This window comes from Zea mays, chromosome 10, assembly GCF_902167145.1.
Source record: "Zea mays cultivar B73 chromosome 10, Zm-B73-REFERENCE-NAM-5.0, whole genome shotgun sequence".
Classification (NCBI taxonomy): Eukaryota; Viridiplantae; Streptophyta; class Magnoliopsida; order Poales; family Poaceae; genus Zea; species Zea mays.
This window is the reverse complement of record NC_050105.1, coordinates 85,659,835-85,731,891: the sequence shown is the minus strand read 5'-3', so window position 1 is coordinate 85,731,891 and position 72,057 is coordinate 85,659,835. Positions and strand designations below refer to the sequence as shown.

Below are 72,057 nucleotides of genomic sequence, written 5' to 3'. Positions count from 1 at the left end.
GCAAATATCTGACCAAACATACCTACAGTTTAGTTTTCTAATGGTACGAGAGAAAAAATAGGTTTTCTGAAACTTGCTTTCTTTTCTCCTTCAATTCATGCTTGCTTGACAAAATAAATCGACATGCTCTTATGTGAAAAATCTGTTTCAATTCAAGCAAAAATAAAACCACTAACATCAATAAAAATCTGTTTCAATTCAAGCAAAACTAAAACTGTTTCAAAAGGAAGCAAAACTCACAAATTTTCCTTTGTGAAAACTACAACGACAATTAATATTATTTATAATTAGCCATCTGCATTCCTTTTTTCCGCTGCTTTTATGTAGTACGTTGATCCCAAATAATTCAGTTTCTAATTAGGGCTTCTGAGACATGATCTAATAATGTGGCAGCACAATATAGAAAACAAAACAATTTTATTACTAGTTCTGGTGCGTCTTTTCAGGAGCAATTGGTACAACATATATCTATATACATGGAGAGAAACACTTACATTCACATCAATTACTAACATGGTCCTCCCTCTATTTTTTTATTTGTCACGTTTTAATTCAAAAATAAACTAGCTCAGGATAAATATTCGTGCGACAGCTACACACGTGCTAGCTTTTATTGATGTGTAATCCGGATCTCTTCCTGCGTGGGTCAATAAACATCAAGTCATATATCTCGGCCATACAGCTCTACATCAACTACTAAAACAACGATTCCAATACTATTTAAGTAAAACTTGTTATTTCTCATACACTAGCATATATAACAGTAAATAGTATTGGAATGAATATGATAGACCATAACACACAACAAGGGCTAGAAAATGATGACCGATCGAGGAGCAAACTTATTTTAGTGCAGCGATCGATATTTCATAAAATAACGACCGATCTGAATATATCTACCTGGGTGTTGCTATGGCTAGTGGAGGTGGGGAAGCGATGTTGATATTCCATCGAAGGCACTACAGGAAACTGGGTGCCGTTTGGTTCACAAAATGTAACGTAAATGATAATGGTAACGATTCACACTCGAATAGAATACCGGCCGTAACAAATTTGAATAAGGCAATATCCATTTGTAGTGTGGTATCGATTACGGTTGGACTTAAACAAACATGATTTAACGTTATCGGTTACCCATTACGTTACCAATATAGGCCCAAACAGAAATAGACTAGCCAGAGACGTCTTCTTGAGGGCGACGTTGGCTACTATACCAGTTTTGGTTTGAAGTCTGCAAACAGACAGCTAGCTATACGTGCACCAAGGATTCCGAATTGAAAGAGGGTAATGATTGAAGAAGCACACAGTTAACAATATTTGATCTTCGATTCACAATAGTTCGATAATTCGGTTCACAATTTTCATCATGTCCTTCAAATATAATGAATTCACTCGCTCCTCTCTTATTAACTGCGTACATACTCTCCTTCATATAATATAGGCTTACATGCATATCAAACTAGCTAGCAGTCTAGCACACTCCTGAACACCTGTTTAAATTAAAGAGAAAAATATAAAAGTTCCCTTACATTTCACGATGACGGTAGAGATTTTACAAATAATCTATCCCCCTATAATAGCACTCCAAAAGAGATGTTAACATATAAGTACAAGTGCTTAATTATGCGATGGCTAAGGAAAGAGGCTTAGCTATATATATATATATATATATATATATATATATATATATATATATATATATATATATATATATCCAAGCTACACACATATATTGCAGAACTTTGATGGTTGCATTTGGAAATAAACTATCACCTTCCAATGGTGATCAACCACACAAAGCTCTTGCAGAACCATCGGCCGACCCGATTCCATTTCACCAGAATAGCAGCTGCAAATCCAACACCAAAGCCAAGCCCAGTGAAGAGAAACAAGACAACATCGACACAATGAGGCGACGATCTAGGCACACGTTGAGCGCTTGGAGTGTATGGTGAAGCACCACATGGCAATTCTGATAGCGGTGGTCCGCACAGCCCAGGATTCCCTCCAAACGAACTGCTGCCAAATGTAGAGAACTGATGTGACTGTGGTATCCTCCCTACCAAGTGGTTGTTTGACAGGTTCAGGATCTCAAGAAAGGTGAGATCGGTCAGCTCTTGCGGAATCTCTCCAAAGAGTTGGTTGCAGGAGAGGTCTAGTGCTTCTAGATCAGTCATGCTACCAAGTTGAGTTGGAATCTTTCCGGTGAAGGCATTGCGCGACAAATTCAGTATCCGTAGTGATACAAGGTTTCCAAGTGCTTCTGAAATGGTGCCCTCCAATCTATTGTTGGAGAAGTCAATTACTGTTACAGTAGTCAACACGATTTCAAATGTCCTAGAAATCCCCTTGTACGTTAACTCAATAGAATATCGATAGAGTGGTTCAAGTAATATATTTTTCTCAAAATCAATAGTTTCTCCAGAACTATTGTACTCTGTTGTCATTGACTTCAACCGCTTCAGCCATTGTGTCGTCAAAAATCCAGAGAAGTTGTTTGATGAAAGATCAATAATTTGTAGGCTAGGAAAAAACTCCTTGGCTGATTTGGTATCCCCAACAATATTATCATCACCAATGGTGCCAGAGAGTTTGTTTGATCTTAGGAGCAGTACTGAAAGATTGGGAAGCCACCCCAACCAAGAAGGAAAAGTATCAACTAATATGTTGCTACCGATGTCTAGGACCTCCAAGTCAAAGCAGTTAGAAAGTCCTCTAGGAAGCTTCCCTTCAATCCTGTTGCCATATAAATCTATCGCTTTTAGAGCACATTTGTTAGTTATGTTGGTAGGCAACGTCCCATTAAAATTGTTGCCTCTCAAGTTCAGAATTGTTGACACATTTTCTATGAGACAAGATGGAATTGGGCCATAAAAGTTGTTGTATGACATATCAAGAATGTCTAGATGGCCATCACATATAGAGGGAGGTACATGGTCGTTTATATTATTTTTTGATATGCTGAAATAATTTGTGTGCCTGAGATACAAAGTCCAATTTGGTAGAAGGGAAGAGAACATATTGTTGGAGTATTCCAACATGTTTCCTGATGAGCTTGGCATAGGGACCAACCCAGAAAAATTATTGAAACTAAGATCAAACACTTCCACTATTCTATTAAAAGGGAGAACACCTGAATTGATAAGTTGCAGGCTGGTGAACATGTTATATGAAAGATTCACATAATAAGAAGATGGTCCAACGCTCCACATGTTGTCCCACAACCAATTTGGTACATTGCCACCGATTTTATTGCATGAAAGATCCAAATATGATATAGATTTAACTTGCCTCAAAAAACTTGGAAATTGAGTTATCTTGCAAGATGCGAGTCCTATATATTGAAGTCCTGATAGATAGCTACTATCCACTGGATTATCATCATCTGCATCAATGACATGCAACTGATTGTTTGAAAGATCCAACATGGTGAGCTCATGTAGTCTCCACAACTGTGTAAGGTCTAAGGAACCCACAAGGTTGTTTGAGCTAATGTCTAAAGCTACCAGTTTTGTTAGTTGAAAGAAGGACTTGGGAATAAAACCTGACAATGCATTGTTGCTCAAGTACACTCTCTCCAACTGTGAAGTTGTCATGTTAGAATCTTGTACACAGCCAGAAAGTTGGTTGTTAGAAAGATCTAGGTAACGTAATACAGGAAGACTGAAAATAGATGATGGAATCTGCCCTGCGAGGTCAAGGAAAAATATGAGTTAGAAAGTCTTTCTTCTTCTAAACATGAATTCAGAAAATATATGATGCCTCCTTTGTTTACAATATGCTTACACAGGACTACAACACACCATTTTTAAAATGGAGGGTTCAAACACATGTTTGATATGAGCCCACAGTGGTCAAGTGTGATGAATGACTTAGTCTTGACTAACCGTAGTGTATGTTATTATGTGTGTGACAAATCTCCTACCTTGTAGTATGTAGTTGTGGAGCACAGAGACATTGATTGATGACAAAGGTGAAGGTCATGTAGCTTCGTGTCGACAGACTGAGAGTAGTGGAAGGATGAACGTTAGCCCTAGATTTAGGTACTAGAGAAGCTAGAGGACCCACCATGGGTAATTGATACCTAAGGATATTTACAAGTTTTCAAGAGTATATGGAGGAGTATATCATGTTGACCAAGTCAAGATAATAGTTGACTTGGAGGCATTGGAAGACTTGGTGACCAAACAATTGAGGACTAGTGATGACACATGTCAAGATTTTGGAGGGAGCACATTATATACACTAATCATGAGAGTTTTGGTGGTTTGGGCCTCAAAACCAATGGCCAGATGGTTTTTAGGTTTATGACTGAAAACTTGGGTGGATTCCAACGAGAAGTGGAGGCAACATATGGCAACCTCAAGGAATTCACATTGAGGAAAAGATATCCGATGAAGAGCCTATGGCTATCAGATCTACAAACCTTGAATCGGATCACAACACCCTCAAAGTTAGGTGGTTCGACTCTCATTATTTATGGGCAATTTGTAAATATGTAATAGCCATATAAATAAGGGGAGGCTAATCCAACCAATTTATCTATTAAGTTATCATTAGTTTGTCTCTCTGGTAGGTTCCCCCCTCTAGTCTGATCCATAGATGATTTAGACAATATAGTATTCATTCATCTCTATAACTGATCTTGTAAGCTATGAAATTTGTGGCAATGGAGGCCCTAACCTACTAGGTTCATGGTGGCTCAATATGTTGTGTTGTTTGTTGACCTTTTCTTTCTCTTTTCCTTCCGGTGTCTGATTTTCACTTATTTTCCATGTTTTGGTGCTCCGTTTGGTGTGGGTATTATAAATTCGTTTCTTGGCATTCACTAGGTTATATGACCCATTTAGATCACATATGCAAGTTGGTTTGAGCATATCTGCCTCTTTGCAATTGTATAGAAAACCCAGATCGAGAGAACAATTTTGCCTTTTTTGATGATTTGATGGATGTGTTAGTTTAAAACTCTATAAGTACCTTATTTACCAAATTGAGAATCATGTGCTATGTTTTATCGAAATCCAATTTTAAATGGAGGTTTGAAGAATTTTCGGAGAGTCCTCAGGGTGTAGGCTGCCACACCCTATTAGATTGGCGTCAACACCTGCCCAGGCTGCCATCCCGGTCCTCACACCCCACTAACCCGGGTATGTTGGCTTGAGACTATGCACAAGTGTAAACCTAGCCAAATTGGCTTTATCCACTATTAGTGGCAACCCAGCTAGCCACCTTTCATCGTTGATAGGTCGGCTTCTAAAGCTGGCTATACCGCCATCTTGGAGTTTCACCTTTCTATTCATTGATCCATTTATTCCTATAGGTTATCCACCTAGGAACTTTTCAATCCATCAAATCAATATTTGGTTTGAGTTATTTGTGTGTGTGCTCTTACTTCATCTCAGTTGGAGTTGAGAGCATAATTTTTTGATTTTAGAGGCTTTTAGTGTTGTGCTTGATTTCTTTCTATTTTGAGTGATCCTCTGTATTTGTTAGCCATCATTGAGATTATCCAGCCACTATTTTCCTCATGAGCTACTCATATGCCATTTTTGCCATTTTTGCTATCATAAGGGTTTGGATGAAGTTTTTGGAAGAATGCCTAGATAACTTAGAGCAGAAATTTTGATTGATTTCCATTCACCCCCTCAGTAGTCAACTAATTTGGTCTTTTTGATTGGTATTATAGTAGGCTAAGGATCAATCCAACATAACTCGTCTTGATCTGTGAAGGTGACATGGAGCATAGTGTTGCCAAACCATGATGGGATACATTACCCATATTGGAATATATGCATGTTCGTGTACCTCCATAGTATTGGCACATATAGTCTTAGAGATTTGTGAGAATTGACTTACATGCTACTTGTTGTTGATGTCAGTTAGGTGCAGATTGATTATCATTATTCCAACAACAAGCCTATAAATGTTATTTTTCCCTACATCTCATTTTTGAGTTAAAGCAGGTTCCTCACCTAGATACGCCTCACAAGATTTGTCAACACTTCAAAAATATCATGATAGTTCTCCTCATGTCAAAACTAGAGTCTTTGAGACACATAGATGTGGCTATGAGAACTTCATTCTTTTGGCTTGAGCCTATCAATTATATGTTTTCTCGCCTCTAGTCCATTGTGACAAGATATAGTCAAATAAGTTGTAACTTCCCTATGATGATCATGAGAGGGCTCTTAAGTTGCTACATGACCAAGATTTGAGGGTTTGGGAGGTGAAGGTCTCAGCTATCATTGAGTCCTCCAACTATAAGACTCTCACTGTGGATGAGCTATTTAGCAAGCTCAAGTCCATATAGATTGACCACAATAGTCAAGCTAAGATTGAGAACTCCGCTCCAACAAACATGGCTCTTGTCTTATGTACCAGTAGTTCTTTGGCTAATCCGTCACCTACTATGTTTCCTTGTATTATTTGGTTTCTATTTTAGAGCAACACATTGAAGCGTCTAATACGGTGAGCTGGCATTGCTCACTAGCTAGTTCATGCGGTTTCACAACAACTACATGAATCGTCGATGTGGTGGTTAGTGGGAATGTTGGTACAACTATGGTGGCAACTGTGAGTACACCTCTAGCAAGCTCAAGGCAAGCAAGAGTACACCTATAACAAGCACAAGTTTAGGGGAGATTCGATGAGGAGGCACTCAAGAATGACAAGGCCCAGAGTTTGGCTTCTTTGATTCCATAAGCAACCTCAACATCAAATCAAGATAAAACAAATCTTCTTCCTCTTCAAATGATGGTGAGTGCAAAAGGAAGGTAATGGGCAAGCTCACTAGAATGCTTCCACAACAACACTGCCAAGGAGTGTTTTTGCACCATGGTGCTTGACGCCGAGACCATGGGCAATGACAATAATGTGATAGTAATGACTCCACCTCTGATGAGCTCACCACTAAGGTAGAACAACTCAACACCACTTTGCTTATCTAAGAAAAGTTTCTCTAGTGTGTTGTTAGAGGGAGAAACAACTTCAAGGCCAAACTAGAGTATGCACTTAATGACCATGTGTTTGCTAGGTGATAGTCGCCTAGAGGGGGGGTGAATAGGGCGAAACTGAAATTTACAAATATAAACACAACTACAAGCCGGGTTAGCGTTAGAAATATAAATGAGTCCGAGAGAGAGGGCGCAAAACAAATCCCAAGCGAATAAGCAAGAGAGACACGGAGATTTGTTTTACCGAGGTTCGGTTCTTGCAAACCTACTCCCCGTTGAGGAGGCCACAAAGGCCGGGTCTCTTTCAACCCTTCCCTCTCTCAAACGGTCCCTCGGACCGAGTGAGCTTCTCTTCTCTAATCAAAGCCGGGAACAAAACTTCCCCGCAAGGGCCACCACACAATTGGTGCCTCTTGCCTTGATTACAATGGAGTGTGATCTCAAGAACAAGTGAGAAAGAAAAGAAGCAATCCAAGCGCAAGAGCTCAAATGAACACGGCAAATCACTCTCACTAGTCACTAGGGCTTTGTGTGGAATTGGAGAGGATTTGATCTCTTTAGTGTGTCTAGAATTGAATGCTAGAGCTCTTGTAGTAGTTGAGAAGTGGAAAACTTGGATGCAATGAATGGTGGGGTGGTTGGGGTATTTATAGCCCCTACCACCAAACTTGACCGTTGGCTGGAGGCGTCTGCTCGATGGCGCACCGGACAGTCCGGTGCACACCGGACAGTCCGGTGCCCCTGCCACGTCATCACTGCCGTTGGATTCTAGCCGTTGGAGCTTCTGACTTGTGGGCCCGCCTGGGTGTCCGGTGCACACCGGACATGTACTGTTTGATGTCCGGTGCACCGGTATGGGCAAGTCTGACGTCTGCGCGCGCTGCGCGCGCATTAAATGCACCGCAGAGAGCCGTTGGCGCCGAAGAGAGCTGTTGCTCCGCTGGCACACCGGACAGTCCGGTGCACACCGGACAGTCCGGTGAATTTTAGCGGAGCGGCTGCCACGCGAAACCGAGGCTGGCGAGTTCCGGAGGCCGCGCTTCCTTGGAGCACCGGACATGTCCGGTGCACACCGGACAGTCCGGTGAATTATAGCGCGCCGGCTTCCGAGAAATCCCGAGGGTGAAAAGTTTGAGTCTGAGTCCCCTGGTGCACCGGACAGGTACTGTTCACTGTCCGGTGGCACACCGGACAGTCCGGTGCGCCAGACCAGGGGTGCCCTCGGTTGCCCCTTTGCTCCTTTATTGAATCCAAAACTTGGTCTTTTTATTGGCTGAGTGTGAACCTTTTACACCTGTATAATCTATACACTTGGGCAAACTAGTTAGTCCAAAGATTTGTGTTGGGCAATTCAACCACCAAAATTATTTAGGAACTAGGTGTAAGCCTAATTCCCTTTCAATCTCCCCCTTTTTGGTGATTGATGCCAACACAAACCAAAGCAAATAGAGAAGTGCATAATTGAACTAGTTTGTAAAAGGTTGCTTGGAATTGAGCCAATAAAACTACTTACAAGATATGCATGGAATGTTTCTTTCTTATTTAGCATTTTGGACCACGTTTGCACCACATGTTTTGTTTTTGCAAGTCCTTTTGTAAATCCATTTCAAAGATCTTTTGCAAATAGTCAAAGGTAAATGAATAAGAGTTTGCAAAGCATTTTTAGGATTTGAAATTTTCTCCCCCTGAATCAAATGCTTTTCCTTTGACTAAACAAAACTCCCCCTAAAAGATATCCACCTCTTAGTGTTCAAGAGGGTTTTGATATATCATTTTGAAATGCTACTTGCTCCCCCTTTGAACACAATAGGATACCAATTGATAAATACTTCTTTGAAAATACTAAGTTTTTGAAATTGGTGGTGGTGCGGTCCTTTTGCTTTGGGCTCATTTCTCCCCCTTTTTGGCATGAATCGCCAAAAACGGAATCAGTAGAGCCCTTAAAGTAATTTCTTCCCCTTTGGTCAAAAGTAAATGAGTTAAGATTATACCAAAGACGAAATCCGGTCCTTTTGCTTTTGAGCTTTTACTCTCTCCTCCAAGGATGAAGTCCTTTTCTTTGATGCTCATTTCTCCCCAAGGAATAGAGAGTTGCTCGGAGTGATGGCGAAGCATGAGTTACGGAGTGGAAGCCTTTGTCTTCGCCGAAGACTCCAATTCCCTTTCAATATACCTATGACTTGGTTTGAAATAGACTTGAAAACACATTAGTCATAGCATATAAAAGAGATATGATCAAAGGTATTTAAATGAGCTATGTGTGCAAGCTAGCAAAAGAAATTTCTAGAATCAAGAATATTGAGCTCATGCCTAAGTCTGGTAAAAGATTGTTCATCAAGTGGCTTGGTAAAGATATCGGCTAATTGATCTTTAGTGTTAATGTAAGAAATCTCGATATCCCCCTTTTGTTGGTGATCCCTAAGAAAATGATACCGAATGGCTATGTGCTTAGTGCGGCTATGCTCGACGGGATTGTCGGCCATTTTGATTGCACTCTCATTATCACATAGCAAAGGGACTTTGGTTAATTTGTAACCGTAGTCCCGCAGGGTTTGCCTCATCCAAAGCAATTGCGCGCAACAATGTCCTGCGGCAATGTACTCGGCTTCGGCGGTGGAAAGAGCGACCGAATTTTGCTTCTTTGAAGCCCAAGACACCAAGGATCTTCCCAAGAACTGGCAAGTCCCTGATGTGCTCTTCCTATTAATTTTGCACCCCGCCCAATCGGCATCCGAATAACCAATCAAATCAAATGTGGATCCCCGAGGGTACCAAAGCCCAAACTTAGGTGTATAAGCCAAATATCTCAAAATTCGTTTTACGGCCGTAAGGTGTGATTCCTTAGGGTCGGATTGGAATCTTGCACACATGCAAACGGAAAGCATAATGTCCGGTCGAGATGCACATAAATAAAGCAATGAACCAATCATCGACCGGTATACCTTTTGATCCACGGACTTACCTCCCGTGTCGAGGTCGAGATGCCCATTAGTTCCCATGGGTGTCTTGATGGGTTTGGCATCCTTCATCCCAAACTTGGTTAGAATGTCTTGAGTGTACTTCGTTTGGCAAATGAAGGTGCCCTCTTGGAGTTGCTTGACTTGGAATCCTAGAAAATACTTCAACTCCCCCATCATCGACATCTCGAATTTCTGTGTCATGATCCTACTAAACTCTTCACATGTAGACTCGTTAGTAGACCCAAATATAATATCATCAACATAAATTTGGCATATAAACAAGTCATTTTCAAGAGTTTTAGTAAAGAGTGTAGGATCGGCCTTGCCGACTTTGAAGCCATTAGCAATAAGGAAATCTCTAAGGCATTCATACCATGCTCTTGGGGCTTGCTTGAGCCCATAAAGCGCCTTAGAGAGCCTATAGACATGATTAGGATACTCACTGTCTTCAAAGCCGGGAGGTTGCTCAACATAGACCTCTTCCTTGATCGGTCCATTGAGGAAGGCACTTTTCACGTCCATTTGATAGAGCTTAAAGCCATGGTAAGTAGCATAGGCCAATAATATGCGAATTGACTCAAGCCTAGCTACGGGTGCATAGGTTTCACCGAAATCCAAACCTTCGACTTGTGAATACCCTTTGGCTACGAGTCGAGCTTTGTTCCTTGTCACCACACCATGCTCATCTTGCTTGTTGCGGAAGACCCATTTGGTTCCTACAACATTTTGGTTAGGACGTGGAACAAAATGCCAGACCTCATTCCTCGTGAAATTGTTGAGCTCCTCTTGCATCGCCACCACCCAATCCGAATCTTGGAGAGCTTCCTCTACCCTGTGTGGCTCAATAGAGGAAACAAAAGAGTAATGTTCACAAAAATGAGCAACCTGAGATCGAGTAGTTACCCCCTTATGAATGTCGCCGAGGATGGTGTCGACGGGGTGATCTCGTTGGATTGCTTGGTGGACTCTTGGGTGTGGCGGTCTTGGTTCTTCCTCATCCTCCTTTTCTTGATCATTTGTATCTCCCCCTTGATCATTGCTATCATCTTGAGGTGGCTCGTCTTCTTGATTTTGCTCTTCATCATTTTGAGCCTCATCCTTATTTTGAGTTGGTGGAGATGCTTGCATGGAGGAGGATGGTTGATCTTGTGTACTTGGAGGCTCTTCGGATTCCTTAGGACACACATCCCCGATGGACATGTTCCTTAGCGCGATGCATGGAGCCTGTTCTTCACCTATCTCATCAAGATCAACTTGCTCTACTTGAGAGCCGTTAGTTTCATCAAACACAACGTCACAAGAGACTTCAACTAGTCCAGTGGACTTGTTAAAGACCCTATATGCCCTTGTGTTTGAGTCATAACCAAGTAAAAAGCCTTCTACAGTTTTAGGAGCAAATTTAGATTTTCTACCTCTTTTAATAAGAATGAAGCATTTGCTACCAAAAACTCTAAAATATGAAATGTTGGGCTTTTTACCGGTTAGGAGTTCATATGATGTCTTCTTGAGGATTCGGTGAAGATATAACCGGTTGATGGCGTAGCAGGCGGTGTTGACCGCTTCGGCCCAAAACCGGTCCGGTGTCTTGTACTCATCAAGCATGGTTCTTGCCATGTCCAATAGAGTTCGATTCTTCCTCTCCACTACACCATTTTGTTGTGGCGTGTAGGGAGAGGAGAACTCATGCTTGATGCCCTCCTCCTCAAGGAAGCCTTCAATTTGAGAGTTCTTGAACTCCGTCCCGTTGTCGCTTCTTATTTTCTTGATCCTTAAGCCGAACTCATTTTGAGCTCGTCTCAAGAATCCCTTTAAGGTCTCTTGGGTTTGAGATTTTTCCTGTAAAAAGAATACCCAAGTGAAGCGAGAATAATCATCCACAATAACAAGACAATACTTACTCCCGCCGATGCTTATGTAAGCAATCGGGCCGAATAGATCCATGTGGAGTAGCTCAAGCGGCCTGTCGGTCGTCATGATGTTCTTGTGTGGGTGATGGACTCCAACTTGCTTCCCTGCCTGGCATGCGCTACAAATCCTGTCTTTCTCAAAATGAACATTTGTTAATCCTAAAATGTGCTCTCCCTTTAGAAGCTTATGAAGATTCTTCATCCCAACATGGGCTAGTCGACGATGCCAGAGCCAACCCATGTTAGTCTTAGCAATTAAGCAAGTGTCGAGTTCAGCTCTATCAAAATCTACCAAGTATAGCTGACCCTCTAACACTCCCTTAAATGCTATTGAATCATTACTTCTTCTAAAGACAGTGACACCAACATCAGTGAATAGACAGTTGTAGCCCATTTGACATAATTGAGAAACGGAAAGCAAGTTGTAATCTAAGGAATCTACAAGAAAAACATTGGAAATGGAATGGTCAGGAGATATAGCAATTTTACCAAGACCTTTGACCAAACCTTGATTTCCATCCCCGAATGTGATAGCTCGTTGGGGATCTTGGTTTTTCTCATATGAGGAGAACATCCTTTTCTCCCCTGTCATGTGGTTTGTGCACCCGCTATCGAGTATCCAACTTGAGCCCCCGGATGCATAAACCTACAAAACAATTTTAGTTCTTGACTTTAGGTACCCAAACGGTTTTGGGTCCTTTGGCATTAGAAACAAGAACTTTGGGTACCCAAACACAAGTCTTGGAGCCCTTGTGTTTGCCCCCAACAAATTTGGCAACTACCTTGCCGGATTTGCTAGTAAGCACATAAGATGCATCAAAAGTTTTAAATGAAATGGCATGATCATTTGATGCATTAGGAATTTTCTTCTTAGGCAACTTAGCATGGGTTGGTTGCCTAGAACTAGATGTCTCACCCTTATACATAAAAGCATGATTAGGGCCAGAGTGAGACTTCCTAGAATGAATCTTCCTAATTTTGCTCTCAGGATAGCCGGCAGGGTATAAAATGTAACCCTCGTTATCCTGAGGCATGGGAGCTTTGCCCTTAACAAAGTTAGACAAGTTCTTAGGAGGGGCATTAAGTTTGACATTGTCTCCCCTTTGGAAGCCAATGCCATCCTTGATGCCAGGGCGTCTCCCATTATAAAGCATGCTACGAGCAAATTTAAATTTCTCATTTTCTAAGTTGTGCTCGGCAATTTTAGCATCTAGTTTAGCTATATGATCATTTTGTTGCTTAATTAAAATCATGTGATCATGAATAGCATCAATATCAACATTTCTACATCTAGTACAAATAGATACATGCTCAACAATAGATGTAGAGGGTTTGCAAGATTTTAATTCTACAACCTTAGCATGCAGCATATCATTTTTAGTTCTAAGGTCAGAAATTGTAACATTGCAAACATCTAGTTCTTTAGCCTTAGTAATCAACTTTTCATTTTCTACTCTAAGGCTAGCAAGAGAAATGTTCAATTCTTCAATCCTAGCAAGCAAATCATCATTATTATCTCTAGGAGTGGAAATTGAAACATCACAAACATGAGAATCAACCTTAGCATTTAAAATAGCATTTTCATTCCTAAGGTTGTCAATTATTTCACGGCAAGTGCTTAGCTCACTAGATAATTTTTCACATTTTTCTACTTCTAGAGCATAAGCCTTTTTAACCTTAACATGTTTCTTGTTTTCTTTAATTAGACAATCCTCTTGGGAGTCCAAAAGGTCATCCTTTTCATGAATAGCACTAACTAATTCATTTAATTTTTCTTTTTGAGCTATGTTGAGGTTGGCAAAAAGGGAACGCAAATTATCTTCCTCATCACTAGCATTGTCATCACTAGAGGATTCATATTTAGTGGAGGATTTAGATTTAACCTTCTTTTTGCCGTCCTTTGCCATGAGGCACTTGTGGCCGATGTTGGGGAAGAGGAGTCCCTTGGTGACGGCGATGTTGGCGGCGTCCTCGTCGTCGGAGGAGTCGCTTGAGCTCTCGTCGGAGTCCCACTCGCGACAAACATGGGCATCGCCGCCCTTCTTCTTGTAATACCTCTTCTTTTCCTTTCGTCTCCCCTTCTTGTCGTCACCTCGGTCACTGTCACTAGATATAGGACATTTAGCAATAAAATGACCGGGCTTACCACACTTGTAGCAAACCTTCTTGGAGCGGGACTTGTAGTCTTTCCCCCTCCTTTGTTTGAGGATTTGGCGGAAGCTCTTGATGACGAGCGCCATTTCCTTATTGTCGAGCTTGGAGGCGTCGATTGGTTGTCGACTTGGTGTAGCCTCCTCCTTCTTCTCCTCCGTTGCCTTGAATGCAACGGGTTGGGCTTCGGACGAGTCGCCAAGCTCGTTGATTTTCCTCGAGCCTTCTATCATGCACTCAAAACTTACAAAATGCCCGATAACTTCCTCGGGGGTCATTTTAGTATATCTAGGATTACCACGAATCAATTGAACTTGAGTGGGATTAAGAAAAATGAGAGATCTTAAAATAATATTTACCACTTCGTGATCGTCCCACTTCTTGCTCCCGAGGTTGCGCACTTGGTTCACCAAAGTCTTGAGCCGGTTGCACATGTGTTGTGGCTCCTCTCCTTTGTGAAGCCGGAACCGACCGAGCTCCCCCTCGATCGTTTCCCGCTTGGTGATCTTGGTGAGCTCGTCTCCCTCGTGCGCGGTTTTGAGTACATCCCAAATCTCCTTGGCGCTCTTTAACCCTTGTACTTTGTTATACTCCTCTCTACTTAGAGAGGCGAGGAGTATTGTTGTTGCTTGAGAGTTGAAGTGCTCGATTTGGGCCACTTCATCCTCATCATAGTCCTCATCCCCTACGGATGGTACCTGCGCGCCAAACTCAACAACATCCCATATGCTTTTGTGGAGCGAGGTTAGATGAAATCGCATTAAATCGCTCCACCTAGCGTAATCTTCACCATCAAATGTTGGTGGTTTGCCTAATGGGACGGAAAGTAAAGGTGTATGTTTGGAAATGCGAGGGTAACGTAGGGGGATCTTACTATACTTCTTGCGCTCTTGGCGCTTAGAAGTGACGGAGGGCGCATCGGAGTCGGAGGTCGATGTTGATGAAGTGTCGGTCTCGTAGTAGACCACCTTCCTCATCCTCTTGTGCTTGTCGCCTTTCCGATGCGGCTTGTGGGAAGAAGATTTTTCCTTCTTCTCTTTGTGATGAGAAGAAGATTTCTTCTCCTTCCCTTTGTTGGAGGAGCTCTTCTTCTTCTCCCTCCTTTTGGTGCGGGACTCTTCCGATGAAGTGCTCCCGTGGCTTGTAGTGGGCTTTTCGCCGGTCTCCATCTCCTTCTTGGCGTGATCTCCCGACATCACTTCGAGCGGTTATGCTCTAATGAAGCACCGGGCTCTGATACCAATTGATAGTCGCCTAGAGGGGGGGTGAATAGGGCGAAACTGAAATTTACAAATATAAACACAACTACAAGCCGGGTTAGCGTTAGAAATATAAATGAGTCCGAGAGAGAGGGCGCAAAACAAATCCCAAGCGAATAAGCAAGAGAGACACGGAGATTTGTTTTACCGAGGTTCGGTTCTTGCAAACCTACTCCCCGTTGAGGAGGCCACAAAGGCCGGGTCTCTTTCAACCCTTCCCTCTCTCAAACGGTCCCTCGGACCGAGTGAGCTTCTCTTCTCTAATCAAAGCCGGGAACAAAACTTCCCCGCAAGGGCCACCACACAATTGGTGCCTCTTGCCTTGATTACAATGGAGTGTGATCTCAAGAACAAGTGAGAAAGAAAAGAAGCAATCCAAGCGCAAGAGCTCAAATGAACACGGCAAATCACTCTCACTAGTCACTAGGGCTTTGTGTGGAATTGGAGAGGATTTGATCTCTTTAGTGTGTCTAGAATTGAATGCTAGAGCTCTTGTAGTAGTTGAGAAGTGGAAAACTTGGATGCAATGAATGGTGGGGTGGTTGGGGTATTTATAGCCCCAACCACCAAACTTGACCGTTGGCTGGAGGCGTCTGCTCGATGGCGCACCGGACAGTCCGGTGCACACCGGACAGTCCGGTGCCCCTGCCACGTCATCACTGCCGTTGGATTCTAGCCGTTGGAGCTTCTGACTTGTGGGCCCGCCTGGGTGTCCGGTGCACACCGGACATGTACTGTTTGATGTCCGGTGCACCGGTATGGGCAAGTCTGACGTCTGCGCGCGCTGCGCGCGCATTAAATGCACCGCAGAGAGCCGTTGGCGCCGAAGAGAGCTGTTGCTCCGCTGGCACACCGGACAGTCCGGTGCACACCGGACAGTCCGGTGAATTTTAGCGGAGCGGCTGCCACGCGAAACCGAGGCTGGCGAGTTCCGGAGGCCGCGCTTCCTTGGAGCACCGGACATGTCCGGTGCACACCGGACAGTCCGGTGAATTATAGCGCGCCGGCTTCCGAGAAATCCCGAGGGTGAAAAGTTTGAGTCTGAGTCCCCTGGTGCACCGGACAGGTACTGTTCACTGTCCGGTGGCACACCGGACAGTCCGGTGCGCCAGACCAGGGGTGCCCTCGGTTGCCCCTTTGCTCCTTTATTGAATCCAAAACTTGGTCTTTTTATTGGCTGAGTGTGAACCTTTTACACCTGTATAATCTATACACTTGGGCAAACTAGTTAGTCCAAAGATTTGTGTTGGGCAATTCAACCACCAAAATTATTTAGGAACTAGGTGTAAGCCTAATTCCCTTTCACTAGGGTTAGTGTGGTAGTTTTAGATGAGATGTAGTGTAATAGTTGTGCCATCCACATGTCTAGCTTAGCCACACTGTAGACCAAGTATGCCTAGTTCTTCCATGAGCATGATAATTGAAGTCTAAATCTCGCTTATTGGGTGTGTGCCAGTCCTGCTTTGTAGTGGCTAAAAAGAGTGCTATGACCTCTTTGCTTGAGTCTAGTTCTGGTAGTGCTCTAGCTAAGTGTGCACTATGCAAGGGTTCTACCCTTGAACTTGAGCCATATAGACACGACAAGTTGATATTCAAGGAATAAAACACTTTTGTTCATACCATCTTGATTTGGGTGTACTATGAAGATCTCCAATTGGGGATGATGGTCTAGTAGTTCAAAAGTGGAACTAAATGACTAGGTGTAGGCTTTGCTATAGTTGAGAAAATTGATAAGATCTTTGGCAAGATTAGTGATTGTAATTGCCTAAAACCTAATGAGAAACCTTATACTACTCCCAAGCTTATCAAAATCACTCCACCAAACGTACTACGCTTACCACCTAGAATGGACTATTTGTAAAGCCATCTAGACCTCCACCCTAGAAACAAATGGTGGATTCCTAAACTAAACCACCTAAGAAACACAATTAACACACACACCCTTCCATATCTAAGGATCCCATTCCTAGAGCACAACAATCACCAAGATTGACCAATGCCCACAAGATAGTCAACCAACAATACAAGAGAGCGGTGAGGTATTACTATGAGTATTGCCATAGGGAGGGTCACCTTTCTATGTTTTGGTTCAGAAGGAAGAGAGATGAGCATCATGAATTAGAGAGGAAAAATCAGGACATGTACCACCCTTTTCATGGTGTATATGCTCTACCTATTCAGGAGCAGAGGCATGCTGCTAGGCCTAGAGGCATAAGGCCTGAAGGAGCTAAGCCTCAAATGAAGAGACCATGTGGTGGTCATGCCCAACGAGCTCCAAGTTTCATTAACTATGGATCCCATGGCAATGGCTTTGGCTTTTACACTGCTAGCTAACCACATTTTCCTCTTCATGGTGATTGTTTTCTCTCTAGTTGACAACATGTTCCTTGTCATGTTGATCAGTTTCCCCTAGTTATAGGATGAGTGTTTTTTCAACTAACCATTTTCCTAAAAATGGCTTAACACTAGTATGCTTAACAATTTACTAACCATGTAGTTTTCTTATCCTATGTCTTTTATTGAGAAGGACAAAGAAGTGGATAACATATAGCTCATTAACTCTTGGTGTTCGTGCTACATTGTAGAAAGCCTCAAATGGCTCTCTAGCCCTAACCCAATGGATGGTAAGTAATACATCGTTTTTAGGGACAACCAGTGGTAAGTGTGCTTTGAGTTGGGTGTTTGGTTCCTTTTTTAGAGGATGAAGGTTTTGGGTCTTGTTTAATAGTTTTCACTTTTGTTTGTATTGTTTAGCTTTTGTATCATATTTGCATTACATCTAATTATGTATGTCAGAGGTAAACTCTAGCCAGGTGGTGGAGAGCACCCGCCTAATTCTAAAAACAAGGGGGTTGCCTAGGGTTAGCCTGAGGAGATGGTGGAACACAAGAACACGCAAGGATTTAGAGCGGTTCAAGCCACCGGAGCGTAAAACCCTATGTCCACTGGTGAGTTGTGTTGCTTGAGCTTGAGTTGTGTCTAAGTGGACCTGAGTTCATATCGTATGTGCCCTCCCTTTTATAGTCCAAAGGGGGCACATACAAGGTTGATGAGCCCCGACAGGTGGGCCCCAATGATCTAGTATTAAATATGTACAACATGAAGTATTAAATGTTGTGGCGAACAGAGATCTTCTCCCTTGATCGTCGTGTAGATCTTCTAACCAAGCATCCCTTCACCCTGTCTGCCGGCTCGAGTCGGCTACGGAGTGGAGTCTGGTATGCTGACATATGTAGGGGCTGGCTTGGCTGACATGTGCAGGAGTTAAAGGTGATAGACTCGAGCTATTGCCTTTGGCAGTCGTTGTAGTGGATGCTCTGCCTAAGCCAGTGGTTGCTCATGATGGTGCCACCCACGCACTCGGCGCTGAGACACAACAGTCTGCCTCGGTAACGCGTGGCTTACTGTGCGACCCATGGACGTAGCGCTGACACACAATCACCCGCTTTCGTAACGTGCGGCACAGTCATTGGAGCTTGCACGACCTATCATGCCCTGTGCACAGTAGCGCGTACCTCAGCCGCCAACATTTGATGCAGGTGGGCGAGCTTGCTTCTATCTGAAGGCTTGTGCCATGCGCCCATGGGCCACATGGCAGCTCCAGACCCCTGCCCGAGTGGAGAGCGAGGATCAAGAGCGCTTGCTGGCTTGAAGTCTTGGCCCCCCCTACCGTGAGCCGAGTGGTACACGTGGCGGTCCGAGACCCACTCGTGGGGGTCCGGCTAGCATACATGGAGGCTCAGTACCCACTGGCGGGGTCCAAACCCATGGTACTAGTTCCTAGGCGTTCTCATCCTAGGACACGTGGTGAAACTAGACCTGTCTCCGAGCGGGGAGGAGGCCCTGAGGCTAATGGTCTTGTGAGATGGGTCCGGACCTATGGGCCCGATTGCTCAACTCATTAGCACGTGGTTACAGGTAACAACGTGGGTATCTGGCCTTAACACAGTAAGAGAGGGTACCCCAGTTACGAGGTACCAACAATGTACTATAGAGCATTCTTGAGCTTCATGTGTATAGTTCTTATAATGAGACTATTTTGTTAGTGGTATGCTATATGAAGTACATGATGGTGTTTGGGCAAGCTTAGGCTCACATTACTCATTTTACACATATTTATTGAGATTAGCTTATTTTATAATTTGTGAACATGATTAATAATTGTTGTCATTGCATAAGAACACCAATGCACACATTGTACCTAAAAGAGAGAGCGAGGTGGAAGCATGGCGCAGATCGATGATCCTACTGAACCGGGACATGAGGGGGGAGATAACACACTTGCGGTTTGAGATGTTTGAGCCACAATGTGTGTAATACCCTACATCCACTTTCTACTCATGGATTGATAAACATAAGGAGGAAAATATTCCAAACTCATACACGAGTGAGCATCAAGACCTTTTAGCTCTCCCTCACTTCTTAGTTGTGGTGGGGGTTCTAGCCTAACGGTCCCAGTCCACCTTTATGTATGCGTATGTGAACCCTTGTGCAAGAATGTTCGTATCTAAATCGACCATTTGAAGACAAGTCTAGAGTCCTAAGTCCCAAGTTTGAAGTCCTCAAAATGTTCCTCAACCCCTACCTTTTATAGTTCAAGGGATGTGAAAGGTTACATCAACCGTGGATTTCTTGGGCTAAGCCCACTCTTATCTTGTTCTCAAAGTTTTGAAGTTGTTTTGGTGGAGTCGTCACTAGTTGGACCGAGTGGAAGTTGTAACATGTGTTTTTTCTTGTTCTCTCGTCTAATAAAAACAGTGACAAATCTCTCGCCATTCTTTGAAACAAAAATAGTTTATTATTACATCTGATCATACTATTTTTGTCACAACTAGTGTAACTCTAGGTGGTAAGTGATGTATTCCAAAATGTTTAGCAATTAAACAAAGCTTAAGGGTATGATAGGAAAATGAGGCAAGAAATAGTTTTGTTACCATTCAGAGAATTATCTTGAAGAATCAACTCTGTTAACTGAGTCAAATTTGCCATTGAACTCGGTATGCTTTCAGAAAAATTGGAACCTACAATATGTAACCTCACCAATTTACTGAGCTGCCCAATTGTATAGGGTATCGATGACCCATAAAACTGACCGAAAATTCCCATAGTGTTCAAGTGGGTGAGGTTGCCAATTGTATCTGGCACTGGCCCAGAGAGCAGACTACTATTCATACCTATATACATAGTCCTCAAGTTTGTTAGCTTGCCAATTGTAGCTGGAATTGGCCCAGAAAACCCATCTTCAATGTGCAAACTTTCAAGGTTAGTGAGATTGCCAATTGTAGCTTGAATTGGCCCTGAAAATCCACTAAAAAATACATACATGTTTCTCAAATTTACGAGTCTTCCAATTGTAGCTGGAATTGGCCCTGAAAACCCACATTCATCAATATGCATATTCCTCAAATTTGTGAGGTTGCCAATGGAAGAAGGCATGGTGGAATCCCACATTATGTCGCAGTGAAAAAGCTCAAGTGTTTGCAAGCCGATGAGGTTTCCAACTGCATGAAGTACATGGCTAGAGAGTGTGCAAAAATGCATACTTAAGCTTCTCAAGGCCTTGAAATTGTTAACCAAGGTAGGTGTTATCTCAGAGAAATTGCCAGAGAGTACCAAACTTGTCAGGTTATTGTGGTGTCCAATCCATGAGAAAACTGGGCCTAGCTCACTCACTGTGTTGACAGTGAGGTCTAACTTACATAGAGACCCAAGTATACCAAATGAGGAGAGAAAATCCACAGAAACTAAATTTCCACTGAGCCTTAACTCCTTCAATGACATGAAATTGGTGGTAGATGTTGGTTTGACTTTGTCAACAGGCAAAAGGTTGGTCCCATCTAGCATCAAACTCTCCAGAGAACTTGCATTAGAAAATTTTGGCACATGCCCTGTAAGATTCTGATTGTCGGACAAATCAAGAACCCTTAGATTCTTTGATTGAAAGGGTCTGGAGGGGAACTGTCCCTGAAGGTTGGTATTTGAAAGCTGTAGCATAGTTAAATTGAGAAAATCCATCAAGAACCTCGGAAATGGACCACCAATAATATAGTTGTTTTGGAGGTTGAGAACAGTGAGAGAACTGAGTCTAGATAGTGATTTACAAATAGGACCATTCAAGAAACAATTGGCCATGCTGAGTATCTCAAGATGTGGAACATATGTAGCAAGAGTTGTGCACCAACCTTCTTCACTGCTAGACAAATCGACCCCGTCAAGGTAAAGCTCTCTTAGATTGCTGAGATTTGCCATCAGGGTATCGAAGCTAGGTACCCACAGAAGGTAAACGTTGTCAAAATAGCTGTTCGATACATCATATCCATCAGTTGGAAAGGAACTGGAAAGATCTAAAGAGAGAAGATTCACAAGTCTACCAATTCCAGCAGGTATTGGGCCACGCAAGCCCATATAAGAAAGGTTCAGATGGGTTAGCAAAGTGAACCTCTCGAATCCAGTGGCCGGTATGTTTTCAGCCAACCAATGTATGCCTTCATTGAATGGATCTCCAGAAAACTGATTCATGCTGAGGTCGCCGTCATCTACTGCAGCTCCAGAGAAATCATTCATGCTGAGGTCAAGGCGACGGAGAGATGTGAGGCTGAAGACTGCAGGGTCCAAGCCATAACTGACCAGGCCACGGTTGTGGAGGTCAAGAATGGTGACATTTCCAGACGAGGGATCGTCACAGCCAACGCCTTCCCATAGACAGCAGTCGGTACCATCTCGCCATGACGAAAGCGTGGTGGTCGTCGAATAACTGAAGGAGAACGAGTCCTTCAGCTTGAGGAGCTGCTTTGCTTGGTCTGGATGGCAATGGAACGGCATGGGCAAGTGATGATAAGCTGTAACGCTATCACCATGAGCATGGTGGGCGTGGCTCGAGAGTATTATTAATGCTGTGTGGAGCTGTTGAACAAGAAGAGCTAGCAAGAGTAGTAAAGCCCTTCTCATAGAAGCCATGCTGTGGTCCAATGCACTGCACTGTAATGATGATGGAAATCCAAGCTCGCTGTCAAGGTTTATATAATGGTTGCCTCTAACGGTTGTGCATGCAGCTTGGCTAATTAGTCTCGGTCAAGTCTTCCTCCTTGACAAATGTGTGACAAATGTTTGATGGGTTGTAACTAGCCATGTCTGTTTCTCTGTTTTTTTGGTGTTCACTACTCTTCCATTTTGTCGATGAAACCGAGAGGCATTATTGCATGGCAAACGGATTGGCAGGCCGGCATGACTTTGGACACCAGCCGTTCGTGGCTTCTAGTGCCTGGAAATTACAGTCGTGACGACCTGTGTCTAACAAAAAAATAGAGAACAATTATTTATTTTATTAACTATTGCAAAATTAACAAGTACAAGTCCTCGTATACGCGCGCTCCATGATTTGCTGTCGGCAACCATCGATCTAACCGGGCCGGCCTCATGATTATTTTGTCTCTAGAGTTACCCCTGTCTGTCTTCAGTCTTCGCTTCAAGTCATCCATGGCCTCGCCAATCCACCAGGTCGCTACAGCGTTGCTGGAGCATCAGCTATGTCCGTCGGCGTCGTTGTCCATGTTCTAAAACTAATATCTAGTGGCTAAAATTAGTTGAGAGGTTTACAACATATCAACTATTTAACCAGCTAATAGTTAGCTATATACCCCTCAAATAATAATTAGTTGTTAAATGTCTCAACCAAACTAAAACTAGCTAACAACTTATCAGGCCTACTCCTCCCACCTCATGTCCTCCTCTCTATCCTAGTCCCCACATCTATTTGTCCGACCCTATTCTTCTCCAGGCCCGCCAAACCAATCTGCCCCTGATGTCTTGTTTTCACCAGCCACTTCCTGACGTGACGTCACCCGACCCTGCCTCTTCTTGGTGCCTCCGCCCCTCGCTCCGTCGTTGTCGCGACACTGGCCCGCCCGACAAGCTGGATCTCACTCATCGCAAAATGCAACTCATCCTCGGCGGGCAGTGAGCTTGGCAAACCAACGAGCCCTAACTCTCAACTGGAGACGTCGTCTGACTCTGCCCCTTTCCCGGCACCGTTTCCCTTCGAGGAGATCGATATTTGACAAGGTACATACTACCTTGATTCAATCATCAAGAACGGTATATTTTCTTCTTTTGTTTATATACTTTCCTTCTTTAACTTGTATATATGAAATTTCAATTCTATGCAATATTAGGGGCTGTTTGGTGCGTGGCCTAAGCCGCCACGGCGCGTCGTAGTTTTGCCGCTGCAGGTGTGGCGGCCGATTCGGCCGCCGCGGCTTAGGCGCGCCGTGGCGCCGGACGCGCCGCACCAAACTAGCCCTTAGTTTTTTACAGTCTAGCTTAATTTTGTTATGTGATTTTTTGGCCCCCTATAAATTCGCGTTATGCGTCCGCCACTGGTAATAGACTTGATACACTACCGAAATCTGACTCTTTGCCGAGTGTTTTTTATCGGGCACTCGACAAAGCAGTATTTGCCGAGGGCTGCACTCAGTAAAGTCCTACTCTCGGTAACGACCATGTTTACCGAGAGCAGGACACTCGACAAAGACCTCTTTACTGAGTGTCAAACACTCGGTGAAGGCCCACACTCGGCAAAGGGCCGTCAGCAGCCGTCTATAGCTGACGACCGTTATCTTTGTCGAGAGTTGGGATTTGGCATTCAGTAAAGCAGCTACTTTGCCGAGTGCCTCAAGCCCGACACTCGACAATCCATATTTTGTCGAGTGCCACCCTAGGACACTCGGCAAAGTATGTTTCCATTTTTTTCTTTTTCCATCCAAACATTTTGTGGTATGTTACTACACTATATAGACTTACATGTTTCATTTTGGCACAATTATAAAAGTGTTTGCTATAACTATTAGATTTTGTTCTTTTAATTGAATTTACTCGGATAATTCAGATTTGAACTGCAAGTCACTCGAAAAATGGAAAACTGCGAATGCAAAAATGATGTTCATGTTAGGTAACACAAGTTACGACTTATTTCAAGAGCAGACCGAAATTTTGCCATCGAGTTGTTTAAAAATTACCATGCTCACTAAACATGACCATGAACTTGCCATCGAGTTGTTTAAAAATTGTATAAACACAAACAAAGTCAGAAAATCATGAAACTTGTCCATATGTCATGATATCATATGTAGAGGCTGTGATAAAAATTTGAGAATGTTTCGAGAAATTTGTGATGCGCTATATGTAGAAACCTAGCTGGTCTACATTGAAACTTTTGAAATAATGTATGGATACATTGTCTTTGTATGCAGGATTTCTTTAGATGCGAGGCTGGATACAAGGCTAGGGCGGATGTGGTGGCCACCACGAGCTGTAAGAAGCTCGTCGTGGACATGTGAAAGTCGCCTAGAGGGGGGGTGAATAGGGCGAATCTGTAATTTACAAACTTAATCACAACTACAAGCCGGGTTAGCGTTAGAAATATAAACGAGCCCGAGAGAGAGGGTGCAAAACAAATCGCAAGCGAATAAAGAGTGTGACACACGGATTTGTTTTACCGAGGTTCGGTTCTCGCAAACCTACTCCCCATTGAGGTGGTCACAAAGACCGGGTCTCTTTCAACCCTTTCCCTCTCTCAAACGGTCCCTCGGACCGAGTGAGCTTTTCTTCTCAATCAATTGGAACACAAAGTTCCCACAAGGACCACCACACGATTGGTGTCTCTTGCCTCAATTACAAGTGAGTTTGATCTCAAGAAAGAATGAGAAAGAAAGCAATCCAAGCGCAAGAGCTCAAAAGAACACAACAAATCTCTCTCACTAATCACTAATGCTTTGTGTGGAATTGAGAGAGGATTTGGTCACTTGGGTGTGTCTAGAATTGAATGCTAGAGCTCTTGTAAGTAGCTGGAAGGTGGAAAACTTGGATGACTTGAATGTGGGGTGGTTGGGGGTATTTATAGCCCCAACCACCAAACTAGCCGTTTGGTGAAGGCTGCTGTCGCATGGCGCACCGGACAGTCCGGTGCGCCACCGGACAGTGTCCGGTGCGCCAGCCACGTCATCAGGCTGTTGGGTTCCGACCGTTGGAGCTCTGACATGTGGGCCCGCCTGGCTGTCCGGTGGTGCACCGGACAAGTCCTGTAGACTGTCCGGTGTGCCACCCGCGCTTGCTCTGCTCCTCTGCGCGTGCTGGCGCGCATTTAATGCGTTGCAGTCGACCGTTGGCGCGAAGTAGCCGTTGCTCCGCTGGCTCACCGGACAGTCCGGTGTGCACCGAACATGTCTGGTGAATTATAGCGGAGCGGATTCCCGAAGCTGGCGAGTTCAGAGTCGTTCTCCTCTGGAGCACCGGACATTGTCCGGTGGTGCACCGGACAGTCCGGTGAATTATAGTGAAGCGCCTCTGAGAATTCCCGAAGGTGAAGTGTTTGGCTTGGAGTCCCCTGGTGCACCGGACACTGTCCGGTGGCACACCGGACAGTCCGGTGCGCCAGACCAGGGCAGCCTTCGGTTATCCCTTGCTCTCTTTGTTGAACCCTTTTCTTGGCTTTTTATTGGCTTAGTGTGAACCTTTGGCACCTGTATAACTTATAGACTAGAGCAAACTAGTTAGTCCAATTATTTGTGTTGGACAATTCAACCACCAAAATCAATTAGGAAATAGGTGTAAGCCTAATTCCCTTTCAATCTCCCCCTTTTTGGTGATTGATGCCAACACAAACCAAAGCAAATATAGAAGTGCATAATTGAACTAGTTTGCATAATGTAAGTGCAAAGGTTACTTGGAATTGAGCCAATATACATACTTATAAGATACGCATGGATTGTTTTTTTAATTTTAACATTTTGGACCACGCTTGCACCACTTGTTTTGTTTTTTTGCAAATTCTTTTGTAAATCCTTTTCAAAGTCCTTTTGCAAATAGTCAAAGGTAAATGAATAGAATTTTGCGAAGCATTTACAAGATTTGTAATTTTCTCCCCCTGTTTCAAATGCTTTTCCTTTGACTAAACAAAACTCCCCCTTAATGAAATCCTCCTCTTAGTGTTCAAGAGGGTTTTAAGATATCGATTTTGAAAATACTACTTTCTCCCCTTTTGAACACAATAAGATACCAATTTGAAATTTCCAATTGAAAACCATTTTTAAAATTAGGTGGTGGTGTGCGGTCCTTTTGCTTTGAGCTCATGCTCTCTCCCCCTTTGGCATAAATCGCCAAAAACGGAGTCATTAGAGCCCTTTCAAACTACTTTCTCCCCTTTGGCAAATAAAATATGAGTGAAGATTATACCAAAGCCGGAGAGATGCTCGGAGCGACGGCGAAGGATGAGTTACAGAGTGGAAGCCTTTGTCTTCGCCGAAGACTCCAATTCCCTTTCAATACACCTATGACTTGGTTTGAAATAGACTTGAAAAACACATTAGTCATAGCATATATAAAAGGGACATGATCAAAGGTATACTTATGAGCTATGTGAGCAAGACATCAAAAGAAATTCCTAGAATCAAGAATATTTAGCTCATGCCTAAGTTTGTTAAAAGTTTGTTCATCAAGTGGCTTGGTAAAGATATCGGCTAATTGATCCTTAGTGTTAATATATGCAATCTCGATATCTCCCTTTTGTTGGTGATCCCTTAGAAAATGATACCGAATGGCTATGTGTTTGGTGCGGCTATGCTCCACGGGATTATCCGCCATGCGGATTGCACTCTCATTATCACATAGAAGAGGAACTTTGGTTAATTTGTAACCATAGTCCCTAAGGGTTTGCCTCATCCAAAGTAGTTGCGCGCAACAATGGCCTGCGACAATGTACTCGACTTCGGCGGTAGAAAGAGCAACAGAATTTTGCTTCTTTGAAGCCCAAGACACCAAGGATCTTCCCAAGAACTGGCAAGTCCCCGATGTGCTCTTTCTATTAATTTTACACCCCGCCCAATCGGCATCCGAATAACCAATTAAATCAAAAGTGGATCCCCTAGGATACCAAAGCCCAAACTTAGTAGTATAAACTAAATATCTCAAGATTCGTTTTACGGCCGTAAGGTGAGCTTCCTTAGGGTCGGCTTGGAATCTTGCACACATGCATACGGAAAGCATAATATCCGGTCAAGATGCGCATAAATAGAGTAAGGAGCCTATCATCGACCGGTATACCTTTTGATCGACGAATTTACCTTCCGTGTCGAGGTCGAGATGCCCATTGGTTCCCATGGGTGTCTTGATGGGTTTGGCATCCTTCATCCCAAACTTGCTTAGAATATCTTGAGTATATTTTGTTTGACTTAGGAAGGTGCCCTCTTGGAGTTGCTTCACTTGAAATCCCAAGAAGTACTTCAACTCCCCCATCATAGACATCTCGAACTTTTATGTCATGATCCTACTAAATTCTTCACATGTAGATTCGTTAGTAGACCCAAATATGATATCATCAACATAAATTTGGCATACAAACAAATCATTGTCAAGAGTTTTGGTAAATAAAGTAGGATCGGCTTTTCCGACTTTGAATTCATTAGTGATAAGAAAATCTCTAAGGCATTCATACCACGCTCTTGGGGCTTGCTTGAGCCCATAAAGCGCCTTAGAGAGTTTATAAACATGGTTAGGGTACTCACTATCTTCAAAGCCGGGAGGTTGCTCAACATAGACCTCTTCTTTGATTGGTCCGTTGAGGAAGGCACTCTTCACGTCCATTTGATAAAGCTTGAAGCCATGGTAAGTAGCATAGGCTAATAATATACGAATTGACTCAAGCCTAGCTACGGGTGTATAGGTTTCACCGAAATCCAAACCTTCGACTTGGGAGTATCCCTTGGCCACAAGTCGAGCTTTGTTCCTTGTCACCACACCATGCTCGTCTTGCTTGTTGCGGAAGACCCATTTGGTTCCTACAACATTTTGATTTGGACGTGGAACCAAATGCCATACCTCATTCCTAGTGAAGTTGTTGAGCTCCTCTTGCATCGCCACCACCCAATCTGAATCTTGAAGTGCTTCCTCTATCCTGTGTGGCTCAATAGAGGAAACAAAAGAGTAATGTTGACAAAAATGAGCAACACGAGATCTAGTGGTTACCCCCTTATGAATGTCGCCGAGGATGGTGTCGACGGGGTGATCTCGTTGGATTGCTTGGTGGACTCTTGGGTGTGGCGGCCTTGGTTCTTCATCCTCCTTATCTTGATCATTTGTATCTCCCCCTTGATTATTGCCGTTGTCTTGAGGTGGCTCATCTTCTTGATCTTCTCCTTCATCAACTTGAGCCTCATCCTCATTTTGAGTTGGTGGAGATGCTTGTGTGGAGGAGGATGGTTGATCTTGTGCATTTGGAGGCTCTTCGGATTCCTTAGGACACACATCCCCAATGGACATGTTCCTTAGCGCGATGCATGGAGCCTCTTCATCACCTATCTCATCAAGATCAACTTGCTCTACTTGAGAGCCGTTAGTCTCATCAAACACAACGTCACAAGAAACTTCAACTTGTCCAGTGGACTTGTTAAAGACTTTATATGCCCTTGTGTTTGAATCATATCCTAGTAAAAAGCCTTCTACAGTCTTAGGAGCAAATTTAGATTTTCTACCTTTTTAACAAGTATGAAACATTTGCTACCAAAGACTCTAAAATATGAAATATTGGGCTTTTTACTGGTAAGGAGTTCGTATGATGTCTTCTTGAGGATTCGGTGTAGATACAACCGGTTGATGGCGTAGCAGGCGGTGTTGACCGCCTCGGCCCAAAACCGATCCGAAGTCTTGTACTCATCAAGCATGGTTCTTGCCATGTCCAATAGAGTTCTATTCTTCCTCTCCACTACACCATTTTGTTGTGGCGTGTAGGGAGAAGAGAATTCATGCTTGATGCCCTCCTCCTCAAGGAAGCCTTCGATTTGTGAGTTCTTGAACTCCGTCCCGTTGTCGCTTCTTATTTTCTTGATCCTTAAGCCGAACTCATTTTGAGCTCGTCTCAATAATCCCTTTAAGGTCTCTTGGGTATGAGATTTTTCCTGCAAAAAGAATACCCAAGTGAAGCGAGAATAGTCATCCACAATAACTAGACAGTACTTACTCCCGCCGATGCTAATGTAAGCTATCGGGCCGAATAGATCCATGTGTAGGAGTTCCAGTGGCCTGTCAGTCGTCATGATGTTCTTATGTGGATGATGAGCACCAACTTGCTTCCCTGCTTGGCATGCGCTACAAATCTTGTCTTTCTCAAAATGAACATTTTTTAATCCTAAAATGTGCTCTCCCTTTAGAAGCTTATGAAGATTCTTCATCCCAACATGTGCTAGTTTGCGATGCCAGAGCCAGCCTATGTTAGTCTTAGCAATTAAGCAAGTGTCGAGTTCAGCTCTATCAAAATTTACTAAGTATAGCTGACCTTCTAACACTCCCTTAAATGCTATTGAATCATCACTTCTTCTAAAGACAGTGACACCTACATCAGTAAATAGACAGTTGTAGCCCATTTTGCATAATTGAGAAATGGAAAGCAAATTGTAATCTAATGAATCTACAAGAAAAACATTGGAAATAGAATGGTCAGGAGATATAGCAATTTTACCCAATCCTTTGACCAAACCTTGATTTCCATCCCCGAATGTGATAGCTCGTTGGGGATCTTGGTTTTTCTCGTAGGAGGAGAACATCTTCTTCTCCCCTGTCATGTGGTTTGTGCACCCGCTATCGATTACCCAGCTTGAGCCCCCGGATGCATAAACCTACAAAACAATTTTAGTTCTTGACTTTAGGTACCCAAATGGTTTTGGGTCCTTTGGCATTAGACACAAGAACTTTGGGTACCCAAACACAAGTCTTTGATCCCTTGTGTTTGCCCCCAACATACTTGGCAACTACCTTGCCGGATTTGTTAGTTAACACATAAAATGCATCAAAAGTCTTAAATGAAATGCTATGTTCATTTGATGCACTAGGAGTTTTCCTTTTAGGCAAATTAGCACGGGTTGGTTGCCTAGAACTAGATGTCTCACCCTTATACATAAATGCATGGTTAGGGCCAGAGTGAGACTTCCTAGAATGAATTCTCCTAATTTTGCTCTCGGGATAACCGGCAGGGTATAAAATGTAACCCTCGTTATCCTGAGGCATGGGAGCCTTGCCCTTAACAAAGTTGGACAATTTCTTAGGAGGGGCATTAAGTTTGACATTGCCTCCCTGTTGGAAGCCAATGCCATCCTTAATGCCAGGGTGTCTCCCATTATAAAGCATACTACGAGCAAACTTGAATTTTTCATTTTCTAGTTCATGCTCGGCAATTTTAGCATCTAATTTAGCTATATGATCATTTTGTTGTTTAATCATGGAAAGGTGATCATGTATAGCATTAATATCAACATCTCTACATCTAGTGCAAATAGTGACATGCTCAGTGGTAGATGTAGAGGGTTTGCAAGAATTAAGTTCAACAATCTTAGCACACAATATATCATTTTTATCTCTAAGATCGGAAATTGTAACATTGCAAACATCTAGTTCTTTAGCCTTAGCAAGCAATTTTTCATTCTCAATCCTAAGGCTAGCAAGAGAAATGTTTAATTCTTCAATCCTAGCAAGCAAATCATCATTATCATTTCTAAGATTGGGAATTGAAACATCACAAACATTTGAATCAACCTTAGCACTTAAACTAGCATTTTCATTTCTAAGGTTGTCAATGGTCTCATGGCAAGTGCTTAGCTCACTAGATAATTTTTCGCACTTTTCTACTTCTAGAGCATAAGCATTTTTCACCTTAACATGTTTTTTGTTTTCTTTAATAAGGAAGTCCTCTTGAGTGTCCAAGAGATCATCCTTCTCATGAATGGCACTAATTAATTCATTTAATTTTTCTTTTTGTTGCATGTTTAGGTTGGCAAAAAGAGTACGCAAATTATCTTCCTCATCACTAGCATTATCATCGCTAGAGGACTCATATCTAGTGGAGGATTTGGATTTAACCTTCTTCTTTTTGTCGTCCTTTGCCATGAGGCACTTGTGGCCAACGTTGGGGAAGAGAAGGCCCTTGTTGATGGCGATGTTGGCGGCGTCCTCGTCGGAGGAGGAGTCGGAGGAGCTCTCGTCCGAGTCCCACTCGCGGCATACATGAGCGTCGCCACCCTTCTTCTTGTAGTATTTCTTCTTCTCCTTTCTTCTCCCCTTCTTGTCGTCGCCCCTGTCACTGTCACTAGAAATAGGACATTTTGCGATAAAGTGACCGGGCTTACCACACTTGTAGCACACTTTCTTGGAGCGGGGCTTGTAATCTTTCCCCCTCCTTTGTTTGAGGATTTGGCGGAAGCTCTTGATGACGAGCGCCATTTCCTCGTTGTCGAGCTTGGAGGCGTCGATGGGTGTTCTACTTGGAGTAGATTCCTCCTTCTTTTCTTCCGTCGCCTTGAATGCGACCGGTTGTGCTTCGGACGTGGAGGGGCCGTCAAGCTCGTTCATCTTCTTTGAGCCTTTGATCATCAATTCAAAGCTCACAAAATTCCCGATTACTTCCTCGGGAGTCATTAGTGTATATCTAGGATTCCCACGAATTAATTGAACTTGAGTAGGGTTAAGGAAAACAAGTGATCTTAAAATAACCTTAACCATTTCGTGGTCATCCCATTTCTTTCTCCCGAGGTTGCGTACTTGATTTACCAAGGTTTTGAGCCGGTGGTACATGTCTTGTGGCTCCTCCCCTTGGCGAAGACGGAAGCAACCAAGCTCCCCCTCGATCGTTTCCCGCTTGGTGATTTTGGTCACCTCGTCTCCTTCGTGCGCAGTCTTTAACGTGTCCCAAATCTCCTTGGCATTTTTCAACCCTTGCACCTTATTATACTCCTCTCGACTTAAAGAGGCGAGGAGTATAGTTGAGGCTTGAGAGTTGAAGTGTTGGATTTGGGCCACTTCGTCCTCGTCATAATCTTCATCCCCTACGGATGGTACCTGTACACCATACTCAACAACATCCCATATACTTTTGTGGAGTGAGGTTAGATGAAATCGCATTAAATCACTCCACCTTGCATAATCTCCACCATCAAAAGTTGGTGGTTTGCCTAATGGGACGGAAAGTAAAGGCGTATGTTTAGAAATACGAGAATAGCGTAGGGGGATCTTACTAAACTTCTTGCGCTCATGGCGCTTAGAAGTGATGGACGACGCGTCGGAGCCGGAGGTAGATGGCGATGAGGTGTCGGTCTCGTAGTAGACCACCTTCCTCATCTTCTTTTTCTTGTCCCCACTCCGATGCGACTTGTGGGAAGAGGATTTCTTCTCCTTCCCCTTCCCTTTATTGTGGGACTCTTCCGATGAAGCCTTCCCGTGGCTTGTAGTGGGCTTGTCGCCGGTCTCCATCTCCTTCTTGGCGAGATCTCCCGACATCACTTCGAGCGGTTAGGCTCTAATGAAGCACCGGGCTCTTATACCAATTGAAAGTCGCCTAGAGGGGGGTGAATAGGGCGAATTTGTAATTTACAAACTTAATCACAACTACAAGCCGTGTTAGCGTTAGAAATATAAACGAGTCCGAGAGAGAGGGTGCAAAACAAATCACAAGCGAATAAAGAGTGTGACACGCGGATTTGTTTTACCGAGGTTCGGTTCTCGCAAACCTACTCCCCGTTGAGGTGGTCACAAAGATCGGGTCTCTTTCAACCCTTTCCCTCTCTCAAACGGTCCCTCAGACCGAGTGAGCTTTTCTTCTCAATCAATTGGAACACAAAGTTCCCACAAGGACCACCACACGATTGGTGTCTCTTGCCTCAATTACAAGTGAGTTTGATCTCAAGAAAGAATGAGAAAGAAAGCAATCCAAGCGCAAGAGCTCAAAAGAACACAACAAATCTCTCTCACTAATCACTAATGCTTTGTGTGGAATTGGGAGAGGGTTTGGTCACTTGGGTGTGTCTAGAATTGAATGCTAGAGCTCTTGTAAGTAGTTGGAAGGTGGAAAACTTGGATGACTTGAATGTGGGGTGGTTGGGGGTATTTATAGCCCCAACCACCAAACTAGCCGTTTGGTGAAGGCTGATGTCGCATGGCGCACCGGACAGTCCGGTGCGCCACCGGACAGTGTCCGGTGCGCCAGCCACGTCACCAGGTCGTTGGGTTCCGACCGTTGGAGCTCTGACATGTGGGCCCGCCTGGCTGTCCGGTGGTGCACCGGACAAGTCCTGTAGACTGTCCGGTGTGCCACCCGCGCGTGCTCTGCTCCTCTGTGCGCGCTGGCGCGCTGGCGTGCTCTGCTCCTGCATTTAAGTAGCCGTTGCTCCGCTGGCTCACCGGACATGTCCGGTGTGCACCGGACATGTCCGTTGAATTATAGCGGAGCGGATTCCCGAAGCTGGTGAGTTCAGAGTCGTTCTCCTCTGGAGCACCGGACACTGTCCGGTGGTGCACCGGACAGTCCGGTGAATTATAGTGAAGCGCCTCTGAGCATTCCCGAAGGTGAAGAGTTTGGCTTGGAGTCCCCTGGTGCACCGGACAGTCCGGTGCGCCAGACCAGGGCAGCCTTCGGTTATCCCTTGCTCTCTTTGTTGAACCCTTTTCTTGGCCTTTTTATTGGCTTAGTGTGAACCTTTGGCACCTGTATAACTTATAGACTAGAGCAAACTAGTTAGTCCAATTATTTGTGTTGGACAATTCAACCACCAAAATCAATTAGGAAATAGGTGTAAGCCTAATTCCCTTTCAACATGCACTATGAGGCACGAATCCAGGCCATCGTCAGCTACCACGACTCTGTCCTTGGGGAGAAGGTGACCAAGCAGGAAGCCCGAACCATGTCGTTGACTAGGGACCAGTACTTGCAGGTAAATACAACACTTTAATATCCGTGACAAAATTTTTCTTTAATTTTATCTTCTGATATGCAGTGTACTTGTTTTACTTTGTAGATGATTCCTTATTGGTGCGCCGCACATCCTTAGTGCTGGGGATGGTGGATAGGTGGTGCTCGCCTGAGTGGGATGAGGCACACAACGCTAGCCGAGAACGACGTGTGCTGATGCAAGGTCCCTCCCACCACCAAGACAGCCGCAACCTAGGCAAATATGCAGAAGCATGAGTACACCCTCTTTTTTATTTAGTTATATAACATTAGATTAGATATTATTTCTAACTATCTCGTTGGTTTTCTTGCAGTCGGCGTCATATGGTGGCCAGCCTTGATCCATCTTCTCAGCTTATGCTATGTCCCACAAGGACAAGGCGACGTCCAACGTCATCTACAACCCGGATGATGAGCCCGAGGCGTATAGCAACCCCGCCGTCTACAGTCGCCTTCATCAGTACACCTCCATGGCATAGGAGGTCCATGGGCTAGATTACAATCCGAGGACCGAGGAGATCGTCGAAGATGTCGTCATGAGGGTCGGAGGAGGCAAGAGATATGGGCGGTACTGGATTGCCGACGGGGCAATCAACTCGTCGTCCACTCAACTCTGTCTCAGGTGCGAGCAAGTAGCACGAGCTCGAGCCCAACCATACGACCTTGGTAGGACAACTCACATCATCACATACAGCAACTCAAGGTTAGTGCTTCTGTAAGTCGTCATTCCTTGAGTTATATACCTTCTCTTTGAGTTATTATAACATTAGCTTGGAATATTACAGATCCAGCTAGAAAAAGAGAGGATGGAACATCAGGAGATGGAGGCGAGGATGATATCAGAGCGGGAGGCGGAGCGGGAGGCCCGCTTGGTAGATCAATAGATGATGGCAAAGATGTTCCAGTACATGGAGAGCCTTGGCACCGCACATGGTTTCGCTCCACCACCTTCGTTGTTCCCTGCAGTTGACCCTGCTCAGTTCCATACTCATGTGAGTATCAAAATTCTAGTTTTTCATGATATATATTCATCTGGTATACCACATGCAATCTCTTCTCTATCCAGGGACAATCTGGGGCGGCATCCAACAACCCTCATGGGTCGCCCAGCCCATCGCTGCACTAGTCCAGCTGTCCACCTCATGCGTCCGCACAATTGTGGGGTACGTTTATGCATGTGTAAACATGTGTTATGTTTTGCGTAAACAGAAGGTGCGCATGTGGTAGGGTCGATTTGGGATGGACGAAGGTGGGCCAGCATCATGTTCGTTGGTCGGGTAGTTGGTTCCTCCTCGTGTTTATGCTAGTATATTTAATGGTTCAGACTTGCATAACAGGAGAGCGGCAATGAACCTTTCGTTGGTTTGTTTAGGTGGGTCCACACACGACCGTGATTAGCGCGCCCACGATGCTGAAAGTTACCGTATATATCGGAACAGAACATATGTATCCGATCGTGTGTGGGAGATCAAGCGGATTTCAGCATAAAATGTGAACCAAAACAGCGTAAATGGGTACGGATTTTACTATAAATCATCGATCTATTTCAAAACAAAACATGCATGGAAACAAAAAAAATCCGATTTAAATACTTTATTTTCTCCATAAATATAGGATCTCTCCAACATTCATGCATCAAGGCTCGTTAGAATCAGTTTATGATATATACTGATACTAATTATAATACATGGTGCAGTTATTTATGTACTACGGTAGACTGCGTAAAAATCTGTTTTCTGCTGCATGTGCACAAATTTAGTATGTCAAGAATGTGAGTTGAAAAGGAAATGGATTGGCATATGCGAGATTTATGGAATCGTGTCAAATGACCTCATTTCTTAGAGCGGTTACCTTTTTCTAAATTTCTATGGTAGGAACCCAATACACACTGGATTAAGTAAACGAGATAATGCATAAAATCAAGGGGCAATTCCCTGTATGCCATTGGAAAATACACTCATTCCTTGTGTACCACTAGCCTCACATGTCATAGACACAAAAAAATTCCCTATATGCCACTTAGTGACACACAAGGAATGGGTATAAAATCTGGTGGCATACTGGGAATTTTTTCTAAAATCAATAAATCGTTTCCGTAAAATATGAATAGAAAAATCATAAACAGACAAATAAATGGAAGCAGAGCCATGAACTAAAATATAGGTCATAAAAACCTATTGACATTGGCATAAATATGTATACAAAATAGTATAAAACTGGGTCACCGCCCTGCGGAACCGTCGCCTCGCATCTGGGATGCACCACCGCTTCGTGCCTAGGGGAGGCTGTCGTCGTCACTCGCGCATATGGAAGTCCGCCATCGCCGCTCCCACCTAGGATGGCATCGCAGTCGTACGCGGCTCAGGGCTCGACCCTCGCTCGCGTGCATCCCGAAATCCGTCGCTTCAGCCGCTCCCTCCTCGCCATTGTGCACGCCTTAGGATGTGTTGTCTTCGCTCACATGCCCTCGAGATCCGTCGTCGCGCCGGCGCAGCCGCTCCCACCTCGCCGTCGTGCACCCCTCAAGGGGTCGCTGCCGCGCGCTCCTCAGGGAGACGTTGCCGCGCTCGTGCCCCCTAGATCTGCCGGCACGGCCGCTGCCACCTCGTCGTCATGCGCACCTCATGGGGCCGCTACCGCGTGCGTGCCCTCGGGATCCGATGCCGCAGCCGCTCCCACCTCGCCGTCGTACGTGCACGCCTCAAGCTAGGGGGCTGCCACCGCGCGCTGGCCTCAGGGATCCACCGCCGGGAGTGTGTCCCCCGGATCCACCATCACGCGCTTGCTCCCAGGATCCAGCATCTTGAGAGAATATTCCTATAATAGAGTGGCGTCGTTCCACTTTGATTCGAACAAAACAGTCTCAGTACTAGAACGGTTCCATTCTACTATACTCTGAAACCAAACACTACTTAAATATCGATGAGGCTCGTTTTGTTTTGTGGGTTACATCCAATAATCCATTTGAAAACATCATTTGGGTAAAATGTGGAGACTGTCCCATACAAGTCTAGAGCTAGCAAGCAGGAAGGAACAAAAAAGAAAAAAAAAATCAGAAAACCTGGTATTTTTTTCTATCTAGTATCGTTAGAGAGAAACTAAACTGTAGGTATGGCAGGTCAGATTTGCTCCACCATCCATATATGGTTCGTAATCATAGCACTTGATAGTTGGACCTCCACTACTTAATTCGTAGTGCATGGCCGGTACAACAGTTCCGTCACACATTTCTCATGCATGGAGGAAGACTTGACCGAAACTAATTAATTAGCACCCAAGCTGCACAACAGTCAGAGGCGACCATAATATAAACCTTGTAAGCTTGGATTTCCATCCATTGCATCCGTTGCATTATTAGATCGACCAGCAGCAAGCATGGCTTCTGTCACAAGGGCCTTACTAATACTCTTCTTCCTTGCTCTTCTTCCTCAGCTGCGCACACCAATACTGCTCTCTAGCGCCCACCACCTCCCCGTTCCATTTCTTTGCCATCCAGACCAAGCAAAGCAGCTCCTCCAGCTCAAAAGGTCCTTCTCCTTCGTTGATTCCACCACCACGCTTTCGTCGTGGCAAGACGGTACTGACTGTTGCCTCTGGGAAGGAATTGGCTGCGACGCCTCGTCTGGAAATGTCACCGTTCTTGACCTCAACAACCGTGGCTTGTTCAGTCATGGCTTGGACCCTGCAGTCTTCAGCCTCACATCCCTCCGCCGCCTCGACCTCAGCATGAATGATTTCTCTGGGGATCCAGTGGATGACGGCCGACTGTGGTTGCCGGACAACATACCGGCTACTGGATTCGACAGGTTCACTTTGCTAACCCATCTAAACCTTTCTTATCTGGGCTTGCGTGGCCCGATACCTGATGGAATCGGTAAACTCGTGAACCTTCTCTCTTTAGATCTTTCCAGCTCCATTGTATCTGATGGATACGATGTACCAGATGTACCAGACGACTCCTACATTGACTATTCTTATCCTCTGTGGGTGCTCAACTTTGATACCCTAGTGGCGAATCTCAGCAATCTAAGGGAGCTCTACCTTGACGGAGTGGATTTGTCTTACAGTGGACATGGTTGGTGCACAACACTAGCTACATATGTTCCCCGTCTTGAGATACTCAGCATGGCCAATTGTGCCCTAACTGGTCCTATTTCTAAATCACTCTCGAGACTCAGTTCCCTCCTTGTTCTCAACCTCCAAGAAAACTATAATATAACTGCTGGTCCATTTCCAGAGTTCTTGATGGATTTTATCAATTTAACTATGCTTCGACTTTCTAATATTAATCTCCAGGGATGGTTCCCCTCCAGACCCTTTCAATCTAAGAATCTAAGGGTTCTTGATTTGTCCTTTAATCAGAATCTCACTGGTCATGTGCCCAACTTTTCTAATGCAAGTTCTCTTGGGAGTTTGATGCTACATGGGACCAGCCTTTTGCCCGTCGAACTTAAGGCTTCCACCAGTTTCGTGTCATTGAAGGAGTTAAGCCTTGATGGGAATTTAGTTTCTGTGGATTTCCTCTCTTCATTTGGTACACTGGGGTCCCTGTGCAAGTTAGACCTGGCGTTCGACACAGCGAGTGAACTAGGCCCAGTTTTGTCATGGATTGGACATCACAAGAACATCACAAGATTGGTAATAATCTATGCCAATTTCACTGAGATAGCGCCTGCCTTGATTAGCAATTATTTCAAGACCTTGAGAAGCTTAATTATATGTGCTTGCACACTCCCTAGGCATGTACTTCATGCGGTTGGAAACCTCACCGGCTTGCAAACACTTCAACTTTTTAACTGCAGAATGACGGGGAGTTCCACCTTGCCATCTTCAATTGGCAACCTCACAAATTTGAGGGATCTGTATATTGTTCAATGTGGATTTTCAGGGCCAATGCCGGCTGCAATTGGCAGGCTCACAAATTTGAGAAACATGTATGTATATAGTGCTCAGTTTTCAGGACCAATTCCGGCTACAATTGGCAAGCTCACTAACCTTGAAAATTTGTACATTGAAGATGGGATTTCTGGGCCAATACCAGCTACAATTGGCAATCTTACTCACTTGAACAGTGTTAAATTTTTTGGTGAGTTTTCTGGGCCATCGATACCATATACAATTGGGCAGCTCAGTCAATTGACAAGGTTAAATATTGGATATTCCACTTTTTCTGAAAGCATACCGTCCAGTTTTTTTGGAAGCATACCGAGTTCAATGGCAAATTTGACTCAGCTAACAGAGCTCATTCTTGCATCTAATTCTCTCAATGGTAACAATACTATCTCTTGCATCAGTTTCTTAACGTACTCTTCGATATCTCTAACGGTATCAGTATCCTATCTTAAAATATAACACTCATCTCATAAAAAAACCTCTAATAATATAGTATTGTACAAAAAAATATAGGATAGACCATGAAGTGACCAAAATATACTACACCCTGAATTAGTGTCCTATCCTTGTTTTCTACATCATCCTCAATCTTTTCCTTTCTCATAATGTAATTTATTTCTTAAAATACATTATTTAGGGCTTAACTATAATAGTTTAATTTATTTTGTGTCATAACCCTTTAAATAATGTAGTATTTTAATTTTTGGGGCGCTATTTTGAGTAGGGATAATAATCGGGTGGATAGAACACGGGTATATGGTTCACAAATCCATACCCGCGAGACAAAACTAAACATCTACTCGTACCCATATATGTTTATGGGTATGGATTTGTACTTATACCCATGACATGCCTGCCCACTATAAATTCAGCATTCACCACTTAACAATAATTTTGTCACAATTCAACAATTTCATCATTCTTGCACATCAAACAACAATTTTGCATTCCAACGGTATCAAGTTATTGGACGATAATATGAACAATATAAAACAATTTTCATGGAATGATAATACACAACACAACATTATAGCAACAACATAATTTACCCAAGAATAATGGGTATGGATACCTAGATGTGAGATATCCATAGGGTAACGGGTGTAGACACTGAATATCCATACTCACGAAAAATTTATCCATGTATATCTTAGTATATCCATACTTGTACCCATGAATAACAAATTCTACTATAGCTATGCTCGATAGATAATTACTCATGGTTATTTGTTCATACTCGTGTCCATTGCCATCCTTAATTTTAAGACACTTTGTTGGAGATCTCTTAAGCTTGTGTTTATTTACTAAATATTCTTGGAGTACATCCTTAGAACATCTCCAACAGTGTTATAAACTTGTGCTCTATTTTATATAAAAATAGCTCCAACAATGCATTATTTTATAATTTTTTCAAAAAAAGGATAGACCATAATGTGACATATATACATCATTCTCAATTTTTTCTTTCCTAATAATATAATTTATTTCATAAAATACATGATTTAGGGCTTAACTATTGGGTCTTTATTTGTTTTTAGTGTCCTAAACACTTTAAATGATTTTTTTTACAAAGGGAGCCCCCCATTTCTATTACTGAAGTAACAGAAATACAAACGTTCACCAGTTCAGACAAAAGGAAATTAATAGAAGAAAAGGATAGAGAGAAGGGGGAGATGATTTTCCTAAAGAGGGACCTGGTTCAGGATTTCCAAAGGAAAACCCGCACATAACACAAACAGGTTTGCACAGCAACCGTGGCTGGCAAAGACACAGACAAGCACACATCAAATAGGGATCACATTCCAAAACAAGGAAAAACTTCTGTTATGCCATATGATTTTATACTCATTTTTTATGTGCCACTGAGTGATATATAGATATATTTTTTGTGTGTATGACATGTGGGCCAGTGGCACACAAGAAACGAGGATATTTTCAGATGACATACAGGGAATTGTCCCCAAAACAACCATTATCCTAATCAACAAAAGGTACGGAGTTGGCACGACAAAATGCATCTCCAGGACATCATGCATGACGCAACAAACATCATTTTTCATCAATCAGCATCATCTTGAGACGGCAGCTCATCCCTCTCATCCACGGTAGGTCCCAAGGTTCAGGCCAACATTAGGCGTCCAGACCAACAGCTTCGTGCCCTCCTGCAGATGATCTTTTAACTCCTTTTTGCTAAGTCGTCATCTTCAATCATAGTTTCTTGCAGCCCAATGAAAGAAAAAAAATTATATTAAGAGATAAGGTTTCTCAAATAAGCAGACACTCCTTATTTCTCATACCTCTACAATTCCATACAAGGCCTTTCATTGAGCAACTATTCACCCTTTTGTTTATTTTATTTTCTTCTTTGACATGGATTTTCCTTTTGCCATTTTTTTAAGTTCAAGGGCAGGATTTTCCTGAACCTTAACTTAAGGAGAAACTTGGATCCCATTTTTCTTCACTCTATTTTTTTCGAGATTGAACTAGGATGAAATTATCTTGTTCAGATACCTCATCCTAAGATCATATCTCATTTCTTTTTCCACTATCAACATCAACAACTTTTTCGGATTCCCTGCTTTTCTGTTTGTTCATGGCTTCTTTTTTCTGGGCTAAACAATATCGATTTTTTTCATTTCCTTGATCATGTCAATAGTTTCAAAGTTCTTTCCCTCAATTTTCACACCCATTTTCTTAGATAACATAACAATATCTTCAGTATTTAAACTTAAAAAATATTGAGAGCTTCAAGGTTATCTTCAAGGTTCATTTTGACCGCCATCCTTCTATTCTTCTACTCGATTCTAATTCCCATATCTTTCTTGAGCCATACGCTCGCCCTTCTTTCAAAAATCAGACTTTTCACATTAATAACAGGAGACTGAACCTTCACATATTCAGCTTTATCAGTCCTGACAATAAAGTTCATCCCATATTTATCAATACCTTGAGATGAATTAACCAACCCGTTTTCTTGACTACCAATGATAGGTTCATTCTTGTTGTTGTTATCTTTAGGATCAGAGTTTGTTAATTCCTCAATGGCAACAGAACTTTTACCCCCATTTTTTTGAAGTAACATATTTTTAATGGCTCCATCCCTACTTGCATTCTGTGTATTACACCTCGCCTAGGGAATGGATCCACCAGCACTAGCGCCAAACTTGAGCAGATTATCACCTAACAAGTCACTTTCCTCATCATCTTCACTATCAGTGATTTGAGCCCTTTCATTGCATTCCAAATTTTGGCTGAACTACATCCCCTCAGAATAATAATGCTCCTCCACAATTCCTTTCCCTTTCTCCATCGCACTTACACTTTTCTTATCAGATGAGACCTACACAATATTCTTTTTATAACTCTGCTCCTCCTCCTTGCCAGAGTTATGTTTCATGGATCCAGAAGACTGAGATCCCACTTTTCCCCAAAGTTTCTTCCATATCTGCCCTTCAACTCTTGCTTTTTTAGCAAAGTTATGAGGATTATCATCCACTTTCACAGTAGCACCCAAATTCTCCTCATTTTCCTCCCTTTGTGTTTGTCTTTGAAAAAAGAAATCATAGATGAAAAGACCCAGAGCACTTTTGACCACCCTAGGGACAACATTAATATCCCTACAGGCTGTCCTGGCCCTAACAAAGTCATTGTGGAGTCTAGTTTTTCATCTATTTCCATAACTTTCCCCACTAGATCTGCAACTTTAGTTATAGTTTTTATAGACCTTTGCTCAACAAGGATCCCCCTTATCCTGAACCATCCTCTCTAGAGACTATCGTTAGCACTGATCGTAGAAGACCAAGGATCAATAGTTATTTGAGCTTTTACAGTCCTCATTCTTACGGGTCTAAAATAGTCCAAGTCATTGATTATTATTATTGGACCAGGGAATCTCATAAGAAACTTATTATACCCTATAGATGTGGCAAACCATCTCCAAACGTTTTTCTTCAGAAGATTCATAAACTCTCACTCAATCTATTTTTCATCAACCATCCCTTGCACCATAGATATAGCAATAGTGCTAGATTTCTCCCTAGTCATTTTGTTGCCAATATTCTCTTCAATAAAGAAAAAACTCTGATGTTCCGCTTGAACCGCACATAACTCAGGCCCAAAATTATAGGGAATGGATCATTTGCAATCAAACACCACATGATTATCAAAACCACAAGTTCCACAAGGATAACGAAGATGACAATCATGGGTCAAATGATTCTTCAAGTGGCAGAAAGCATAATCAACTTTATTAAAATTAGGGTTACAGGATAGCTCTTTCTTAACTTGCAAATATTATGGTCTTCTCCCTTCAAATGCACTTCCCTTTCCACATTTTTCCTCTTCGGTCTCAATCTTTCGTTGTTGTTGTTCCCAAGTAGAAAGGGATCTTGTTGAGGGGTTTTCCATACTTCCACTTTCTCACTAGTTTCAGAGACTCATCGATCTTCACCTTGTTAGGGCCATCTTCCTCGATTCTTCTCTACACATTCTCCTGATAACCTCGACTAGAGCTTCAGGCTCTACCCTGGCGTCCCGCACCAAGATGTTGCATCTCGACTAGAATCACCGGAGAAGGGTTGAGCGCACCATGTTAGCGAAGGTGTGTTGTGACTTACCCTAGAAGTGCCCAGCAATTTTGTGGAGCAACAAACGGTACGGAGGGTTAGGTTTTGGAGATGGAGAAGGGGATTCCGTCGATTTTCAGCATTATCCCTCTCTTCTTTGGATATTTTATCCTTCTCCTACCCTTTCTCAGATGGACCCTTGGGTAAGACATATATCCCATGTGAATCATTAGGAATTTTATTCAAGATCCCTTCATCTCTAACCTACAGCGGTTGGGTTCCAAACCAGTGAGGGGGTTGTAACACCCGTCCAATCCCTGGACCGGCGATACTTACTCCTGGCAGCTTTTTAGGATTATATATTGTCGCCACAGACCAACATGGGTCTTTTGTGTGCACTTTGTCCTCACTCATGCGCACCCGAGAAAACTTCCCGGTCGGTCACCCATCCCAAATTGCTCCAAGCCAAGCACGCTTAACTTGGAGGTTCTTTCGAGATAGGCTTCCGAAAAAAAGATGCACCTTATTTTTATGGATACACTATTAATTCTATTAAGCCTTGGGCCAGGATATCCCATCCTAGGTGCCATGATATCACAATCCACCCTCCTTAGAAGACCGACGTCCTCGTCGGTCAACCCCAATCCAGGAACTTCCCCTCTTAGCCACGTCTGTGTGTCTAGTGTTGTCATATACCATGCCATGTAACCACTCGAAGCCCACATGTGCCATCAAAACATACATGAGTCCATATATTATATGTTGCCTCCATAATCTAGACATGTATCATTGTCAGTCCTCGTTTGCCCGATCATCAAGTCATCCAACACTATCGCTTGGTGTGATCAACCACCATCTTGATTTGATAAACACACTATCTACTCCACATGATTGATCATCTTGCTTCTCTAGTCTCTCAATTTGTGCTCGATGTTAGTCCTTCATCACTGGGAGCACCTAGAGGGGGGTGAATAGGTGATCCGGCAAAATACGACTTAAAACACACAAACTTGGTCTAAAAGTTAGAGTTAGTGCAAACTAAACCAAGTTTGAGAGAGAGAGAGAGAAGAGAGACAAGTTCCTATCACTTGATTGCTCTATCAAGATATGAATTAAACTTAGAGCAATATCACAAATGAGAATAGAGAACTGAGGAAGAAGGGACAATCGCAATAAAATAAATGAGACAATGGACGCAACAATTTATCTCATGGTTCGGCCAAAGCCTACCTCCACATTGTGGTGTCCTCCTTCGGACAAGGGTTGCAATCAACCCCTCTCAAGTGATCACTAAGAAAAAATCTCAAGAGCACCGAGTTTGGATGGGTGGCACGGACCTAGTCTGGTGCACCACTCGACCGGTCTGGTGCTCCCTAGACCAGACCAAGTTAAGCTCTTTTAAGCCTAACTTCTCCAACTTCTTTTGGCTACCTTTGGTATCTTCCCTATGACTTAGACAAAGATATTTAGCACATAATCCAATTGACTAAGTGTGGAAAACATACCTTTTCTCCTCCATTTCACTAGAGTTTGCAATATGCCCAATACTAAGTCCAAAAGGCACTTGTCTTGCAAAATTGAGTTAGTAGCCAAAATAAAGTGCTAGAAACATAGAATAGGGTGTGTGCAACTTATCCAAACACTTAAACCTTGTGTTTATGTTGGTTTGTCCAAAGTTGCACGTTTGGCCCTTCAATTTAGTTCATTTGGAATTGGTCTCACCAAATTGCCTTTTATACACCTATACTCATTCCCATATCAAGGTGGTTAGTCCAATGTGGTGTGTTGAGCACTTAATCACCAAAACATGTAGAAATTGCCCTATGGCAGATTTCCCTTTCAATCTCCCCATTTTTGGTGATTTATACCAACACACCTAAAGCAACTCAGAATTGACTAACTTAACCAAATATGAGACAATTTTGGCAAATTGAAGTCAAACTTAAAACCAATTGAATAGACATAGGATTTTGCATATTTGGATAGCCACCACTTGTTTTGAATTTTGCAGTCAAACTCATTTTTTAACTTCTTGGTTTAAACACTTCTTTGTTTTGCAAAACAGATCACTTTAAAACACTTGTTTTGATCAAACTTTCAACCCCCTTTCTTTCATAAGATAACCATTCCCACGCAAGAGAGCAGTTTTTGCAATAAGAGGGCACCTCTTTGCAATCAATAGGGTTTTGACCAAAAAGACAAGTTAAAAGCTCAAAAACTTTTTAAAGCTAAGTGGTGGTTGATCTAGTTGCTTTGGCCATAATTTTCTCCCCCTTTGACATTAAGCACTAAAATAGAGAAATTAATAGGCTAACCTCATTGCCTCAGCAAATCGAATGAAAACCAATGACAATGAAGAGCCAAGTGAATTTAAGACAAAGTACAATGATACCCATTTAGTAGTGGAAGCATCTTCCTTTGTCCAAATTCACATGTTCCCTTTCAATCCTCCTTTGAAACTATAATAACTCAACTTAAACAAAAACATTAGTTTCAAAACATCAAGTTGTAGAATATCCTCTCCCTCAACATATGCATCAATGCACAAGGACCTCTTTTAACCAAAATGTAGCATTTGCTCCCAAATACACGAAAATAAGATACATTGGGTTTGTTGCTGGTTAGGAGCTTATATGTTGTCTTCTTGAGGAGGCGATGAAGATAGAGCCGCTTTATGGCGTGGCAAGACATATTCACAACTTTCAACCAAAATCGTTCTGGTGTCTTGTACTCTCCAAGCATTGTTCTCCCCATGTTGATGATCGTCCTTTTTTTCCTCTCTACTACACCATTTTGTTGTGGAGTGTAGAGGGCACAGAACTCGTGCTTTATGCCTTCCTCCTCAAGGAATTCCTCCACTTGAAGGTTCTTGAATTCAGATCTGTTGTCGCTCCTTATCTTCTTGACTCTTAGCTCAAACTCATTTTGAGCCCGCCTTAGGAAGCACTTGAGAGTCCCTTGGGTTTCAGATTTACCCTGCAAAAAGAATACCCAAGTGAAGCGGGAATAATCATCAACTATAACAAGGCCATACTTACTCCCCCCGATGTTAAGATATGCAATGGGTCCGAAGAGATCCATGTGAAGCAGCTCCAACGCTCTTAATGTCGTCATTACATTCTTCATAGGATGACTTGTTCCCACCTGCTTCCCTGCTTGACATGCTATACAAGGTCTATCTTTCTCAAAATATACATCGGTTAGTCCTTACACATGTTCCCCTTTATAAGTTTATAAAGGTTCTTCATTCCAACATGTGCTAGACGTTGATGACACAACCAACCCATGTTGGTCTCAGCGAATAAACATGCATCTAGATTGGCATTCTCTTTTGTCAAATCAACTGAATAAAGCTTGCCATCTAATACACCTTTAATCTCTAATTAACCATCACTTCTTCTAAAGATAATCACATATATATTAGTAAATAAACAGTTATAACCCATGTGACATAACTGGCTAACGGAAAGCAAATTGTAACCAAGTGATTCTACTAAAAACACATTAGAAATTGAATACTCGGTAATAATCGCAATCTTACCTAACCCTGTTACCTTGCCTTGGTTCCCATCTTCAAAGATGACCGTGTCATGGGAATCCTTATTCTTGACGTAGGAAGAGAACATCTGCTTCTCCCCTATCATGTGGTTTGTGCATCCGTTGTCAATGATCCAGCTTGAGCCCCGGATGCATAAACCTTCTTCTCCTTAACCATGAGGCACATATGATGTTCGTTGGGGAAGATAGAAGACTTTTGAAGGCATAGGCGGTGAGTCCCTCATCGTCGTAGCCAGATGAAGAGTAGCCTGAATCCCATTCCTTGCCGATGTGCGCCTCACCCTTCTTCTTGTAAAACTTCTTATTCTCCTTCTCATTGGAGCTCTTTTCTTGTGTCTGGTCATCATTATTAGGACATTATGCAATAAAATGGCTAGACTTACTACACTTGAAGCACGTGTGCTTTCCACTTGATTTGTTCTTGTTGGGGTACTCCTTGTGTCCCTTTAATGCGATCTTGAAGTGCTTGATCACAAGTTCCATATAATCCTCGTTAAGGTCGGTCACCTCAATTTGTGCCACCTTATCGGGAAGCGCCTCCTTGTTGGTTGTCGCTTTGCGAACAACGGGTTGCGGCTCGTAGTGTTGAGGAATAGGCCCGTTGGCGACATCATCGATGTACCTCGCCTGCTTAGTTGATACACCCAGCCCAGGTGGGGTTGGCCGAGGCCCAACAAATTAGGGTTGCCCGGAGCCCAACAGTTTATTAAGCACACCCAACTCAGGGAAAGGCCCAATCGCCCCAAAAGACTAGTCCAATGGGGGAAGGGTGGTTCTCCCTTTTAAAGTGGCTTCCTCCTCCCAAGTTAAGCGAGGTGGGATAATTCTGAGGCTCACACGGTCGCCGTCCGACTACAATTGGGCCAACTGGGCCAATTGCGTCTTTGCCAACGGGTAATAGTGGAGGATGTCCTCATCATTAGTCATCATACACCCACTCACAAATTTTCTAAGGATCTCCTCGGGTGTCATCTTGGTGTACCTTAAGTTCACAAGGTTAGGATCAAGAACAGTAAATCGCCTTAGCATTAGGTGCACCATATTGTGATCTGTCCATCTTGTGCTTCCACAGTTGTGGATTTGGTTCACTAGGGTCTTGAGCCTATTATATGTTTCAGTTGGCCCTTCACTCCTCTTCCTGGCGAACCCCCGAGCTCACCCTCGGTGAGTTCCATCTTTGTGATCATCGTCATTGTGTTCCCATCATGGGTGATCTTGAGGGTGTCTCATATCTCCTTTGAATTGTCCAAGCCACTAACTTTATTGTATTCTTTCCTACATAGAGAAACTGGAAACACAGTAGTAGCTTGGGTATTTTTATGAATCATTTCTTGTACGTAAATAGCATTGTAATTTTCGTCATCACTATTTAAAAAATGCATTCCTTTTTCTACTACGTCCTAAATACTAGGATGCAGAGAAAATAAATGACTATGCATGTTATGTCTCCACGAAGAATAATCCTCCCCATTGAAGTGATGAGGCTTGCTAAGATGAATATAAATCAAATGAGCATTTGAATTGTAAGGAATGCGAGAGTAATTAAAAGACGTTTTGGAATAGTCGTGTTTAACGGTCTTTTTCTTTGAAGAAGATTTGTTGTCGTTCTTGTGTGAAGAAGAGGAAGAAGCATCGCTATCATAGTAGACGATCTTCTTGATGCGCTTCTTCTTCTTCCCGTCTTTCTTCTTGTTGTTTGAGCCCGAGTTGATAGGCTTGTCTCCCTTGGGCTCATTGTTGATCGTTTCCTTCTCGTCGGTCACCTTGCCCTTCCATTTAGCGTCGTTGCTAGCCATCACTTCGGGTTGTTAAACCCAACAGAAGAGAGTGGTTCCGATACCAATTGAGAGCACTTAGAGGGGCGTGAATAGGTGATCCTACAAAATACGACTTAATACACACAAACTTGGTCTAAAAGTTAGAGTTAGTGCATACTAAACCAAGTTTGAGAGAGGGAGAAGAGATACAATTTCCCATCACTGGATGGCTCTATCAAGATATGAATTGAACTTAGAGCAATATCACAAGTGAGAATAAAGAACTTAGGAAGAATAAAAATTGCAATAAAGTAAATGAGACAATGGAAACAACGATTTATCCCGTGGTTCAGCCAAAGCCTACCTCCACGTTGTGGTATCCTCCTTCGGACAAGGGTTGCAATCAACCCCTCTCAAGTGATCACTAAGATCAACTTGGGTGCCACAATTTTCTTCCTTGTATCAATATCTCATTTGTCAGGAATCTCCATAAATTGGAGTCTCTCACAGCCTTACAAAGACGATCACAATCAAGACTAGAGTAAGGGAGGAGAAAGAACATGGACACAAAAGCACAATGCAACAACACATGCACAAGAAGCAAAGACAAGAGCGTGAGTACAAGATCACACATGAACAGCTCAAAACTTGCAGTCGAATCTCTCTCAAATCACTAGAAGCCACGGTCACAGAGTGTTGGAGTGTTGGTGTGCTCTTGAGATTCTTGGTACTGAATGGAGGTGCCTAGGGGTCCCTTTTATAGCCTCAAGGGGCCTACGAGCTGTTGCTCCTTCCTTGTAAAAATAGCCAAAAATCTGCACCATACGGGGCACCGAACCAGCTCCTGTAGCCCCCAGTCTAGGGATTTGATTGGGCACTTTCCAAACCGGGCCGACACCGTACTGGTCCGGTGCGCCATCAGACCGTCTGATGACGTCATGCAACCATTGGTCACTGAGGTAACCATTGGAGATGGTGGTCCTGTGCACTGGATTGAACACTATTCACAGTCCGGTGATTTTTGATGAAAACATCCCGAGAGCACCGAGTTTGGATGGGTGGCACAGACCCAGTTTGGTGCGTCACCAGACCAGTCTGGTGCTCCCCAGACCAGACCAAGTTAGGCTCTTTTGAGCCTAACTTCTCCAACTTTTTTTGGCTATCATTGGTAGCTTCCCGATACTTAGACAAATATATTTAGCACATAATCCAATTGACTAAGTGTGAAAAAACATACCTTTTCTCCTCCATTTCACCAGAGTTTGCAATATTCCCAACACTAAGTGCAAAATTGAGTTAGTAGCCAAAACAAAGTGCTAGAAACATAGAATAGGGTGCGTGCGACTTATTCAAACACTTAAACCCTTTGTTTATGTTGGTTTGTCCAAAGTTGCACTTTTGGCCCTTCAATTTAACTTATATGGACTTGATCTCTCCAAATTGCCTTTTATACACCTATACTCATTCTCATATCAAGGTGGTTAGTCCAATGTGGTGTGTTGAGCACTTAATCGCTAAAACAGTTAGAAATGGCCTATGTCACATTTCCCTTTCAATCACTCTGTGTCCATTGGCACCAACCCGTATGACCTTCATTTCACATCGACTACTGCCTCTATGATCCATATCTACGCGGCACAAGTCAATAGACTTCTTGCACACTTCATAAATCATGTTAAGGTTAATCAACACAAAATCAATGTCAATCATCTTCTTGACAATCACTCATCACACTTAAACACCATGAACATATAACAATAATGTGTCTGCACCCTCCTTTTAAAAAAATGGTGTGTGCTGGTTCTATGTATGCTTGTTGTGAACAAAGGATGCATCACATATTTTCTAAATTCATGTTTAGAAGAGGAAGAACTTTCTAACTCATGTTTTTGTTTTCCTCACAGGGGAGATTCCATCATTTGTTTTTAGTCTTCCAGTATTACGTTACCTGGATCTTTCCAACAACCAGCTTTCTGGTCTTGTACAAGATTTTGACACAAGAACTTCACAATTGGAGAGAGTGGACTTGAGCAACAATGCATTGTCAGGTTTTATTCCTAAAGCCTTCTTTCAACTAACAAGCCTTGTAGCTTTGGACGTTAGCTCAAACAAATTCATGGGTTCCTTGGACCTTACACAGTTTTGGAGACTTCGTGAGCTCACTATTTTGGATCTTTCCAACAATGAGTTGCATGTCACAGATGCAAATGATGATAATATAGTACATACCAAATATCTAACCAGACTTCAACATATAGGGCTCACATCTTGCAATATTACTCAATTTCCAAGATTTCTAAGGCATGTTAAATATATAACATATTTGGATCTTTCATGTAATAAAATCAGTGGCAATGTACCAAATTGGTTGTGGGACAAAATATGTAGCATTGGACCATATTCTTATCTAAATCTTTCACATAACATGTTCACCAGCATGCAACACCTCAACTCTGATATTCTCCCTTTCAATACATATGTGGAAGTGCTTGATCTTAGTTACAATAGATTTTCTGGGCGGGTCCCTATGCCAAGCTCATCAGGAATGATCTTGAAATATTCCAACAATTTGTTCTCTTCCCTTTTGCCACACTGGACTTTGTATCTTACGGGCACCAGTTATTTAAGCATATCTAAAAATAATATAAACGACCATGTACCTCCCTCAATATGTGATGCCCAACTAAACGTTCTTGATCTGTCAAACAACAACTTTTATGGCTCGATTCCATCTTGTCTCATGGGAAATGCTCCTTTAAAAATTTTGAACTTGAGGGGCAACAATTTTAATGGGACATTGCCTTCCCATATATCAACCAGATGTACTCTGCAAGCAATAGATTTACATGGCAATAAGATTGAAGGGCAACTTCCTAAGGAACTTTCTAACTGCTTCAACTTGGAGATCCTGGACATCGGTAGCAACAGAATAGTTGATACTTTTCCTTATTGGTTGAGGAGACTTCCCAATCTTTCTATACTACTACTAAGATCAAACCAGCTCTATGGCACCATTGGTGATGATAATATTGTTAGGGATACCAAATCGGTAGAGGAGATTTTTCCTAGCCTACAAATTATCGATCTTTCCTCAAACAACTTTTCTAGAGTTTTGAAGCTACAATGGCTGAAGCAGTTAAAGTCAATGATGTCAAAGTACAATAGTTCTGGTGAAACTATTGATTTTGAGAGCACTGAATCAGGTGGACCATTCTACCAATATTCTATTGAGCTCACGTACAAGGGAATCTTAATGACATTTGAAAGGATGTTGACAACTGTAACATTAATTGACTTCTCCAATAATAGATTGGAGGGCACCATTCCAGAAGCACTTGGAAGCCTTGTGTCACTACGGATACTAAATTTGTCGCACAATACCTTCACTGGAAAGATTCCAGCCCAACTTGGCAGCATCAAGGATTTGGAGTCACTAGACCTCTCCTGCAACCAACTCTCAGGAGAGATTCCGCAAGAGCTAACCAATCTCACCTTTCTTGAGATCATGAACCTATCAAACAACAACTTGGTAGGGAGGGTACCACAATCACGTCAGTTCTCTACATTTGACATCAGTTCATTTGGAGGGAATCCTGGGTTGTGTGGACTGCCACTATTGGAATTGCCATGTGGATCTTCACTGTCACCATACACTCCAAGCGCTCAACTTGTGCACAGGTCATCAACTCACAGTGTCGATGTAGTCTTGTTTCTCTTCATTGGGCTTGGCTTTGGTGTTGGATTTGCAGCCGCTATTGTCGTGGAATGGAATCGGGTCAACCGATGATTCGTTGCAACTTCAAGAGCTTTGTGTGGTTGATAACCATTGAAGGTGAGAGTGTGTTTCCAAATGCAAGCATCAAAGCATCTAATATATGTATGCTATTGAGGCTTTTTGCAATATACACTATTGGAGATGGCTTCTTTGTCGAGTGCCGACTAGGTTTGTATGGAGGCCTACTAGGTTTGTACATATCATATGTGACAACTTTCATGAAACATTATCAAATTTTTATCGTAGTCGCTACATATGATATCATGACATATCGAGAAGTTTCATGATTTTTTTGACTTTGTTTGCGCTTTATACAATTTGTAAATAACTGAATTGCAAGTTTGTGGTCGTGTTTCGTGAACATGATGTTCGAAATTTGTAGCATATTTCTGAACAAGGCCTCAACTTGTTCTCAATAACATGAATATCATTTGTGCATTTATTGTTTTCTATTATATGAGTTACTTGCAGTATAAATTTGAATTATCCAAAGGAATTCAATTAAATGAACTAAATTTAATAGATATAGCAAACACGAGAAATGTGCCAAAATTGAACATGTAGGTCCAGATATTATAGGAACATAGTATAAAAAGTTTGGAGGATAAAAAATCAAATCACTACTGGAATTCGGCTCTTTGCTGAGTGTCAAATGATTTATCGAGTGTTTTTTTCAGGCACTCGACAAAAAAGCTCTTTGCCGAGTGCCAAGCCAAAAAAAACCTCGATAAAAAAACACTCAGTAAAGAAACTCTTTGCTAAGTGTTTTATTTTTGACACTCGTCAAAGAGTTTCTCAAAGAGCTTCTTTGTCTAGTGTTTTTTTTCAACAATAGGCAAAGTCAATTTAAAAATCACATTTTAAAGCAGTAAATTAATTCAAATTAAAAAGTTTTCAACTACAAATTTGTATAACTCATCAAGATGTACAATTTATATTTTGATCATTTCTTCATATGACAAAATAAAAGTAAATTTGTTCATAAAACCTATATCTCTCTCGTAGTTTGTGAAACTACAAGAGAGATGTACAAGATTTGAGAATAATGTTAGAACCATCATGTGAGATGAACAAATTACCAAACAACCAAAATAAACTTTGTAGATCTTGAGAAGTTATAGAACTTTGTAGTTGACAACTTTTCATTTGAAGTCATCTTGTCAACAAAAACTACGTCTGAATTTAAAAAATTTAAAATTTGAATTTTGTAGACGACCTCGAATGGAAAAACACCAATAGAAAAGTTGTAGGTCTTGAAAAGTTATGAAAGTTTGTAGTTGACAATGTTTTATTTTGAAATCATCTTGTCATGCCAAACTATGTTTGAATTTTTCAAACTATCTCGGATGGAAAAATCGCCAAAATAAAAGTTGTAGGTCTTCAAATGTAATGAAACTTTGTAATTGATAATGTTATGATTTGAAATCATCTTATCATAGAAAAAATTCGTGTGAAGTTTTTAGATTTGAAATCCAAAATTTTTAAACGACCTCGGATGTAGAAACTATCAAAATAGAACTTATAGATCTTGAAAAGTTATGTAACTTTACAATTGGTCATATTTTCAAATGAATTCATTTAGTGCCTCAAATAATCAAATTACTCTCGATTTGTTATAGTACATGAGAAATGAAAACATAGTATAGACACAATTGATGTAGTAATGTAGTCGTACAGGAGGGTATACGTGAGAGAGAGGTTACAAGTTCGAATCTCACCATTCACAAAACCTGTAATAGAGCGATGGGTATGGTAATGGGTAGTGTTGGAGAGTTGTTCACATAATTTAAAAAATGTTTTGTTGTTTTTTTAGGTTTTTTGCGATTCTTAATTTGCGAGTGCCGAATGTCCGAAAAAAGTACTCGGTAAAGAAAGTGTTGGAGAGTTGTTCACATAATTTAAAAAATGTTTTGTTGTTTTTTAGGTTTTTTGTGATTCTTAATTTGCCGAGTGTTTTTCGACACTTGGCAAAGTCTTTGCCAATGTCCAAAAAAAGTAATCGATAAAGAACCCTTTGGCGAAAAAATGTTTGTCGAGTGTAACACTCGGTAAAGGCTTTACCGAGTGTCAAAGTCTTTGCCGAATGTCGAAAAAAGTACTCGATAAAGAACCCTTTGGCTATAAAATGTTTGCGAAGTGTAACGCTCGACAAATGTTTTACCAAGTGTAAAATGGCCTTTGCTAGGGCTAGACGAAATGCTCATGGCTCGCTGGCTCACTCGGTTCATGGTCAGCTCGGCTCAGCTCGGATCGGCTCGTTTGAATTTTTTCACGAGCTGAGCTGACATCCTAGCTCGGTTCGTTAACGAGCCAGCTCTGTTCATTAACGAGCCAGCTCGCAAGCTAAACGAGCTACCATATTCCAGCAAAACGAAACTATATGCATATCATTTACAAATAATTGATGAACATGTTATATATATGTGAGGTGTTTATGGCCTATGAATTAAACTAATGTTTAATGAACTATGTCTATGTGTTAATTTGGTCTATGTTAATATAATTATGGGTTAAACTGATGAACATGTATGTGAATTGTGAATTAATGAGTGATGAATTGTGCTAATTTGGTGTTACATTGACGTGGTTTGTGAAACTATGAGTATAATTATTATTTTCTATTGTTAAATTAGTTTAAAATTAACTAAAACATAATTATTATGTACATATTATTATTTTTCTGCTCTGGCTCACGAGCTAAACGAGCCAGCTCGAGCTCGTAAACGAGCCGAGCCGAGCTGACTCTGTGGCTCGTTATCTTAACGAGCCGAGCCGAGCTGGCTCGTTAGCTTAACAAGCCAGCTCGAACTCGGACGAGCCGAGCCGAGCTGGCTCGTTATCCACCCCTAGCCTTTGCCGAGTGTCAAACACTTGGCAAAGAAGACGAGTCCGATAGTGAATAAACTTTGCTGAGTGTCTGAAGGTGAAACTCGACAAACACAACGTCTTTGTCGATTGGCACTCGTCATAGTTAACGGCCGTCAGCTGCTGACAGCGCTTTACAGAAAGCTGGGCACTCGGCAAAAGGTTCCTTGCGAGTGTACTTTTATGTTGAGCGTCCGACACTCGGCAAAGAGGATGGTTGTCGAGTGTTAGCTTTTGCCAAGGGCAAATCTAATCTTTGTCGAGTGCCTGTAATATTGCTCTCGGCAAATCTCTAATCACTCGCAAAGAGCATGTCTCCGATAGTGATATATGTGTAGCTTGGAGATATATATGCCTAAGCCTCTTTTTTTAGCCATCACATAATCAATATAGTGTGTACTTATATGTTAACAGGTGTTCTGCAATATATATTTTGTAGTGCGTGGAGTAGATTATTCGTAAAATCTCTACTGTTATCGTGAAATGCATTTGAACTTTTTGTATTTTTGGCTTTAATTTAAACAGGTGTTGGAGTGGTGTAGGTTTAAGACATATTGAGTGGCGTGTTAGTTTGTAAAGTTAAGAGAGGAGCAAGTGAATTTGAAGGACATGAAAATTGTGAACCGAATTTTCTAACTACTGCGGAAGATCAAATCCCTGTTATTTATTTTGTGCTTCTTCAGTCGTTACCCTTTTTTAATTTCAAATTCTTGGTGACTGTCCAGTTCTATGCCGTGCAGTGGCTGACTTTGGTTTAGTTTTTTTATGACCAACATTTCTGAAAATCTGGTTACGGAGAATCTAGTTGTGAAAAGAATATGAATATCATGAGGATGACGTACGTATGAAGATAAAGTGGATTAAAGAATTTAGGATTTAGAAAGTGATGGATTCCTACCTGTGACGACTTGACTGATTCTATGTTCATGTTAATTTTGTACGGTTTTTACCAAAGCGGTTTTTAGAGAAACGAGCTGAAAAGTTGAGTTGTTTGACAATGGCTAAAAGCTAAAAAAAACCAAAACAAATGCCTTGTTAGCCGGAGCCGGTGCACGTATGCCAGATTGAACGGGTGCGGCGAGTTGTCCCTTACCTCATAAACGCAGCTTCGAAATCGTTTCCTCGGTCTGCTATCTTCTTAGCTTATGGTATGGCATTCTCTACCCGTCAGCGCTGCAGTGTCCCGAGGATCAGTGTTCAGCACCATATTTGTCACTTGGCAGAGCTTGTTACACCTGAATTTAATGATAAATTTAGATACATCTCAAATATATGTTAGAACCAAGTCTCACACGTATAATGACTCATGATACATAAATTAATGCCACATATTTAATACTTAATAAAAGTTCTGTACAAAATAACTAATTAAATTATATCATATGACGACAACGATCCTCTACAACAATAATTACCTAGGAGACGACGACTAAATCTCTCCGAACTAATCATAGCATCATTTATGCTCCTCCGACGGTACCTGTTCTTAACCTGGTGTGTTTATAATAATGGTGAACTCTCATACGGTCATCGCTCAGCAAGTGTGGGAAAACTGATATAAGCTCACCTATGGTTAGGGCTCTTGTAGTGTAAGGCTTACGAAGGAAAATAGTTATGGCTGAGCATTACTTTTAATTTTTTTGGTTAAAATTTTATTAGCAATTACTAACTATAAGTAAATATCGACCCAATTAAATATCTAATCAATATAGAAATACTTCTACAAAGCAATGCATGACAGGTTAAATTTAATTCCATCATTTAATCATACGAGAGTGTTGAGTCGCTCGTGACCATGAGCACGACTAATATACTAGTTTTACACTCTATAGAGGTTGTCATCTTTACCCACAAGACATGTTTCCCGTCTAGCCAGGGTTTGCAAGGCCCTTAGACACTTCTGACGTGAATGGCTAGGGATGCACTGTGAGGCCTTTACAAAGTTCCACTAGTTCAAGAAAACCCGCTATGATTTCAGGAAAAAAAGGAGCATATGCTTTTTTCCATGGTCTATAACCCCATCACAGTAATTACAGCCAACACTATGCTATGTAGTGATTCACTCCCCACTTTCCCCTTTCAGGTAAGGTAATCTCTCGCTAGCTTTCCTAATTAATTGGACAAGGGTGTCCCATTTCACCCTTGTGGTAGTACGGTTGCCTCAGGTTAGGCTTCGTGTTCCAATTAACAAAATGATGTTATCATGAACAATAATAAATAATCCAGCATTATAACTTAGTGAAACATGATCAAAATTCATAAGTACCATTAACCCAAAAACCAAGTAGCTCAATAATTCATTTGTATGCAAGGTGTAGGTGAACAAACTATGTAACTTATTAGGTCCCATCAGCTTAACCTAACAGTGCCACGATGATTATCAGAAACATAAACATCTTTAGGTCAGAAAATGTGATCAAGTGCACAACTTGTCTTTTGATTGTGATAATCTGTTGCTTAGATATCTCTTCAAAGTTGGGCTTCAGTTCCTCGTCGTAACCTCGCTTCTATCATAAATATATACATATAGGCAAATAATGAATAAAAATAACATTACACCAAAGATGGAAGCAAACTACACAATAATATTCTACACGTCGCTATGAAATCGTGGGTTCGAGAACCACTAACACCAGGGTTAAAACGAAGAAGTTATGGATATAACAAGATTTTTAGGTGCAATTGATCAACAGATGGGATTTAAAAGATATTGTATTTAAACTAAACATGTATTAAATTGAATTATTTGTGTTGGTATTAATCACTTTAACAATTATTCATAAAAAGCGTAGGTTAGAAAAGCGTAGGTTAGAACTATAAAATAGATTAACTAGATTACCTAGCTAATTAACATTAATTAAATGAATAATTAATTAACTATTTAAAACATGTGGTATGGTTAAATTAACGTTATTACTATGTACGCAAAAGAAATATGAACCTAACGCAATTTGAACAAATTTAAATAAATTATTTGTCCTAGAAAATATCGTATTTTCAATAAATTAGTAGGGCTGCACAGAATTGGTGATATTATGACGTGGTCTCATTGGTTAGATCGGTTTGTTGAAGGTGTGAAAGGTATGACCCAACTGCTACAAATCTATCATGATTGTACCTATTGTTAAATTCGTGTTGTATGGTAGTTTTGCATGCAAAAGGATCTGTGGTGGTTATCTATCATCTGCATGCATGACTAGGGATGGCAACAGGAAATTGCTCCATTAGGGGATGTGGATTGGGATGGGAAAGTTTCTACCCCACGCGGATGTACACGGTAAAAAATTCTCCCCCGACGGGTAAACGGGGATGGGGAAGCATTCCCCTTCCCCGTTCCCCGCGGGGATCCATGAAACTTACATGTGACAATGTTTACATGTAATAGTTAATGATAAAAATAAATAATTAACTTGTTAAAAGATCACCCGTTGAACAAATGTGTTTATTTTGATGTACAAAAATGATTTTTCTATATTTGACAATGTGTATAAGTGACAATGTTTTACATTAATAACAAATGAAGTACATTCTAATTAAAATTTAAGCAGGGACGAGGATCTCCGATAAAGATTTATCCCTGTGGGGAACGGGGATGGAGAAGAAATGTTCCCTGCAAGTGTTTGTGGGGATCCCTGCGGGGAAATGTTTTCGTCACGGGGACGGGGATGGGGAGCTAAAAACCGACGGAAAATTTCATGTTGCCATCTCTAGTCACGGATGCAGATGATAATAATATAGTGCATACCAGATATCTAACCAGACTTCAACACGCAGGGCTCACATCTTGCAATATGACGGAGGGATTTTGGATAGGAAAGAGACGTCCACCGACACTAGTCCATACCGAAACTCTCTAGGCTCTCTCATTTTGTTTTTTTACGCTCTAGCACAAGGAGGAAACGCGGACCTTCAATTTGTTGGATTACGGGGAGGCTACGCTAGCGCAAAACAAAAATTTTCATCCCCATAAAACCAAGAACTACTGCGGTTATAGGTCATGGAATTACCACTAGACGCGCAGAGCAGCGGAAGATGTCTCGATGTAGACGAACGCGTCGAGCAGTGCCGTGCAGTCGCCGGCGTCCTTCACGTCCTCGCACGGTTCGCCCAAGTGCTCCAGATGTAGCACCTCCGAGGTATCCACACGTACAGGGAGGAAGCGCCGCGTACCGAACTGCTAGGTTCGCGACGGCGGCTTGGCGAGGGCGAGAGGTGGGCGGCGGCTGTTAGTTCGCTGGTGGCGAATTAGGTTATCCTTAACCGCGCCCCCGCCCCTCATTATATAGGCGTTATGGTGGGCTTCTGACGCCGAGGCCCAACATTAACCCTAAAGCCCAGTCTAATTTCGGATCTAATCCGAATTAGGCTTCCTTCCCCTTAAGTGTGTGACCCTATAGGTTCACGTACAAATAGACATAGGCCGAGTACTCTTACTTGGCCCAATAATTGACAGCGGCCTCTAGCAAAGACATGTCAACTCCTATGTGTACGTAAAGATCATATCAGACGAACCATTGCGACATTACGTACATGCTGTTCCCTTTGTCTCACGATATTTGGTCTGGCTCTAAGCTGACCTCTCTTTCTCGATACTGTGAATTGGAATCCTTTCAATGGTTAACTCTTAACCCTAGCACGGCCATGCATTTCTTGATCCAATCACTCGAGGGCCCCAGAGATATCTCTCTCACAAAGAGAGGGACAAATTCCATCTTGACTGACCATGCCTCACAGCATGCTTCCTGACAAACCCAAAACTACCTTTATAACTACCCAGTTACGGGATAGCGTTTGATAGTCCCTAAGTAAGTCAATTCACATCTTGAGAACATGCGACAATCTCAGGTCTAAGGATACAATATTCATGTTGCAAGAAGAGAACTATATTACAATATCTCACGTTGGGTCGGTCCAGCCTCATGTCATACATGCGCCCACATTATTAGTTTAACATCTCCATGTTCATGACTTGTGAAATGTAGTCATCAACTAATACATGTGCTAGTCATCGACTCTGACTAGGGACATCATTTAGAATAACCATATAAGTAAAGAATCTCACAAACAATTCACATAATTGCTAATCAATACAAGGTGCCTTCCATGGATATTCAATTAAGCAATATACATCATGGATACAAAGAAATATGCTCATCTCTATGATTATCTCTAGGGCATATTTCTAACAGTCTCCCACTTGCACTAGAGTTAATCTAGAAGATATCTAATACCCATAGATCTCACGTGTGCCTCATGCTTAGGTTGTGGAAGAGGTTTTGTCAAAGGATCAGCAACATTCAAATCCGTATGTATTTTGCATATCTTTATCTCACCCCGCCTAATGAATTCCCGTATGAGGTGAAACTTCCGTAGTACGTGTTTGTTTTTCTGGTGGTTCCTTGGCTCCTTAGCTTGCGCAATAGCCCCATTATTGTCACAGTAGAGGTTCAATGGGCTAGATGCATTAGGAAACACACCAAGCTCGATGAGGAACTTCCTTATCCAAACACCTTCCTTCGCAGATTCAGAAGCTGCAATGTACTCGGCTTCTGTTGTAGAATCAGTCACAGTCTCCTGTTTGGAACTCTTCCAACTAACAGCACCACCATTTATTGTGAACACAAAACCTGATTGCGATTTTAACTCGTCTGGGTCAGTTTGGAAGCTAGCATCGGTGTAACCAGTTACAACGAGCTCCTCCTTACCCCCATATACCAGGAACATATCTTTAGTCCTTCTTAAGTACTTAAGAATGCCTTTTACCGCTGTCCAGTGATCCTCACCTGGATCAGCCTGGTATCTACTCGAAGCACTTATAGCGTATGAAACATCTGGGCGTGTACTTATCATGGCATACATGATTGATCCAATCGCTGAGACGTATGGTACCTTACTCATGCGCTCTCGCTCATTAGCCGTCGCAGGACATTGCATCTGGCTAAGGTGTTTACCATGTGACATAGGTATGAAACCTTTCTTGGACTATTCCATGTTGAACCGTTTCAAAACCTTGTCAATGTACGTATCTTGACTTAATCCTATAAGCCTCTTCGACCTATCTCTATAGATCCTTATGCCCAAAATATATGCTGCTTCCCCTAAGTCCTTCATAGAAAAACTCTTTTTCAGTGAAGCCTTGACGGACTCCAGCATAGGAATGTCATTCCCAATCAATAATATGTCATCCACATACAAGATCAGAAATACAACAGCGCTCCCACTTTCCTTCTTGTAAACATAAGCTTCTTCTTCATTCTGATGAAAACCAAGCCCTTTGATCACTTCATCAAAACGAATGTTCCAACTCCGAGATGCTTGCTTCAACCCATAAATGGATTTCTGAAGTTTGCATATCTTTCCAGCATTGATCGGATCGACAAAACCCTCGGGCTGTATCATATACACGTCCTCATCTAGGTTTCCATTAAGGAAAGCTGTTTTGACATCCATCTGCCAAATCTCATAATCGAAATATGTGGTAATAGCTAGAATGATCCGAATAGATTTAAGCATCGCTACTGGCGAGAATGTCTCGTCATAGTCAACTCCTTGAACTTGTCGAAAACCCTTTGCAACAAGTCGAGCCTTATAGATGTGAACATTTCCATCCATGTCTTTCTTCTTCTTATAGATCCATTTGCATTCTATAGGTCTAACACCATCAGGCGGGTCAACCAAGTTCCAAACTTGATTTTCTCCCATGGAATCTATCTCGGATCTCATGGCGACACGCCATTTCTCGGAATCTGGGTCCATCATCGCTTCTGAATATGTTGCAGGTTCGTCGTTGTCTAACAACAACACTTCCCCATTGCCCAACAATAGCACTTCTCCTCGTGCCTCGCGAAGCCTTGCTGACCTTCGTGGTTGTGGTGGTGATTCTCTTGCCATAGACGTCTCAACTTGTTCTGCTACATTAGCATCACTTGTTGAATCTTGTCCCACTGGCTCATCCTGAACTTCTTCAAGATACACCTTTTGTTTACTTTTCTCTCTTTTGAGAAACTCTTTCTCTAAGAACACACCGTTCCGGGCGACAAACACTTTGCCCTCTGACCGGTGGTAAAAGTAATATCCTAAAGTTTCCTTTGGATAACCCACGAACATGCACTTGTCCGATTTTGGAGTGAGTTTATCCGACTGTAGTCGCTTGACGTAAACCTCACAACCCCAAATCTTCAGAAAAGACAAACTGGGAGTCTTCCCAGTCCACATCTCATATGGTGTCTTAACTACGGACTTAGACGGTACCCTATTTAGTGTGAAAGCTGCTGTTTCTAGAGCGTATCCCCAAAACGACAAAGGTAGGTCCGACTGGCTCATCATTGATCGAACCATATCCAATAAAGTCCGATTACGTCGCTCAGACACGCCATTCCTCTGAGGCGTTCCAGGCGGCGTAAGCTGTGGAACAATTCCACAACTCTTTAGATGATTGCTAAACTCATGACTCAAATATTCACCACCACGATCTGATCGCAGTGCTTTAATTTTCTTGCCACGCTGATTTTCTACTTCATTCTGAAACTCTTTGAACTTTTCTAAGGATTCAGACTTGTGTTTCATTAAGTAGACATACCCATATCTACTAAAATCATCAGTGAAGGTTATGAAGTATTGGAATCCTCCCCTAGCTGTCGTACTCATTGGTCCGCACACATCAGTATGTATGAGTTCCAATAAATCTAACGTCCTCTCCGGTAAACCCGTGAAGGGCGCCTTGGTCATCTTACCAAGTAAGCAAGCTTCACATGTCTCGTATGATTCAAAATCAAACAAAGTTAAAAGCCCATCAGAATGAAGCTTCTTCATGCGATTCTCACTTATATGACCCAAACGACAGTGCCACATGTAGGTAGGACTTAAATCATTAGGCCGAGGCCTTTTAGCACTAATATTACAGATAGGTGCATCATCAAGATTTAAAATGAATAACACATTCATAATGGATGCAAAAGCCACAAACATGTCATTCTTAGAGATCACACAACCATTGTTTTCACTCGCAAATGAATAACCATCCTTCATCAAACATGAAGGAGACATAATGTTTCGACTCATACTAGGAACTAGATAACAATTATTTAACTCCAAAATAAATCCTGATGGGAGGTGGAGTTGCATCGTCCCGACGGTCAATGCAGCAACTCTTGCATTATTGCCTACCCGGAAATCAACTTCTCCTCTTTTCACGCTTCTAGTTCTTATCATTCCCTGCATCGAATTGCAAATATGGGCAACCGATCCGGTATCAAATACCCAAGAATTAATATAAGAATCAGCAAGAAAAATTTCTGTAATGTGAATAGCAAGTGTACCTGCTGCGGCTGTACCCTTACCGCCGCGATCCTTAATAGAGGCCAAGTACTGCTTGCAATTCCTTTTCCAGTGACCAAGTTCTTTGCAATAAAAGCACTCTGCATCTGCAGCTGGTCCAGCCTTGGGCTTTTGATTGGGCTTGGATACTGTATCCTTTCCCTTGCCCTTCTTCTTTTGAGACTTACCCTTCTTCTTAAAGTTGGGTTTGTTTTGGACTGCCATCACATGGCCGCTGCTGCCAGCACTTTTCTTTATGTCCCCCTCTGCAGTTTTCAGCATGCCACATAGTTCATTGAGGCCCCTCTCCGCCCCATGCATATGGTAGTTCGTGATGAAGTTTCCATAGCTGGGCGGAAGAGATGCCAAAATGAAGTCAGTGGCCAACTCTTGGCTTATTGGGAAGCCTAGCTTCTCCAACCTCTGACTGTAACCAACCATTTTGATTACATGTGGCCCAACTGCTGCGCCTTCTGCTAGCTTGCATTCCAGAAAGGCTTTGGACACATTGAACCTTTCAGTCCTAGCCTGAGTCTGGAACATATCCTTGAGCGCCACGATCATATCGTACACCTCATGGTTTGACTCAAACTGCATCTGGAGCTCAGGCTCCATGCAAGCAAGCATTAGGCAACTCACTTCAAGATTAGCATCCATTGCTTTCTTGTAAGCGGTTTTAGCTGCAGCAGTTGCATTTTCACCAGGATCCTCTGGCAGTGGGGTGTCTAGAACGTCTTCCTTTTTTTCAGCCCTGAGAACAATTCTCAGGTTACGGATCCAATCCGTATAGTTTGTTCCATTTAACTTATCCTTTTCAAGAATTGATCGCAAAGTAAATGTTGGTGTGCTAGGTGCCATCTACAACAAAATAATGCAAAATACTAAGACAAAATATCCATGACAGAGTAAATCATATTAAACATTTAATAGTCTACTCCCACTAAAATCAATATCCCTCGATTGATACTTAGTGATTCAGAACCCACAACTAACAAGTCTACTAGTGAGCTTTAGCATCACCGCTAGAAGACAAGGTAGATCGGTAAGCAACTCCTTGCTAATCATATCATATATATGACTCCTGTTGTTGGGTGACATCTCTATGTCTCGGCTCCCAACCTTATGCCTCAAAGTCCTTAACCATTAAGCTGACTTTGTTTAAGTTAACCAACCCTTTCTGCAGTTCGTATCCGATACAAACCTATCTAGTTAAGGAAAACTGGTGGCACCCTAATTTCATAGACCCACCACCAATTGTACAAGACTTATGATAGTGCAAGGTTTGGAGAGGCATTAAAGCTTAAACATTTATGAGGGATCGTCCTACTTATAACATCGCACGCAAGGACATATATGCAATATAAACAAGTAGAACAATAAGAATGGCATTCACACAACAGTTGTGATTCGGTATGGCTTGCTTTCACATGGTGATCCCCATCTCCAATAATCTGTCCATCACGATGATCTCCATCTTCATGATATAGGTATGCCATCCTCCAGGTGATGAGTCCTTCAAGACCTATCTAACGTATGCTGGTAAACAAATTACATATACGCTTTGGATCATCACATGTTGACACGCAGGTCATTACATTAAATTTGGACAATACATTTGGCTCCAGCCGTATTGCCCTGGTCACGACACGCAGGTCATGAATAATTTATTAACATGCATCACATACACATAATAGCCATACCGATCACATGTCCTGCAAAAACAGGTTAGACAAACACGTTTCTATATGTTCGCCACTACAGCAGATAGCCACGGCGGTCGAGGGGGGAGCCGCCCCCCGCGGGTCTCAGGGCAGCGCCCTGAAAACCTCACAGGATTCCATGCATCGTATGTATGGAAATTCCACTGGAAATCTCATGCGGTTGATCAAATCAACCCAAATCCGAGACTTTCGACCCGAAGAAGATTACACTCATGACGTCGATCTGTTGCGTCAATCTGCTGGTTGTGTACGCAGTTAGCCCCGATGGTGATTCCAGCCGGTAGGGGCAAGTCGCGCATACAACAGAGAAGGACGAACTGATCTCTCCAGTCATATCCGATGTAATCTACTTCAACCCTTTATTACCAATTGATCTAATCAAACCGTGCAACAAGTAGATCCATCATATGAACCTAGATCCAGACCTAAAACTTACGTAGGACCTGGCTTTGATACCACTGTTGGATTACGGGGAGGCTACGCTAGCGCAAAACAAAAATTTTCATCCCCATAAAACCAAGAACTACTGCGGTTATAGGTCATGGAATTACCACTAGACGCGCAGAGCAGCGGAAGATGTCTCGATGTAGACGAACGCGTCGAGCAGTGCCGTGCAGTCGCCGGCGTCCTTCACGTCCTCGCACGGTTCGCCCAAGTGCTCCAGATGTAGCACCTCCGAGGTATCCACACGTACAGGGAGGAAGCGCCGCGTACCGAACTGCTAGGTTCGCGACGGCGGCTTGGCGAGGGCGAGAGGTGGGCGGCGGCTGTTAGTTCGCTGGTGGCGAATTAGGTTATCCTTAACCGCGCCCCCGCCCCTCATTATATAGGCGTTATGGTGGGCTTCTGACGCCGAGGCCCAACATTAACCCTAAAGCCCAGTCTAATTTCGGATCTAATCCGAATTAGGCTTCCTTCCCCTTAAGTGTGTGACCCTATAGGTTCACGTACAAATAGACATAGGCCGAGTACTCTTACTTGGCCCAATAATTGACAGCGGCCTCTAGCAAGACATGTCAATTCCTATGTGTACGTAAAGATCATATCAGACGAACCATTGCGACATTACGTACATGCTGTTCCCTTTGTCTCACGATATTTGGTCTGGCTCTAAGCTGACCTCTCTTTCTCGATACTGTGAATTGGAATCCTTTCAATGGTTAACTCTTAACCCTAGCACGGCCATGCATTTCTTGATCCAATCACTCGAGGGGCCCAGAGATATCTCTCTCACAAAGAGAGGGACAAATTCCATCTTGACTGACCATGCCTCACAGCATGCTTCCTGACAAACCCAAAACTACCTTTATAACTACCCAGTTACGGGATAGCGTTTGATAGTCCCTAAGTAAGTCAATTCACATCTTGAGAACATGCGACAATCTCAGGTCTAAGGATACAGTATTCATGTTGCAAGAAGAGAACTATATTACAATATCTCACGTTGGGTCGGTCCAGCCTCATGTCATACATGCGCCCACATTATTAGTTTAACATCTCCATGTTCATGACTTGTGAAATGTAGTCATCAACTAATACATGTGCTAGTCATCGACTCTGACTAGGGACATCATTTAGAATAACCATATAAGTAAAGAATCTCACAAACAATTCACATAATTGCTAATCAATACAAGGTGCCTTCCATGGATATTCAATTAAGCAATATACATCATGGATACAAAGAAATATGCTCATCTCTATGATTATCTCTAGGGCATATTTCTAACACAATTCCTAATCAAGCTATATCAATTTTTTTACGGCGTAGATAGACTGGAAGGCCGTGTTTTGGACCGGCTTTCATATATAGGAAATATCCTTGAATATCTGAACACACCCTTCCATTCAAATCTCCTGAAATCCTAAAACCTAGATCAATGTCCCAAACCCTAACCTGGCCTCTAAAATAAAAAACACATATTAGTATTTCAAAAAAATCATTCGAGACGAAAGAATCCTAGCCGGTATTCTTTGGTTCACATAGTGTTGGTGCCGATCTAGGCAGCGCCAATCACTAGTGGTGTACCGTCTGGCGGTGCCCTTTGAGGCGGCGCAGACGGTCTGTGGCTCTGGGCTAGACGGTCCACGACCTGGGCGCGGGAGCAACGCCTTCCCTGCGTCGCACCATCGCACCGTACGCTCCGCGCTTAGAGCCATACGGTCCACGATGTCGCAGGGTCATCTTCCTCCTCGCGGTGCCCTAGATCCTACCCGTTGGGGGAGAGACATTAGGGCACTTCAGGTCGATAGGTCACCCAGGGCATCCCTAGACGACATAGAGTCGCCTAGGAATTAAGAGATGAACTCGAGGAAGAAATCTCTTGAATTGACAACTAGATCTTGCCCCTAGGAGACGTAAGATCCTAAGGTCGTCTTGGGGTCCGCAGGCCACCCAAGACAGATCTAGACGATGTAGAGTCAAATAGGGGTGGAGGTGGATATGCGGAAAGCTATAACTAGACTATGCTACATCTACTCCTAGAGGAGGACTGATAAAGAAAGAAATTTGTTCGATTGAAATGTGTTTGAGGGTTCTTAATCGGTCGTACCCCTTCATATATATAGGGGGGTCTAGACCCGTTCCTAGGAAATAGCTAACAAATCTCACAAGATTAGATGGATAACCACGCAAGAGATAAGAATTGTCAGCGTTTCGAGACCGGGGGGTCCCTGGGCCGACGAGTGAAATGTCGCCGCGTGCCCCAGCCCAGATGGGTCGGCGCGAGACGGAGCGCGAAGGGGGGAAGAAAGGGCAGCCGGAGCGAGAGAGGGAGGTGGAAATCCCGCGGCCTTCATGTTTGTCTCGCGCCCAGGTTGGGTGCGCTTGCAGTAGGGGGTTACAAGCGTCCACGCGGGAGAGGGAGCGAGCGGCCTCTCGCGAGCGCCTGTCCCGTCCTCTTCCCCGCGCGGCCAACCCTCTGTAAGAGGGCCCTGGTCCTTCCTTTTATAGGCGCAAGGAGAGGATCCAGGTGTACAACGGGGGTGTAGCAAAGTGCTAACGTGTCTAGCGGAGGAGGGCTAGCGCCCTAAGTACATGCCATCGTGGCAGCCGAAGAGGTTTTGGCACCCGGTTCGTGTGGTGTCGTGGCCGTCGGAGGAGCGCTGAAGCCTGGCGGAAGGACAGCTGTCGGAGCTGTTGAGACCTTGCTGACGTCCTCTTGCTTCCGTAAGGGGGCTGAGAGCCGCCGTCGTCATAGAGCGTGCGGGGCGCCATCATTGCTTGTCTGGCGGAGCGAGCCAGATGGGACGCCGGTCTTGTTTCCCGTAGCCTGAGTCGGCTTGGGGTAGGGTAATGATGGCGCCTCCTGTTGACGTGGCCGGTCCGCGCCCTAGGTTGGGCGATGTGGAGGCTCCTCCGAGGTCGAGTCTGTCTTCCGAGGCCGAGGTCGAGTCCGAGCCCCTAGGTCGGGCGAGGCGGAGACCGTCGGCGGAGGCCAGGGCTGAGTCCGAGCCCTGGGTCGAGCAGAGCGGAGTTCGTCGTCTTCCAGGGCTGAGCCCGAGTCCGAGCCCTGGGTCGGGCGGAGCGGAGTTCGCCGTCTTCCGGGGCTGAGCCCGAGTCCGAGCCCTGGGTCGGGCGGAGCGGAGTTCGTCGTCTTCCGGGGCTGAGCCCGAGTCCGAGCCCTGGGTCGGGCAGAGCGGAGTTCGCCGTCTTCCGGGGCTGAGCCCGAGTCCGAGCCCTGGGTCGGGCGAAGCGGAGTTCGCTGTCTTCCGGGGCTGAGCCCAAGTCCGAGCCCTGGGTCGGGCGGAGCGGAGTTCGCCGTCTTTCGGGGCTGAGCCCAAGTCTGAGCCCTGGGTCGGGCGGAGCGGAGTTCGCCGTCTTCCGTGGTTTAGCCCGAGTCCGAGCCCTGGGTCGGGCGAAGCGGAGTTTCCTATGGTGCCCGAGGCCGGGCCTGGCTGCCTATCAGCCTCGCTATGTCAAGCGGCACAGCAGTCAGAGCGGCGCAGGCGGCGCTGTCCTTCTGTCAGGCCGGTCAGTGGAGCGGCGAAGTGACTGCGATCACTTCGACTCTGTCGACTGGAGGACGCGCGTCAGGATAAAGGTGTCAGGCCACCTTTGCATTAAATGCCTCTGCGATTTGGTCGGTTGGCGTGGCGATTTGGCTAGGGTTGCTTCTTGGCGAAGACTGGGCCTCGGGCGAGCCAGAAGTATGTTCGTCGCTGGAGGGGGGCCTCGGGCGAGACGGAGATCCTCCGGGGTCGGCTGCCCTTGCCCGAGGCTAGGCTCGGGCGAGGCGTGATCGAGTCCCTCGAATGGACCGATCCCTGACTTAATCGCACCCATCAGGCCTTTGCAGCTTTGTGCTGATGGGGGTTACCAGCTGAGAATTAGGAGTCTTGAGGGTACCCCTAATTATGGTCCCCGACAGTAGCCCCCGAGCCTCGAAGGGAGTGTTAACACTCGCTTAGAGGCTTTTGTCGCACTTTTTTGCAAGGGGACCAGCCTTTCTCGGTTGCGTTTTGTTCCGGTGGGTGCGCGCGAGCGCACCCGCCGGGTGTAGCCCCCGAGGCCTCGGGGGAGTGGTTTGACTCCTCCGAGGTCTTAATGCCTCGCGCAATGCTTCGGCTGGTCTGGTCGTTCCCTCATGCGAGCTGGCCGTAGCCCGGGTGCACGGTTGGGTCCCAAGTTCTCGGGCTGGTATGTTGACGCTGTCAACGGTTTGGCCGGAGCCGGGTTTGCGAGAGCAGCCCCCGAGCCTCTGCACAGGGCAAGAGGACGGTCAGGGACAGACTCGACTTTTTTACATACGCCCCTACGTCGCCTTTCCGCAAGGAGGAGGGGGGAAAGCGCCATGTTGCCCTCGGAGGGCGCCGAACATGGTGTCTCCGGTGAGCTGCTGGCGGGTAATCCGAGCGGACGTCCGTGCCCCATTTGTTAGGGGTCGGCTAGAGGCCCAGAGGCGCGCCCAAAAGTACCTGCGGGTGATCTGCCGGACCCGGTCCCCTGTCGACGGGGTCCGAGGGCTCGATGCCTCCCTCTGATGGGATTCTGTTACAAGATCGTTCCCGCTGGTCTCGGAAATGTCCTAGGGTTCCTCGGGAGCACAGCCCGAGCCATGGTTATGTATCGAACGTACCCATGGTCATTCCTCGCTCTGTGTCTGAGGCGGCTGTGAACCCTTCGAGGGCCAGCCTTCGAACCCCTGATCAGTAGTGGGCGCGGAGCCCGAGTGGCCTGAGGCGGCCGTTGAACCCTTCCGAGGGGCCGGCCTTCGAACCTCTGACCAGTAGTGGGTGTGGAGCCCACACGCTCTGAGGCGGCTGTTAAACCCCTCCGAGGGGCCAGCCTTCGAACCTCTGATCAGTAGGGAGGCTCGAAGCCTATTTCCTTCACGGAGAAGGATCCTTTTCGGGGTATCCCCCTTTCCCGGTCCCTGTTGTAAGAGAGAGAAAGAGGAGAAGGAAAAGGATACGAAATCGAATGACGCGGCGTACCTTTTTTTGACACGGTCATTATGGCGGAGGTGAAGCGTCGCTCACTTCCCCTGCCAGAGGCGCCGCTTGTCCCGCCGCGGAGTTAATGCGACGGGGCGAGTGGTTCGCGGGGCGGCCGTTGCGCATGCGCGAGCCATTCGAGGAACGGAACACGGGCGCGTCGTCTTCACGCCGTGAGAGAGGGTTCCCTCACTGCCCCAGGATGGGACGTAATCCTGGCTGATGACGTGACCGCTGCTCCCGCCCGCCTGCCACCGCCATTACTGCCGGCCCATTTTTGGCCGCATTGACCGTCGCACCAGGCTGGCGCTGCTGGGTCACGCGCTGGGTCGCCTCGAGTCGCGGTACTGATTCCGCAATCGAGGAGGCGCGGTGGTGGCGCGAGTGGCGGTGCAGTTGCTTGCACGTAGCGACTGGCGCGCCGGTTGCGTGACTCGTGGGCGTGGGCTTCCATGCTGGGCGCGTTGGAAGTCGGAGAGGTGCGCCCACTTGGCGCGGTTGCATGCCGCCTGCATGGCTGCCCGCCCTTTCGCCCGCTGGTCTGGGCAAAAGTGGAGGGATGCTTGTAACCGCTGGGCGGTTGCATGCATCGCGCGCGGCAGATTGGATTCTTCTGCTCTGGGCCAACTTGCATGACGCATGGGACCCAGCCCCCGCGCCATAGGGGGAGGACCTTGGAGCGTGTTGGAGAAGACTCAGCCCACGACGGCTGGGGACGCAAGTAGAGAGAGTCGCCTTTAAAAGGAGGGTGACCCCCTTGAAAGGCGACCATGTCTTCACACTCCCCTATGCATCGTGTCTCTCCACCTTCCGAGCCCCCGGGTGGGGGACACCCGCAGTCCTTCTGCCTCGTCGTTGGAGGAACGCAACTCCATGGGAGTTGGTACTTTTCAGCCATCGTTCGGCTTCAAGGATTTTCATCACGCGGCCCGGCTGCATCCCCTCGCCGGTGGTCACCCGAGATGGTGACCACCAGCCCCTGGATGGGGAGAGGCAAACCGGGCTGCGTTCTTGGTCCCGCCCTCAGCTTCAAGGATGTTCATCATCCTTGCTGGGGCGGAGAGTGAGGCGAGCCGGGGCTCTACCTCCCGCGCGGGTCGGCTGGCCACCTCCTCTTCCAGCTTCTGGTGGTGGAAACCATCCTCTAGCTCTGCGGAGGAGGCGTCCTCCAGCCATGCCGG

At 43.7% G+C, this 72,057-nt stretch overlaps 1 protein-coding gene across 1 annotated transcript; it reads left to right on the top strand.

Moving 5' to 3' along the window:
- Positions 1 to 37,332: 37,332 nt before the first annotated feature.
- Positions 37,333 to 52,899, top strand: LOC103642583 (receptor like protein 22). Its single transcript, XM_020546111.2, has 2 exons — positions 37,333 to 39,259; positions 50,668 to 52,899. The coding sequence occupies exons 1-2, from the start codon at positions 37,366 to 37,368 to the stop codon at positions 52,548 to 52,550; spliced, it is 3,777 nt and encodes a 1,258-aa protein (XP_020401700.1). The 5' UTR covers positions 37,333 to 37,365; the 3' UTR covers positions 52,551 to 52,899.
- The last annotated feature ends 19,158 nt before the right edge of the window (positions 52,900 to 72,057 follow it).

Excerpts from the sequence above, each read along its gene's own strand:
- LOC103642583 (XM_020546111.2), top strand. The coding sequence starts at position 37,366 with ATGGCTTCTGTCACAAGGGCCTTACTAATACTCTTCTTCCTTGCTCTT. Across the intron at positions 39,260-50,667 it reads TGCATCTAATTCTCTCAATG|GGGAGATTCCATCATTTGTT; the intron begins GTAACAATACTA and ends TTTTCCTCACAG.